Source organism: Rhinopithecus bieti, unplaced genomic scaffold (assembly GCF_001698545.2).
Source record: "Rhinopithecus bieti isolate Rb0 unplaced genomic scaffold, ASM169854v2 scaffold_51905, whole genome shotgun sequence".
Taxonomy (NCBI): domain Eukaryota; kingdom Metazoa; phylum Chordata; class Mammalia; order Primates; family Cercopithecidae; genus Rhinopithecus; species Rhinopithecus bieti.
The window spans coordinates 3,427,432-3,480,588 of record NW_016821253.1 but is presented as its reverse complement, the minus strand read 5'-3'; the positions used below and the strand labels follow the sequence as shown (position 1 = coordinate 3,480,588).

General features: G+C 46.9%; 1 protein-coding gene across 1 annotated transcript; it reads left to right on the top strand.

The window, feature by feature from the left end:
- Positions 1 to 23,758: 23,758 nt before the first annotated feature.
- ADI1 (acireductone dioxygenase 1) lies at positions 23,759 to 52,178 on the top strand. Its single transcript, XM_017860309.1, has 4 exons — positions 23,759 to 24,120; positions 30,350 to 30,469; positions 49,077 to 49,256; positions 51,018 to 52,178. Exons 1-4 carry the CDS (start codon positions 24,001 to 24,003, stop codon positions 51,135 to 51,137), a joined length of 540 nt encoding a protein of 179 aa, XP_017715798.1. The 5' UTR covers positions 23,759 to 24,000; the 3' UTR covers positions 51,138 to 52,178.
- The last annotated feature ends 979 nt before the right edge of the window (positions 52,179 to 53,157 follow it).

Below are 53,157 nucleotides of genomic sequence, written 5' to 3'. Positions count from 1 at the left end.
AGACCAGCCTGAGCAAGATGGTAAAACCCCATCTCTACTAAAAATACAAAAATTAGCCAGGCGCGGTGGCAGGTGCCTGTAATCCTGGCTACTCGGGAGGCCAAGGCAGAAGAACTGCTTGAACCCAGGCGGCAGAGGTTGCAGTGAGCCAGGATCGCGCCACTGCACTCCAGCCTGGGTGATAGAGTTAGATTCTGTCTAAAAAAAAAAAAAAAAAAAATACTATGTCAGTACAGCAGAAAGCGCATGAAGCCGGAGGGAAGGAAAGGTCCAACACTTTTAGTTAAAAGACGAATCATAAAGTTTTAGGGGGCAATTTTTTTATTAAAAGAAAATGAGAATCAAAATTAGCTGCATTTTTTGTATCTAGAAGTTTACAGTGATACATAATTGCATCTTAATCAGCTCCAACTCAAAATATTTGAGTGACTGTTATATCAGATTGTGCTACATATTGTGGAATATATAAGCTTTCAACTGGTGCTACTTTAATAGGATGTTCATGCTGTACAAATAGAGGCCATTGAAGAAGTGTTCTTTATGCAGAACTCCCCTCTCTCCTGGTGTCTGCCGGTACTGGTGCATCACGGTGTCACCCCGTTGCTGAAGCCTGAAGATAGCCACTCTGCCATCTTATAGGACAGGCACAAAAGTGCACGAAGCCGGAGGTCAAACAAAATGAGAAAGAAAAAGCCCTCCTGGCTGGTGGACAGCTTGGGTGACTGTAAATAGGAACCAGTGGAATCTGCACTCCTGATTCAGGTGATGCTGTTCATTTCAAGTTGAGCAAGTCTGGGCCTCAGATGATGTGTCTGAAAAGGAGGACCTTGGTGTAGATTTCCAGTCTCTTTCCTAATTCTAATATTCTAGTACTTCTGGAGCGAGAAGGAATAGGTCACTCAACTGAAGCCCCTTTTTTGTTAACGTGATGAGCTGACATTCAGGACTCAGGAAAAGGATGTCATCAGAACAAAACATGTAGCAACGATCGTGGTGGTCGTGGTTCCTCAGTTCGTAAACACTCAGGAGTAACACGGGGAGGGCCGGCTATAGCTGCCCGCATTGTGTCTCCTGGCACACAGAAGACACTGACTATGCTGGGTGAATACCTGGCCAGCTCGTTACAGCAGCTTTCGTTCTTAATTGCCCATTGAGAGACAGGAATTGGCACAAGGCGACTCTAATATTGTGTTGACATAAGTATTTGTCAAAGAACAACTTTCATCAAAATATGCCCCCAAATTAACATTCTTTGGTGATACGGGAAGCCGCCAGTATATGGTGGTAGGGTTTTGGACAAAGACAAATATGAATGAAGGGGGAAACGGAGAATGGGCTGCTTTCTCTACCCCCAGCTGACAGAGCTGTTCTCTCAACCTAAATATGCACAGATTCGTGTATATTAAAGGCAATACCTCAACAGTAAACAAGGGTCTTTAACCTGGGATTTAACATCCAGCAACCACGAAAGAAGACTACATATACATAAAAAGCTTAATATAAAAAAGGGTTTTGAAGAGCCATAAGCAAAAACAAACTAGGAAAAGAATTTGCAATTCATGTCACAGAGGACTAATTTCCCTAATATATAAGAACTAGAAATGGAAAAAACTAATAACTCAGAAGAATGGATTGGCCAAATTGCTTACAGAAAAAGAAGCACTCATAGTCCTTTAGGAATGAAAAGATGCTCAACTTCGCTCACAAGAGAATGCAGATTAAAACACCTAGACACCATTTCTCTGTATGATACTAGCAACAGTGCATATGTTGATGAGGCTGCCTGGAAACGTGTGCTCATCTGTGTTGGTGCTGAGTGCAGATCGGCACCACTGAACACCAGACAGAGGCATTGCCCACTGTCAGAATTCCAAATGCTTTGAACGTCAATCCACCAGCCCCTACTCTGCAGATTGTCTGCTGTAAATACAGCTTGCACACATAAAAGTAAAAGATGACCAGGTTTTCAATATCAGAGAACTGGAAACAATACTGGGACCTGAAGCGGCCATGGAATAAACAGCGTTAGAGTGACAGACCCCGTAAGTACCCATAGACCAGAAGGCTCTCTGGGCGCTGTTAAGTGGAAAAAGGAGAGTACGGATTCATGTTACAGCAGGCTGCCTTTTGCGTCAGAGAGGATAAATAAAAATTCACAAACACTGAGCTATTCCTCTATTACACTGGGAATGGGGAGAGGATGCTGTGGGTGGGAACAGGGCAGTGATGAGACTTCCTGGTCTGTGCATCTTTGTGTGCTATCTTTTTATTTTTTATTTTATATTTGTATATAATTTTTTTTTTGAGAGAGAGTTTTGCTCTTATTGCTCAGACTGGAGTACAGTGGTGCGATCTCGGCTCACTGCAACCTCCGCATCCTGGGTTCAAATGATTCTCCTGCCTCAGCCTCCTGAGTAACTGGGACTACAAGGGGTCCAACACCATGCCCGGATAATTTTTTTGTATTTTTAGTAGAGACAGGGTTTCACCATGTTGGCCAGGCTGGTCTCCAACTCCCGACCTCATGTGATCCACCCGCCTCAGCCTCCCAAAGTGCTGGGATTACAGGTGTGAGCCACTGTGCCCAGCCTGTGTGCTATCTTAAAAAAAAAAATTGTTTCAAGGCAGAGTTTAGCTCTTGTTGGCCAGGCTGGAGTGCAAATGGCACGATCTCAGCTCACCGCAACCTCCGCCTCCCGGGTTCAAGCGATTCTCCTGCCTCAGCCTCCCAAGTAGCTGGGATCACAGGCGTGCACCACCACACCTGGCTAATTTTGTATTTTTAGTAGAGACGGGATTTCTCCATGTTGATCAGGCTGGTCTCAAAACTCCTGACCTCAGGTGATCTGCCCAACTTGGCCTCTCAAAGTGCTGGGATTACAGGCATGAGCCACTGTGCCGGGCCAAAAAGATTTTCTTTAATCTTTTTTTTTCTTCTTTTGAGACAGGGTCTTGCTCTGTCACCTAGGCTGGAGTACAGTGGCGCTGTCATAGCTTACTGCAGCCTCCACCTCCTGAGCTCACTCCAGCCTCAGCCTCCTAAGTAGCTGAGACTACAAGTGTGTGCCACCATGCCCAGCTAATTTTTATTTTTCTTAGAGCTGGGGTCTCACTGTGTTGTCCAGGCTGGTCTTCAACTTCTGGGCTCAAGCAATTCTCCAGGCTTGGCCTCCCAACATGCTGGGATTAGAGCCATGAGCCATTGTGCCTGGCCTTTTATATGTTATCTTGATCTTTGAATCATGTTGTAATACCTGCTAATAAATATTTGATAAAAAATATTTGAAAAGTCTGCCTTCAAAGAGGGCAGGTAAAGGGCATGGGTACGTTACCTGCAGAACTCTCACCAGCAGAAAACCCAGTGGACACGTGCCTAGCTGAGACGTTCGGATCCCACCCCAGTCTTTGCAGCTCCCATCCGCTCTGTGAAACTGTGACACGGCACCATGTGTGTGTATCTGAGGTTCATATAATACGTAATGTGCTCCTTTTAGGTAGACAACATGCTTTAACCTAACATTTTGAAACCCAGAGGAAAACTTACGGGGATCACAGCTGTTACGAACTGAATGGATCCCCCAAAATTCATGTTAAACCCCTAACCCTGGTGTGGCTGTGTTTGGAGAGGGGCCTCTTAGGAGGTACTGGGGTTAAGGTTATAAGGGTGGGGCTGCCCGGGTGTGGTGGCTCACACCTGTAATTCCAGCACTTTGGGAGGCCGAGGTGGGTGGATCACGAGGTCAGGAGATTGAGACCATCCTGGCTAACATGGTGAAACCCCGTCTCTACTAAAAATACAAAAAAACTAGCCGGGCGAGGTGGCGGGCGCCTGTAATCCCAGCCACTGGGAGGCTGAGGCAGGAGAATGGCGTGAACCCGGGAGGCGGAGCTTGCGGTGAGCCCAGATCGCACCACTGCACTCCAGCCTGGGCAACAGGGCGAGACTCCATCTAAAACAAAAAGGGTGGGGCCCTGACCCAATGGGATTGGTGTCCCTGTGAGGGGAGACCCCAGAGTGCTCGTGTGCCCTCCTGCCCCCAGGGCCACTCGCCTGGGACAGGCCACATGCCAGCCTCTGCGAGCCAGGAAGGAGCCTCACCAGAAACGGAACCAGCAGGAACCTTGACCTCAGACTTGCAGCCTCCAGAACTGTGAGAAAATAGATTTCCGTTGTTTCAAGCCCTGGAGCCTGTGGTCTTCTGTCCCAGCAGCCTGAGCAGGCTGAAACGGTAGGTTAGGATGCTTGGTAAAGAAAAACATGAATTATCCTTGTTAGGGGTGTGAAGAAGTATTCAAGGGCCCACTCCAGTGAGGTTTGCAGTAAAGGAGAGAGATGGGGGTCAAATCCGAGTACAGGGATGGGTGGGAGCTGACAGCCCTGGAGCGGGGTGGGGACCTGTGGACAGAAATTCCTTCGTGGAAACGTCAGGAGTCAGGGGACTCTCAGGTGCCCAGCGTGGATTTCCCCAAGCAGGCTCAGCAGGATTTGCTCAAATGGAGCCAGCCCAGGACGTAGCCCAAGGTCAGAGCCTGGTCCACAAGAGGGACTCGGAGGGGTGGATGCAAGCTTGGTCCGGGAGGGGAGGGGACTTGGAGGGGTGGACGCAAGCTTGGTCTGGGAGGGTCTTTGTCAAGGCCCATTTGTTTTATTTTACAGGCAGGAAACTGCAGCTCTTACTGCTGCTCCTCAACGCGCTGGGAACACTCCTGCCTCAGGGGCTTTGCTGTTCCACTGCCTGGGCTTTACTCAGACGGAACTTTCTTTGTAAAAATTACTGATTTCTAAAATTATGGTACATAACAAAGTTAACATTTTTTTTTTTTTTGAGACAGGAGGGTCTCACTCTGTCACACAGGCCGGAGTGCAGTGGTGCAGTCACACGCTCACTGCAGGCCTCTGTCCTCCAGGGTTCAAGTAGTTCTCCTGCCTCAGCCTCCCAAGTGTCCGGGACTAGCACGGCACGCACCCACCAACGCCGCTTTTTTCTTTTTTTGTTCTTTGTTTGTATTTTTAGTAAGAACCGAGGGGTTTTGCATGTGGCCAGCGCTGGTCTGGTCTCAAACTCCTGACCTCAAGTGATCTGCCTGCCTCACCATCCCCAAGTGCCGGGATTACAGGTGTGAGCTACTGTGGCCAGCCCATCTTAGCCATTTTAAAGTGTGCAGTTCAGTGGCATTAAGTACACTCACACTGCTGTACAGCCTTCAGCACCCTCCATCTCCAGAACTTCTCATCTTCCCAGACGGAAGCTCAGCTTCTGTTGGACACAGACTCCCCAGCCCCGTTCCCCAGCCCCTGGCAGCACTGTTCTGCTTTCCATCTCTATGAGTGTGACTCCTCTAGGGACCCCGTGTAAATGGAATCATGCAGGATTTGTTCTTTTGGGCCTGGCTTATTTCACTGACCCTAATGTCCTCAAGGTTTCTCCATATGGTAGCAGGTGTGACAATTCCCTTCCTGTTAAGGCTGAAGAATACTCCATTGTGTGGATGTGGCACAGGATTTTCTCGGTGCCACTTCACCAGCCGGAGACCTCCGTGGTTGCTGGCGCCCCTGCCTGGCCTCACTGGGCCCAAGGCTCGCTGCTGGAGGTACTCCGCACACTTAGCCCAGTGGGCTGTGCTTGGCTTGCACCTCGGCCCAGATCCCACGCTTGCCACAGGTACGCTCAGCTGGTGATTGGGCCAGGCGTGCCACGACATGCTTCTGCCCTGGGCACCAGTGTCTGGGTGAGGGGAATGTGGCGGTGCCCAAAAACCCAGAGACACCAGGAACCGCAGAGCCCCAACAGTCTCACAGCTCAACCGTTCCCGCCACCCGTGGCTCGGCGATCAGGGCACGTTACAGCCCTGGTTCAGGGAGTCTGAGGTCTGGGCTCTTGGGAAACACTGCAGCTTTCCCACTGCCCGCAACTTCAGCAAACAGGGGTGTGTGGCACCCAGCGGCTTCTTCTCCCCCACTGCTCAGCAAGCAGGAGGGAGGGTTATGGTGTTACAGCCCTTCTTTGCACCCACTGTTCTGCAGGTCCCAAGTTCTTGTCCCACATCCAGAAGAATGAACTTATGCAGACAACTGGAGAGTGAGCAGGGCAGAAACAACTTGTATTGCATGAGGGGTCAGCTCCCAGTGTTGAGGGGACCTGAGAATGGGCATCCGCTACCTGAAGGTGAGTAGTCTCCACCCAAAGGTGGTAGTCCCCGCCATGTGGCTGCGTCCAGGGTTTTTATGGGCTCAGAATGGGGGAGTGTGTGCTGATTGGTCCATGGGTGGGCCTAGAAAAATCCCCATTTGATTGGCTAAAAGGTCATGGACTTCACCTGGAACTGGCAGCCCGGTTTTCCAGCTTCAGGCTGTCTTTGGCTTGAAGGTCGGTTTCACTGGGGACCTGCCCCAGTCTGCCTAGAATCTGTCATCTGCCACTCTCAGAGGAAGCACGCTTCGCTTATCCAGTCGCCATTCACAGGAGCCTGCGTTGTCTCTGCCTCTCGGGCTTCGTGCAGAATGCTGCTGTGGACAGGGGAGTGCCCCTGCCTGTTTGTGTCCCTGCTTTCCATTTCTTTGGGCGGTACGTGGAGGGGAGATTGCGGGGTCCTGTGGTCATTCTATGTTTGGCTCTCGGAGGAGCAGGCATCCTGTTTTCCACAGCAGCTCTGCCATCAAATGGCACTTTCTTAGGCCTCCCGGATCTCTCCCCGAAAATATTGCAACTCCTGGCTCACGTTCCTTCTTCCTGTAACTTGTCACTCTGGAACTATCAGATGTGCCCAAGCCCAGGAGAGCCAGCAGTGAGCCCCCTTCCCCTCTCTGTGGTCAGTGCCTTCATACGGGGAGTTTGGAGGTGGCTATAGTGGGAGGACTTACTCCGCAGAAGTCAGCCAGTGCTGCAGGTCAGGGGCCGCCATCCCCCAGAGCTGCTGTGAAACATTTAGCAGCACACCAGTGGCTTGCTTTCAACATATTTTATTTGTATGTATTTTGGTCTGTTTCTCCACCTAGAAAATGAACTCCCTGTGGCAGAAGTTTTCTCTCTCTGCTCCCTTCTTGGTTCCCAGCTCCTGGAACAGAACCAGACTTCTAGCCAGGTCTCAGTCAATGCTTGCAGGGTGTTTGTTGGCACCAGGATGTGCCAGGAGAGGTGAGTTCTGAGAGGGCAGTGTGAGGAAGGAGCAAGCCTCGTGGCTGGCTTTGGAGAAGAGGCCTGGGTGACATTTTATGCGTCCTTTCCCTTCCCCTGAGGCAGCGTGATCAGCTTCTCTGTGGGCACAGAGGCCTGGGAGGCCTGCTGCTCGCCTCGCTCTGCCTGAAGGGCCAGCAGCTCCTTCAGTCCTGTCTGCGCGGGAGAGCACCTCCATGCCTGTTAGTGCAATGGTTCCCGGCCTTTATAATGTCGGGGCATGGCTAGAAAATGTGATTTCTACAGCACATTGGGGCCAAGTGGAGGGGGTTGGGTAAACCTCTGAGGGCCTCAGTGAAAATTTTCATTAAATTCTTTAGATGCAGTCATGCACTGCATAGCAACATTTCTGTCAATGATGCATATTCAACAGTGGCCTCATCAGATAACACCATGTTTTTGCTGTGACTTTCCTATGCTTAGATACACAAATCCTTAGCATTGTGTGACAGTTGCCTGCAGGATTGAGAGCAGTGGCCCGCTGTACGGGTTTACAGCCCAGAAGCCATAGGCTGTACCAAAGGCCTGGGTGTGTAGTGGGCTGTACCATCTAGGGATGTGAAATCACCAAGGACACCTTTCTTAGAACCCATCCCCATCAAGGGATGTGAGGCTGAGTAACCGGGCCGCATGGGAGTTCAGGACTCAGCATGTTTCAGTGAGTGACTGAAATAATGAATGTTCTGATCAGGCCCTCTCTGGCTGGCACCTGTGAACCACTCGCTTTGTGCCCATTATTTCTTGTTGCCACAACATCATTATAAACTGCTGAGCTGCTGTTTCTTTGTCAAACGGGAGGAGATAACATCAGGGTCATGAGAAATGTTTGCAGACGGAGCGAGTGCCTTGAAAGTGCTGAGACCAGGTGCTGACACCCGGAGGCCCGGTCGCTTGAGGTGTTAGCCGACACGGAATAAGCAGGGACTTTCCCTCTATTCCCCGAAACTCCCTCTCCCTGGCTCGTCAGCTGCATAAAAACTCTCTCTTCATCTCTTTGTCAAGGCGGATGTGAGAAATCTTGCTCGCTTGTCTCCTTGCTTCGGCCAAATGGAATAAACCTTTCTCTGTCTCCAGGCAGCTGTGTCGCAGTGTTCGGCATCAGCTACACAGCAGGTACATGAACCTGGTATTTGGGCTTCTGCAACAACTGTACTTATAACACCAATAAAGTACAAAGTATTAGGGAAGACCAAAGACCGTAAGTAGCAAACTTGTATACAACTTCCAAAGAAACACTCTTCAAACATTTCATGAGCAACTTCTGGAAACATAACTTTTTCCTATCAGGTTTATAATTAAAATAGCTGTAGACTTCCCATCCATGGCTTTTTAATGATGATCTCTTGAAATTCTTTTTTGCCTCACTTTGTCGTCCAGGCTGGAGTGCAGTGGAGCAATCATAGCTCACTGCAGCCTTGAACTCCTGGGCTCAAGCAATCCTCCCACCTCAACCTCTTGAGGAGCTGGAACTACAGGTATGCACCACCACACCTCGCTAATTTTGAATTTTTTTGTAAAGGCAGGGTCTCTGTATGTTGCCCAGGCTGGTCCTAACACCTGGGCTCATGCAATCCTCCTGCCTTGGCCTCCCAAAGCACTGGCATTACAGGTGTGAGCAACCCTCCCAGCCTCTTCAAATTCTTTTCTTCTTTTTGAGATGGAGTTTCGCTCTTGTTGCCCAGGCTGGAGTGCAATGGCACTGTCTCGTCTCACTGCAACCTCCACTTCCCAGGTTCAAGCGATTCTTCTGCCTCAGCCTCCTGAGTTGCTGGGATCACAGGCATGTGCCAACATGCCTAGCTAATTTTGTATTTTTATTTTGTATTTGTATTTTTGTATTTTTAGTAGAGACGGGGTTTCTCCATATTGGTCAGGCTGGTCTCGAACTCCTGACCCCAGGTGATCCCCTTTGGCTTCCCAAAATGCTGGGATTACAGGCATGAGCCACCGTGCCCGGCCCAAATTCTTGATAGTCACCATTGATAAGAAACTCTGTATGCAAAAACAGATGAAAATGTTAAACAGCCCTTCCTTTCTTTTTATGGAGAAATGTAAAGTTGCAATTAGATTTTATATCCACTTAAACATTTCCAGATCAAGAATTTTTTCATAGCATCAAAGCTCTCCATTGCAAAACACACATACATTATTAGTCAGTCACCCTGCAACTCCTTTACGAGTCTCTACAAGGGCATGTTAGCCTCGAACAGTCTCTAAAACACAGCTTTTGGGCTCTGCCTGGAGCTGAGCCCCAGAGACCCACCAAACCATCTCCCAGAGCCCCCATCTGAGCTGTTCTCCTCCTTCTTCTGCCTTGACCTCCAGCTCCCAGCAGCCCCAGGCCCTCGTCCTGAAGGTGCTTCATGGTTTGGGGCCAGCTGCTGAAATTGGGTGTGACCAGCACCCTTGGCCACACGAGGACGCACGCGCGTCAGCATGCCGTTGGCTGGCTGTTTCCCAGTGTGCGTCTTCAGTGGCTGGCTGTCCTGCTTAGCTCCCTCCTGGGAGCCTTGAGCAGAGTTACTCCTGGTTCGGCGGCTCAGGCCACCTCGCGCCCCGTGCAGCTGCCCGGAGGACCAAGGGATCAGCATTCCAAGGCGTATCTGCAAAAGACTGGACACTGTCTAATGTGCATTTGGGTGGCACTGGTGATGGCCGGGTGCTTCCACCCTGAGAAAACCACACACGTGTTTACAAAGGGATTCAATGACCTTTCTCCACATTGGTTTATTCTAGAATTGTAAATAACTTTATTCAATTTATAATTTTCTGAAACACTATCGGGGCTTTCTTCTATTTCTTCATGTGCTCATTCATCTCTAATTCATCGTTACTGTCAAATACATTTTTCTTTGCAAAACAAGCTCACTCGTTTCTAGAGAGTCACAGAAGATTATATGACTTCCTAAAAGGACAGAAAATTGCAATATGAATTTCAGTTCTAATTTCTCACTTACCAGCCTCACACCCCCCTTCAGCAGACCCTGCCACCCTCCCATGTGCCTGAGGGCCTGCCTGCAGGGGTGAGTTTGTCACTTTCCATTGTGAGAAGTTTGCCTTTTGTTCTTTTTAGAGTCTACTGGGCATGTATTGTATTGAGATTATTGGTAACAAGAGAATGAATCAAAACAGGAAAGAATGTGAAAGGTGACCTGGTTCCCTCCACAACATATCCTACAACGCAGCGCCCTAAGCTTTTTCTAAAGGCTCTGGGAAAGATTCTTGGACCATTCAACCATAGCTGGTCGGCTGCCACATTGTCATGATTCAATGCGACACGTGTGAAAACATGGCAGTGTTGCTGACCCGCTCAGAAGGGCCTCTGCGAGGGGCTCATTAGTAGCAGTGACCTTGGTGGGACTCACCCGGCACCTCTCTGTGATGCCATGCAGTAGCTTGCAGTGGGAGTCCCTGCGTCCTCTTCCTGCCACCTCCCCTGTGCACTTGTCCTCCAAACCTAGCTGAAGACCTGCAGGAGGAAGGCCTGCGATGCTCTCTTCTTGGGGTGGGGGTGAGAAAACATTTCTTCTACAAGGAGATGGTAAAACACAACCAGTGATCATGGAACCTGCCCTGAGATTTGACCAAGATGGAGGGAAGGATCCGTATCTAGATGTCCTTGAGACCCCAGCAGAGGGATAGAGAGGAATTGCTGGGTTGTATCCACCCATTACGGTTACTGCACCATTGTGGAGCCGCTTTCGCCCTTCCTAAGGGCGCCAGAGTGATTGTGTACGCTGGGGCCGATGGAATCCTAGATCTGCTGAAATACGCTACTCGATGCAAAAACAATGTCTTAGGCATGGGGAGCTAGAAAATCCTGCCCTCGGAAGAGTGTCCCGGAGTTTTGCAGGGACTCAAAGTAAAATGAACAGAGCTGCTGTATCCAAATTTCTGCAAATGCTGGAAGCACAGGGTGGCAGCACAGTTTTGGGGCACATTAAGTTTGTTCCAAGTTAATTTGCTTTTTAATGCAATTAAGGCTATTAGAAACTGTTCTTGTTTATACGGAAAAGTCACTGTCTTTTGTAACAATACCTGCTCACTCTCCTACTATGTCTTAACACTTCTACTGTTAATTTCCTTGGGTTTGCCAGGTATGCAATCCCATTATCTGCTAATAATAATACTCTCATTCCTTCTTCCCCATCCTACTAATAATACTCTCATTCCTTCTTCCCTGTCCTACTAATAATAATACTCTCATTCCTTCTTCCCTTCCCTGCATTACTAACAATACTCTCATTCCTTCTTCCCCATACTACTACTACTAATACACTCATTCCTTCTTCCCCGTACTACTAATACTAATACTCTCATTCCAGCCGGGCGTGGTGGTTCACGCCTGTAATCCCAGCACTTTGGGAGGCTGAGGTGGGCGAATCACGAGGTCAGGAGATCGAGACCATCCTGGCTAACACCAACACGATGAAACGCTGTCTCTACTAAAAATACAAAAAATTAGCCGGGCGTGGTGGCGGGCGCCTGTAGTCCCAGCTACTTGGGAGGCTGAGGCAGGAGAATGGCATGAACCTGGGAGGTGGAGCTTGCAGTGAGCTGAGATCGCGTCCCTGCACTCCAGCCTGGGCGACAGAGCCAGACTTCGTCTCACAAAAAAGAAAAAGAAAAAATAATAATAAATAATAATAATACTCTCTTTCCTTCTTCCCTGTACTGTGTCGCTTACACAGTCTCACGTCTCACGGCCTCGTCTAGCACTCCCTCAACATTTTCCGTTCAGGTGATCAATGGGTGGTGAGTGCCTCCAAGCTAAGCACCATCAGTTAGCTCTCTTTCTGGCCTTTAGGAAGAGGGATTCCTTGCATTTCAGCAGAAAATGGTGCCTGCCTAAGCCCCGCAGTGGTCTGGGGGCATTTGCAGTGTCAACCACCCAGCCCAGTGGTGGCACTAGGGCCGGGCCAGGGCATAGCGGTGGACTGACAGGGCTGGAGGGGGAGAGCATGTGTCCGCTCTGAGATCTCTGGGGTTATGTCCCAGGGCACCATACACAGAGGAGCGCAGGCAGGTGAGACAGGAGACAGAAGGCGGGGGCAGCGAAGGGCGATGCTTTGCCCTGGGTGATCCTGAGGCTGGCAGGGCGGCCCGTGCTGCCAGGCCCAGAGCTTTGCACCGTGTGAGGCACACGGAATGGGGGTGTTTTGAGCACATCACGAGAGACTGCTTCGGAGTTTCAAATGTCTTGAAATGTCCGTCAGATAGGGACATGCGGGTCCCGCTGGAGATTTTAGTACATGTTTCTTTCTTCCACAGTTTGCACAGTAACAGTCATGGCAAACAACTAATTACATGTGGTGGGGTTTTGTTGGCCCAGGCTGGAGTGCAGTGGTACGATCACGGCGCACTGCAGCCTTGACCTCCTGGGCGGGAGCGATCCTGCCACCTCTGCCTCCTGAGTGGCTGCGACCCGGGTTCAAGCTACATGCAGCTTCTGCATTTTAAATTCAGAAAATTAGTTCCTTCAGGCTAAATTGAAGAAGATAACCCAAGTTTCGTGTGCATATGTGTTTTGTGGGATATTCACTTGTTCCAGCACCGTTCGTTGTTGAAGCTAACGTGATCTTAAAACTATGTAGTTTTGAATAAGTATCGATTCACAGGCAGGTGCAGAAAAAGTACAATGAGGTCCTGTGTCTCCTTCACACACTTTCCCCCAGGGCAATGTCTTGCACAACTATAGATAACGTATGTTTTACATTTTATCTTAAGCAAATAATAACAGTGGATAAAACATGAACAAGAATGTAATGTAAAGTCACAAACAGCAACAATCTAAAAAGCAACAATAGAAGTATTTACATAAACGACGGCTCCGTGTTGCAGTGGAGTCCTGCGGGTCATTAAGAAGTGATGTCCGTGTGTGGCCATGCGGCTCTTGGCTCTCAACGTGTTAGAAATCAACATGCGGTGGGCGAGTTTCCCAGACAGGGCCGTTTAGAGCTGCACCCGGGAAGGTGGGCACGAGGGAGGTGGCACGGGGAGAGGGGCTCACAAGCCCCCCAGGGGCGTGCACTGCAGTCTCGAGGAGGGCGACGCGCAGAGTTCCCCAGTGTCGTGAATGCCCCTGCACGTGCGGGTAGAGTGCAAGGCATGCACACGCGGGAAGGGACACGCTAGCACACGCGTGATGGTCAGGGAGCAGGACGCAGGCCTCAGCGGGGATCTTAGTGTGATGCGAGGCCAGGGTCTAGGCGTCACTCTGCGGGCGGGCGCGTTTCTCAGTGTGACACACCCTGGAGGTAGCCCGTGAGGTAGAGCAGCCAGGCCGGGCTTCTACTTCGGCTTCGGGCTGCAGTGCCCAGCGCAGACAGCGTGTCTGGAGACGCGCTCATTCCGGGTCCTCCCCAGAGGCTCAGGATGAGGGCGGGATCCCCGCGGGCTGAGGAGCGCTCAGCCAGGAGCTCAGCCGAGGGTTCCAGACTCCACGGCAGCCCACCAGCCTCCCGCGGCCTCGGCCCGCCAGCTCCCCGGACGCACACGGCTCCTCCAGCACCTGTGCAGACGCAAGCGCTCGCGCACACACCCACACAACACACCATATACAACACACTACACACACAACACACCAGACAACACACACCATACACAACACACAACACACCACACACAACACATACCACACAGCACACCACACAACACACCACACACCAGATAACATACACCATACACAACACACAACACACCACACAGCACATACCACACAGCACACCACACACCACACACCAGACACACACCACACCACACACCAGACACACACCACACCACACACCAGATAACATACACCATACGCAACACACAACACACCACACACAGCAGATACCACACAGCACACACACTACACACAACACACCATACACCACACACAACACACCACACCACACACCAGACAACACACAACACACCATACACAACACACCACACACAACACACCATATACAACACACAACACACTACACACACAACACACCAGACAACACACACCATACACAACACACAACATACCACACAGCACACCACATACCACACCACACACCAGATAACATACACCATACACAACACACAACACACCACACAGCACATACCACACAGCACACCACACACCACACACCACACGACACACACCACACCACACACCAGATAACATACACCATACACAACACACCACACACAGCAGATACCACACAGCACACACACTACACACAACACACAACACACCATACACCACACACAACACACACACCACACCACACACCAGACAACACACAACACACCATACACAACACACCACACACAACACACCATATACAACACACAACACACTACACACACAACACACCAGACAACACACACCATACACAACACACAACATACCACACAGCACACCACATACCACACCACACACCAGATAACATACACCATACACAACACACAACACACCACACAGCACATACCACACAGCACACCACACACCACACACCACACGACACACACCACACCACACACCAGATAACATACACCATACACAACACACCACACACAGCAGATACCACACAGCACACACACTACACACAACACACAACACACCATACACCACACACAACACACACACCACACCACACACCAGACAACACACAACACACCATACACAACACAACACACCACACACAACACATACCACACAGCACACACAACACACAACACACCATACACAACACATACCACACAGCACACCACACACCACACACACCACACCAGATAACATACAACACCATACACAACACACAACACACCACACATAGCACATACCACACAGCACACCAGATAACATACAACACCATACACAACACACAACACACCACACACAGCACATACCACACAGCACACCACACAACACACACAACACACCACACACCAGATAACATACACCATACACAACACAACACACCACACACAACACATACCACACAGCACACACACTACACGCAACACACACCACACCACACCAGACAGCACACACAACACACGCACCACACCACACACCAGACAACACACAACACACCATACACAACACACCACACACAACAGATATCACACAGCACACACAACACAACACACAATACACACACCACACACAACATACCACACACCATAGATAACACACGCAAACACCATACGATGTGCAACACACAACACACCAAATAACACACCACACACCATAGACAACACACACAAACACAACACCATACACAACACACCATACACAACACACACCACACACAACACACCACACAGAGCACACAAAGCACAGCACACACACCATAGACAACACACACAACACATACCACACACACCACACACACACCACATACAACACACACTACACACCATACACACACATCACACACCACACATACAACACACCATACCATAAACACACCACACAACATACCACACATACACCACACATCACACCATGCACTACAGATACCACATACGCACAGCACACCACACATATACAACACACTATACCACACACACCAAACACACAACACACTATACACACACCACACAGTACACCACACCCACATCACACACACCACACATGCCATACACCACACATACCACACAACACATACAACGCACCATACCATACACACCCCACCATACACACACCACACACATTCAACACACAACATACTATACACATACCACGTACACCAGGCATTACACACACCACACACACCACAGTATACACACACACAACAGACACACACACCACACAACATACACACACCACACCATATGCACACACCACTCCCCTCATACACCACACCATACACACACCACACACCAATGACCCCCCTTCCGCACACACAGCACTGTGCTCCCACCCGATGCCTCGCTCTCTGCCCCACCCTGTGTGATTTTTCTCTTTTGGGGGGTGGTGGGGTGGTGCCCTGCAGACTGGGGAAGAGTGCAGGCTGGCTGGGGGAGGGGTGCCTCTGAGCCCTGCGCCCTCCCTGTGTCCCAGGACGCCAAGCTCCCAAGTCAGGGTGTGTGGAGCCCACGCTGCTGGCCTGCTGGTGATGACTAGGCCAAGGAGCGTGGGGCCACCTCTCTGATTCCTAAAACGACTCGAGTTATTCTGCCTTCGTGTGGAGCCACCTCTCTAATTCCTGAAGCGACTGCAGTTGTTCGCCCTTCTTGGGTTTCTGCTTCCCTGCCTTGGCCTCCCCAGCCCCCAACACTGGTGTTCACTGAAGAATGTTCTGTGGAGCATTTTCGGAGTCAGTACATGCCTCTCCCCAAAGAGCCAACAGTTGTGTTACCTGAAACAGTGTCTTCATCGCAAGCCTTCCTGCTGCCCAGGACAGAGCTAGGACGGGGTGTTTTCACATTTTTTTTTTAAACTTCAAAACCCTTTTTACTAATCATCTCACAACTTAGGTGACATGAGACACATTTTTGGAAACGTTTTGGGGACACTATGACCTTGAAGATGATGACAAATGCAGAATGAGATAGCCTGGAATGGACGTGTGGTTAGATTTCATCCCGGGGGCACCGAGGTCTGGCGTAGTTCACTGAAATGCTGTAAACCAGCCTGCATTTCCTCCCAGGAAAAAACCTCCATTTTACTTCCAAGATGTATGAAGACCAAGAGAAATGTTTTCCTTTTAATTCGTTTCAACTGCATTTTGCTGACTGTGGCCTCCAGGCGGCTGTGTCTGAATATGCTGCTGCTTCGTGAAGAAATCTACACCCACACTCCCTTTTTCAATTAAGAAAATTCACGTGCACAGATGGGCTGCTTCTTGATTTACAGAGAACATAGCTTTTTAATTTTTTTATTATTATTTTTTGAGATGGAGTCTTGGTCTGTCACCCAGGCTGGAGTGCAATGAAATGATCTCGGCTCACTGCAACCTCTGCCTCCCGGGTTCAAGCAATTCTCTTGCCTCAGCCTCCCGAGTAGCTGGGATTATAGGCGTGTACCACCACGCCCAGCTAATTTTTGTATTTTTTGTAGAGACAGGGTTTCACCTTGTTGGCCAGGCTGGTCTCAAACTCCTGACCTCAGGTGATCCATCTGCCTCAGCCTCCTAACGTGTTGGGATTACAGGCGTGAGCCACGGCGCCCGGCCTATAGATAACATAACTTGTTTAAAAATTGAGAATTTTCAAAAAATTTCAACTACACAAGAGAATGGTTTGATGACCATCCAAATACCTCTGTCACCTACCTTCAATAATGATCAACACTTGCTAACCTAATTTGGAATGGTATTCTGGAAGTGTTTGTTTTTTCATGTGCAGTACTAGGCATGACTCTGATACAGGAATCTATTACAGTCTCCTGTCATTTTAGGTATCTTCTGTGAACCTGCCAGGCTTCCTTGACTTGTAGGGTCTGGGACAGTCTCACTGGTTGTCATTACACAGGTCTTATTGTTAACCCCAGGCTTATTTATAGAGAGACCCTTGCTTTCACTGCAAACATAGTCTGTTTTTAGCTGTTAGCTTTCAACTGCTCCTGAAACAATCTTTTGACCCAGATGCTCCTCCGCAGCTTCCAGCCAACCACCGTCTTCCGTTATTTATGATGCCCCTGGTCCCTTACTGTTTTCTCTATTTCCCAGCAAGCCCTTCAGGCTGTTCCATGTAGAAGACATTAAGTCAGTTTTGGCCCTCCCAGCAAGCGTGGTGTAGACCCAGCCTCCTCCACAGAATCGTGTCTGCCCTGGCGGCACTCAGACTGGGTTCAGCAGGGAACGGCCGGGAGGGTATGAGACCGGAAAGCATGGTGTTGAGAGCAGCTTTGCTCATCTCTTTCTCTCGCAAGCTGTTGGAAACACTCACCAGTAGGGCACCTCGGCAGCTGAGGATTTGTCATGGACATCTGGCCTGTTGGTCTGCCTCTCCAACACCCCTCTCCCTAACCGATCATGGGCTGAGGGGCTGCCAGGCAGAGCACCTCCCAGGCTGGGCACCCGGCCAGGCTCAGGGTAGTGGAGTCTGCACCTCAGGCTCCCACAGAGATCTAAAGGGCTGGGCAATCTGGAATCTCCCATGAGACTGGATATCCAATCATTACATAACAGAGCTCTTTTGCCTTGAATTGCAAGCAAGTGTAGTCTTAGGGCTGCTGGCAGCTGTTTCCTGACCTATGCAGAGAGCTCCTTTCTAGTAGCTGAGTATTCAGACAATGCACAGAGAAAAGAGGGTTGAGATATGGAGGAGAGAGAGAAAGAGAAAGGAGAGACAGAGGGAGGAAGAGAGAGAGAGACAGTAGGAGGGAGAAAAGGGAGGAGAGAGAGAAAGAGAGAAGGAGAGACAGAGGGAGGAAGAGAGAGAGATAGAAGGAGGGAGAAAGGGGGGAGAAAGAGAATGAGAGAGAGAGAGAGGGAGAGAAGAAAAGCTAAGTGAAGAGAGAGACACACACATACAGAGAAGATAGGCCAAGAGGCAGAGACAGAGCTGTGAACATGCTTTCAGCCCTGACTCCAGCCTTGCCCGAGGTGCGTTCTGCTCTAACCCTTCTCATTTATGTGATCCAACATATCTGTTTCCATTTGTTTGCTTAGGTAACTTGTTGGACTTCTTTCTTTTCTTTTCTTTTCTTTTTCATTTTTTGAGGTGGAGTCTCACTCTGCCGCCCAGGCTGGAGTGCAGTTGCGCAATCTCGGCTCACTGCAACCTTCACCTCCTGGGTTCAAGTGATTCTCCTGCCTCACCCTCCTTAATACCTGGAATTACAAGCGTGCGCCACCATACCCAGGGTTTCACCATGTTGGTCAGGCTGGTCTTGAACTCCTGACCTTGTGATCCGCCCACCTCGCTCTCCCAAAGTGCTGGGATTACAGGCATGAGCCACTGCGCCCTGCCAACTTGTTGGATTTCTGTCACCTGCAACCTAAAGTACCCTCAACAAAAAAGATGAGAGCTGTGGTTCTTACAGTATGGGGATGTTTGAAGTCAAAACTATTTTTCTCACAATGCCAGGATGACATGTGCCTTCTTCTCTGTGTTGAGCATTGCTCTCATGGGTGCAAAGTCAGTGACGAGTTCAGCAATCCGTGCCCAAGAAAGCCACACCATGGTACACACTGTACCAGCATTCCTTGTGTTTTTCACACACCCACACTGAAGCAACAGAAACAAAAATAAACCCCCGCTTCTCTTAAGAATGTCTTTAATGAAGCTGTAAAAATGACTGGTTTTATTAAATTTCAACCTTTGAGTAGACTTTTTTTTAACATTCTCTGTGACAAATTGGGAAGTACACAGGAAGCATTTCTGCTGAATAGCTGAGTATGACCAGTTATCTGGAGGAAAATATTTTGGTTCTCCCAAGATCAAAGTTCCTCCCCTACAATGCAACCCACTGAGAATGCAGGTATCATCCCTCTTTAAGTCCCCTGGTAGGGACTGGTGTTCAGGAGCCTGTGCAAAAATGCAGACACTGTGGCCCCTGTTACCGCTGTTGCTCCTGAGTAATAGGCTGTGTTTTGTCTCTGAGTCGGTAATCTCATGTCTTCTGTTAACACCCATGAATCTGGGACAGGCTAATTTCTTAGCTTGCAAGGAGGGTACACATCTCAGACTCTTGGCAGTTCCTTCCAAAGGCCAGGAGTAAAGTACACTTGATCATCAGATAAAAATTAGCTATTATTAATAGTGCACAGCAGGCATTGGCAAACTCCAGGCTATGAGCCAGATTCAGTCTGCTGCCTATTTTTCTATGTTCCATGAACTAAGAATGGTTTTGACGCTGTAATATGGTTGTTGTACAAGTACCTATATAACATCTTCAATGTTGACTCTTGGTCTACAAAACCTAAAGGATTTACTATCTGGCCTTTTCCAGAGAAAACTTGCTGCCCCTGTCTATAGAGCCTTATCTGTGTTCCACATTCCCGCAGTTTGAATTTTCCTGGTCTTCTGTGGCTCTGCTGTATCCCTGTATGGTTTGTTAACATGCCCCTGGGTTGGGAGCACATCACAAAGCCCAGACGGATAACAGTCTGTGCAGGTCTGCGGCGATGGCGACCATCTGTCTTTCAAAACATCTAAACAGATTCTTCCCAAGTGTCTTACATTGGGGTGATAAATTCTGGTCATGAAACATATTTTGGGGCTACTGCTGGCTATTCTTCTGGAAGAGATAGTTCAAGTTCCAAAGACTCCCCTTCAAAGGAGGAATCCCCTGGGCCAGCAATGTCTGTATGTAGTAATGAGTGCTGTTTTCATCTGATTCTGCCACTTGAACTCCTGCCAGCAGCAAGTGCTGGGCTGCCTTGGAGATTCCTCAGAGCCTGTCGATCATCTTGCTTTTCTAAAGTATGTTTTTTATGGCGTAAAACTGTTTCCCCATACCTAATAGGAAAAGGAACATCAACTGAAGACAGAGGCTGACAAACGGTAGATACACAATGGTGTGGGGCTGCTGCAGCCTGGGGGTGGCAGGGGAACTGGAAGGACTCTTCCAATTTCAAGATGAAGTTTATTCTAGAATGGGATGAAACCTGTATCATTACTTCTTGTGCTCGATTTTAGCAGTTATGTGTACAGACTGTTGGACTGGGCTCTCTGAGCTCAAATACCAGCTTTTGCTACTTCTGGTTGTGTGACCATAAGTTACTTAACCTGTTTGTGTCCTAGTTGTCTCATTTGTTTTTAAATGATATGGGGTCTTGCTACATTGCCCAGACTGGTCTCGGACTCCTGGGCTCAAGCAGTCCTCCTGCCTCAGCCCATGTCTCATTTTAAAATGTGAATAGTAAGTCATACCAACTTCATAGTGTAATCATGAGGAGTAAAAAGAATAATATGCATAAAATCTTTACAATGTTACCCAGCACACACTGCTATTATTATTGTCACAATTACTATTTTCTTTTTGTTTTAATACAAATTTTTTTTAGAGATGGGTCTTGCTGTGTTGCCCAGGCTGGTCTGGAACTCCTGGCCTCAAGTGATCCTCCCACCTTGGCTTCCCAAAGTGTTGAGATTACAGGCATGAGCCACTGCACCCAGCTTACTATTACTATTTTCTAGGGAATGAGAAGCATGAGATAGGAGTGCAATTACAGTAAGGTAGTAAAGACCATTTGGAGTGTTCCTCATCCTATCCCTTCATTTTCATTCAGTAAACTTTTTAAAAAATTGTCTCCTATGTACCAAGCACTGAGGGACTAATAAGACACATTCTCTGACCTCAAGGTATATATGGCACTCAGCAATGCAGACAAATCCATTCACTCAGCAAGTACCAAACAGCACATGGGGTGGTCAGTCCTATGGCGAAAACACATTAAGTCAACATGTCCTGACAAACTCTAACCTAGGCCTATGAAAGTGTTTAAAAGGGAGAGCTCATCAGGTTGTCTAGGGAGTGGTGAGAGAAGGCTTCTCTAAGAAAGGGATATTTAAGCTGAAATTAGAATTTTGTACAGGAGAAAAGTACTTGGAGGAAGGAAGAGCGTTTTCGGTGGAAAAAGTGCATGGGTGAAGGGCCCAAAGGAAGGAGGAGCATACGACTCAAATACTCTGAAAGGCCAAAGTAGCTGGAGGGCAGAGAACAAGACAGGAGGGCCATGGGCTGGGAGGTGACCGGTCAGGCCAAGGCTACAGAAAGGAGGGTTGAAGCAGAAAGGGGCTTGACTGGATTCCATGTTTTTGTTTGTTTGTTTGTTTTTGTTTTTTTTTGAGACAGAGTCTTGCTCTGTCACCCAGGCTGGAGTGCAGTGGTACAATCTCAACTCACTGCAACTTCAGACTCCCAGGCTCAAGCAATCCTCCTGTCTCAGCCTGCAGAGTAGCTGGAACTAGAGGTGCAAACCATCACGGCCAGCTAATTTTTGCATTTTTAGTAGAGACGGGGTTTCACCATGTTGCCTCGGTTGGTCAAGTGATCTACCCTCTTTGGGCTCCCAAAGTGCTGGAATTACAGGCGTGAGCCACTGTGCCTGGCATCTGGCTCCTATTTTTAAAAGGTCACTCTCGGTGCTGTGCATAGAATGGATTGCACTGGGGCGAAAATGGAAGCGGTGGAGGCGGGGGCGGGGGGCAATTTCAGTAGTCAATTCCATCAGGCAAGAAAAGATGGCGGAAAGAGTTGGGCTGGAGAGAAGTGAACAGATTTGCAGTGTATTTCGAATCTCAAAGCAACATCACTTGCTGATAGATTGGATTGGATCTTGAGGGTGAGGGAAAGCGAAACTGAGAGTACACCTAGTTTTTTTATTAAGCCACCGGGCAGTCAGTGCTGCCGTTCACTGAGACGGGAAAGGCTAGGGAGAAGCATGTTTGGGGGTGTGTGTGGGGAATCAGTTGTTCTGGCCATGTTAGGTTTGACATACTTATCAGCCATGTATGTGACACTACCAACTGGATACTCAAGCCTGAGGTTCTGGAATGAGGTCCAGGATGGAGATGTGGCTGTAGGAGCCGGCAGCACAACATGGAAAGTCGCCTGGAGCGAGTGGATAGGAACAGGACGTGGAGAGTCGGGAATGCTCCACCAACCAGTGGTTAGAGGAGCAGGAGCTACGAGGGGCCTGAGAGGGAGCAGCCAGGATGCCCTCATGAAGAAAAATGAGAACATGTTTCAAGAAGGGCATGGGCAACTGTGATGAAAGTTGCTGGTAGGAACAGAAGTGCCATGATTGGATCTGGCAATATGCCAGTCATTAGCAGTTCTCCAGTGGTGAGAAAAGAAGCCTTATTGCGGTGGGTTAAGGAGAAAATGCGAGGTGCGAGATTGCCATTCGACTCTTGCATGAAGCTTTGTCATGAGTGCCGCAGAAAAATGGGCAATGACGTCCAAGATGCGGTCTTGAAGGATGAGTAGAAGCTGGTCACATGAAGAGGTGGAGAGGTAGGCTCTCTAATGAGGATGTATTTGCAAAGTCATTAGAGCAAGGGAATAGAAATGAAAGAAGTGTGTATTTTCCGTGCAATATTTCTGGAAGTTCAAGAGTCAATTGCATGCTTTGGGGTTGTGCTCTTAAGCAGTCTCATTTAAATCCTGTATGCTTTATTGTTATTTGTTAAAGACACTGAGGGAATGGCTGAGATAATCTGATCTTTTTGAGTTGGTTGGCTTGAAAAGACATCTAGGATGGTCAAGCGGCTGGACTTTATTAGCTACACTGAAAAATTCAGAATGGGATGGGGAAGCTTGTTTTTATTCAAAGACTAGCACATTACAGTGTATGGGTAAGGGAGAAACGATGAAAAGAGGAAACAAGATGAGGTTTAAAAAGTACAGGATAGCATTGCAGAATGCCGATACTGCAAAAGTCTGGAGAACGGGGAGGTGGAGGACAATGTCTCACCCCATACCTGGGATCCCAGCTGTCAAGTCTCAACTGTACCCATATGGGTTGCATGAGCTTAACAAAATCCTTATTATTATTTGCGTTTGCTTTCCTTGCTCTAAACACGTTTAACATCGTTTGCCTCACAAGATTGTTCTGAAGGTGCAGGAAGACGGCATCGGCATACACAAGGCACGTGCGACGCCTACGGTGAGCTTCACGCAGCCCCCAGCGCGTCTGGAGAACTGCTGACCCCGGGCCGCGGGCCTCAGGCAGGTCCGAGGGTGCCCAGGGCAGGGCCGGGCCTTGAATGCCTTTGCCTCCGAAAAGCGGAGCCGTGGGGCCTGCCCCGCGCCAGTCCTGCCTCCGCCCCGCCGCCCAATCCCGGCTTCTCGGCGCGTCTACGTCTCCCTATAAAAGAAAGCGCGGCCGCCGGGCTCTGAGCGCGGCCCTACGGCTCGAACACAGCCCTCGCTCTGTCCGTCATGGTGCTGGCCTGGTACATGGACGACGCCCCGGGCGACCCGCAGCAACCCCACCGCCCCGACCCCGACCGCCCGGTGGGCCTGGAACAGCTCCGGCGGCTGGGGGTGCTCTACTGGAAGGTACGCGGCCCGAAAGCTCGCAGAGCGTGCGGGCGACGCCGACCCCCGAGCGATGCGCACAGCCCAACCTCCTCCGGGTGCCAGGTAGCGGCCCGGGAGCCGCGGTATGCTGCGCATGCTCAGCAGCGGGGAAGGGGGTCCGTGGCCGCTCCCGGTGCCTGGGGCGGGCTGCTCTAGCTCAGCAGTGCGGCTGGGTGGTCAGGGCCTCCTGAGCATGTGCTGCGCATGCTCAGCAGCGGCATTGCGAGATCGGCGGTCAGCTCCCAGCGCCTAGGGTGTGCTGCGCATGCTCAACAGCGGAGTTTAAGAGGTCGACGGTCGGCTTCCGGCGCCTGGGGTGTGCTGCGCATGCTCAGCAGTGGGGCTAGGTGGGGGTCGGCGGTCACTTTCTGTGGCCTGGGGTGTGCTGCGCATGCTCAGCAGCAAAGTTGGCGAGTGAGGGCCCTCGCACCCGGGACTCGCTGCGCACGCGTAGCCCCGGGATTGGCAGCGGCCTAGAGGGTCGGCCGACTGGGCTGCGAGATTTGCCGGTGGCAGGCTGCGAGCTCGTGGGATGCTTGTCCGACGCCCAGCGCTCGCCTGGCTGCCCCCGGTCAAAGGCCCAGGGGTTTCTCTTATATCGGAGGAAGGGGGAATCCGCATGGAAGTGTCCTGGGGGAGGGACCAGGCACCTCCGGATCCAGGCGGGGTCCTGCTGCGGTCTGTCGCGGGTCCTGGGGGGTCGCTCTCGGTGGTGGGGTGGGGGCGTCTTCAGCAGGCGGTGGCGCTGGCTTGGGTACCGGCCGGACCCGGTGTCAGCCCTGCCTCTGTAACGCTAGCTTTGCAAGGCGCTGCAAGGCTTTGCACAGATGTCCCATTGCTTGCACAGCACCAGTCCTGATACGCTCACCTTGTTTATTTGCAAGTGGTTTTGCGGTAACAAAGGTTTACTGCAGAGGCGAGGGCCAGGGGAGGCCTCAGGGATAGCCTGAGGGGTCACTGGAGCTAATGTACATTCTTGTGATTTAAATAAAATACACAGGATTACCCGGGACCATTGATTGATTTTACAATCAGTTTGTACAGTTAACACAAGTATCACACTTTTTCCCTTGGGGAAGGATTATAGAATAGAATATTCCAGCGTAATATATTTGGAGATCATCTTGTTGTATCCCAAATAACAGAAGAGGGAAGTGACAATTGGCATACCAGTGCCAAACAGGGCATGCGTGTTAATGTTTACATAGTATTTGCCCTTTCCTAGGAAAAGATGTACAATCTACCTTGCTGGAGGGTACTATCTTCAAAGCAATCTAGTGGTTTATAGTTTTCCATTAATAAGAGGAGAATACATTTTGGCGTATAATGTCTAATTTTTCCACAATCCAAACAACCAGAGGGTTCACATTAATATACCTGGGGAGTTTCATTGTGCATTTGAGGGTTTTAAGAACAAGAATGAGATCACAGGTTAACTTCTAAATGTATTCAAAGAATAAAAAAAGATTTCATGGTCATCTTTTAGATTATTACATGGGCTCAAACAGTTTTTCCTACTGTCTAGTTCTGCTGAGTCAAAGGGCTATCACAATTAAATCATGTTTACTCTGTGGTTTTAATGTCCTGTGTATTTTTGTATTCTTTCTTTTTTTTTTTTCTTTTGAGACAGAGTTTCGCTCTTTTTGCCCACGCTGGAGTACAATGGCATGATCTTGGCTCACTGCAACCTCCTCTTCCTGGTTTCAAGCCATTCTCAGGTCTCAGCCTCCGGAGTGGCTGGGATTACAAGGCGCACGCCACCATGCCTGGCTAATTTTGTATCTTTAGTAGAGACAGGGTTTCTCCGTGTTGGTCAGGCTGGTCTTGAACTCCTGGCCTCAGGTGATCTGACGTCCTTGGCCTTCCGAAGTGCTGGGATTACAGACGTGAGCCACCGCGCCTGGCCTGTGTGCTTTCTTAATACCCATTCTGGATCAGTGATGTCCGAAGACAAAATTACAACAAATTTAGTTAAAGATCTAATTGATTTTTTTCTTGATTCATGAATAGGGCAGCCCCCATTCTACAAAATAGAATAAGAGTTCCACAGGGTAATAGCACAACAGTGGGTTTTGTATGGTGGCAACAAAGAAACAGAACAATAGGGAAAACAGCTGATTGGTTAACATCAAGTTACATTAGGTTACTTTTTTCTAAGCGTTAAAGCAGAAGCTACTTCCTTATTCTGACTCAGGAAGATGGGAATCTTCTGATCTCAGGAAAAGCTGGTCTGAGATCCACCTGCTTCTTTAAAGTTTTAGTTTGATCATGTGGCATATGGCATGAGTGGTTCCATTTTGGTTTGGTCTCCTCATGGGGCCTAGTGCAGTGGCTTAGTCCAAAACAATGACCTCTGCTGGGTCAGGCATGGTGGCTTCTGTCATCCCAGTACTTTGGGAGGCTGAGGCGGGCAGATTGCTTGAAGCCAGAAGTTTGAGACCTCATCTCTAAAAAAACCCAAAAAACAAAAAACCACACACACACCCCATATAAACATTATATCTATATAACATCTGCCATAATTTTTGTTTAACAGAGGTAACACATATGGACATGTTTGTGTATCTGTTGTTAATCTGTTATTCGTGACACAGAGTTCTAAAAAGCCTTTTCGCATACATACAAACAATTGGAAGATTATTTTAGCTTGAATAAACTAAATCCCTTTAGAATAAACTAAATACCTGCTGCTATAACAAAATGACAAAAGTAGCTTAAACTGGACAATTTATAAACAACAGCAATTTATGTCTTATAGTTCTAGAGGCTGAGAAGTCCATGATTAAGGTGCCAGCAGATTCAGTGTCTGATGATGATCCTGTCCTCATAGAGAGTCATTTCCTTGCTCTGTCCTCATGTGGTGGAGGGGACAAACTGATCCCTTACCTTTCTCCCTCCCTCTCTTTTTTTTTTCTTTTTCTATTCTTTTCTTTTTTTTTTTGAGATCGAGCCTCACTTTGTCACCCAGGCTGGTGGCACAATCTTGGCTCACTGTAACCTCCTCCTCCTGGGTTCAAGTGATTCTCCTGCCTCAGCCTCTCGAGTAGCTGGGATCACAGGCGTGGACCACCATGCCTGGCTAATTTTTGTATTTTTAGTAGAGATGGGGTTTCACCATGTTAGGGTGGTCTTGAACCCCTGACCTCAGGTGATCTGCCCGCCTTGGCTTCCCAAAGTGCTGGGATTATAGGTGTGAGCCACAGAGCCCAGCTCCATCTCTCTTATAAGGCCACTAATCCTATAAATGAGGGCTTGACTTAATTGCATCCTAAAGGTCCCACCCCTTAATACTATCACATTTGTGTTAAGTTTCCACATAAGAATTTGGGGTGGACACATTCAGACTATAGCAAATAGTACTGTGCATATCATGCAGTGGATGTGCTAAGTTTTAGAGTCATCTTTGTAGAAAATAACATATTGATGACTAGTACTTTAATACATTCTAGAGTATTGGAGGAACCCACCTGCAAAATTTCAACGTAGGTTCAATTTTCCATAAGTGTCAGCCAGTTGAGAAATAAAGAGAGGAATTTTACAGCTGGGCCGCTGAGGATGACATCACATATCGGTAGGACCGTGATGCCCACCTGAGTCTCAGACCAGCAAGTTTTTATTATAGGTTTCAAAAGTGGAGGGGGTGTAAGAACAGGGAGTAGGTACAAATATCACGTGCTTCAAAGGGCAAAAAGCAGAACTGCTAATAAGAGTTTAATGAAGATCACATGCTTCTGAGGGAACGGGACAAAGGGCAAAAGCAGAACTACTGATAAGGGTCCAACAAAGATCACAAGGCAAAAGGCAAAAGCCGAAATACTTTTTTTTTTTTTTTTTTTGGAGATGGAGTTTTACTCTTTGTTGCCCAGGCTGGAGTACAGTGGTGCGATCTCGGCTCACTGCAACTTCCGNGCTGCCGTAATATCAGGGAAACTCGCCACCAATATTTTAATATAGGTTCTTTCTATTTTCCCTAAGTGACAGCTGGTCTGAGAAATAAAGAGTACAAAGAGAGGAATTTTACAGCTGGGCCACCGGGGATGACATCACATATCGGTAGGACCGTGATGCCCACCTGAGGCTCAAACCAGCAAGTTTTATTATAGGTTTCAAAAGTGGAGGGGTGTAAGAACAGGGAGTAGGTACAAATATCACATGCTTCAAAGGGCCAAAACAGAACTAGTAATAAGAGTCTAACAAAGATCACATGCTTCTGAAGGAACAGGACAAAGGGCAAAAGCAGAACTACTGATAAGGGTCCAACAAAGATCACAAGGCAAAGGGCAAAAGCAGAAATACTTTTTTTTTTTTTTTTTTTTTTTTTTTTTTGAGGTGGGGTTTTTTTTTTTGTTGCCCAGGCTGGAGTACAGTGGTGCGATCTCGGCTCACTGCAACTTCCGCCTCCTGGGTTCAAGTGATTCTCCTGTCTCAGCCTCCCGAGTAGCTGGGATTACAGGCACCTGCTACCACGCCTGGCTAATTTTGCATTTTAGTAGAGATGGGGTTTCACCATGTTGGCCAGGCTGGTCTTGAACTCCTGACCTCAGGTGATCCACCCGCCTCGGCCTCCCAAAATGCTGAGATTACAAGCGTGAGCCACCACGCCCGACCTAAAGGCAGAACTACTGATAAGGGTCCAACAAAGATCACAAGGCAAAGGGCAAAAACAGATCCACTGATAAGAGTCTGTGTTCAGCGGTGCACGTATTGTCTTGATACACATCTTAAATAACAGAAAACGGTTCGAGAGCAGAGAACCAGTCTGACCATAGATTTACCAGGGCAGAGTTTTTCCCCACCCTAGTAAGCCTGAGGGGACTGCAGGAGACCAGGGCATAGCTCAGTCCTTACCTCAACTGCCTCAGACAGACATTCCCAGAGCGGCCATTTATAGACCTCCCCCCAGGAATGCATTCCTTCCCCAGGGTGTTAATATTAATATTTCTTGCTAGGAAAAGAATTTAGTGATGTCTTCCTTACTTGCACATCCGTTTATAGGCTATCTGCAAGGAGAAAAATACGACTCTTTTTGCCCGACCCCACAGACAGTCACACCTTATGATTGTCTTCTCTTGTTCCCTAAAATTGCTGTTATTCTGTTCTTTTCAGGATGCACTGATTTCATATTGTTCAAACACACATGTATTACAATCAGTTTGTACAGTTAACACAATTATCATAGTGGTCCTGAGGTGACGTACATCCTCAGCTTATGAAGATCCAGAATTAGATTAAGAGATTAAAGACAGGCATAAGAAATTATAAAAGTATTATTTGAGAACTGATAAATGTCCATGAAATCTTCACAATTTATGTTTCTCTGCCGCGGCTCCAGCTGGTCCCTCCATTTGGGACTTCCTGCAACACTGGAGTTTGTTGTTCAGTTAAGCAGTGATGATATAATGTGCAGTTTATTGCAAAACATAAAGTGTGCTAAATTCACTGCCAGTAGTTTTAAGAGTTCAGATTAATTCTGTCTGGAGCTTCATCAGGGAAGTGCTTCGTAAGGAAGGAATAGTGAAATTGAACCTTAATAGAGATAGAATTGTAATAAATGAAAATGTTGAATGGAATTTTGGGCATAGAAAACTGTCATGAGCAAGATTGTGGGGATGTTAAATATCAAATATTTTTAAGATAGCCAATCATCCTATTTGGTTTAGAATGTAGAGTTCTTTAAAAAGTAGGAGACAAGGAACAGATAGAAGTAGAAAAGTCAGCTGGGGCCAGGTGATAGAAGGTTAATTAACTCAGCCTAATTAACTTGAGTTTTATTTGCAAGCTGTGAGGGCATACAATGGTTTGGCTCATGGAAACAAACTGACCGAAGAGATGGAATTGAGGATCAATGAGACTCATGAGTGGGATGGTGGCAGAGAAACAGGACACAGTGAGGGACCTGTGGATAGGTCAGACAGGCTTGAGTTGGTGAGACCATCATCTCAAAATGGGAAAAAGAATTCCCCGGGATGGGCTCTTGCAGAGAAGGGAGGCAGAAATCAAACAGGAATCCGTTGTATGTATAGCTGGTGTATTGGAGAATGGAAAATCCATTAAATGGATAGAAGAGATGAAGAGAGTTAGTTGATGGTTGAAAGAATAACAAATGATAAATTTGGAGTATAAAATCATATTGGAGATCCAGAAAGAGAATGTTTCTACATCTCCTTGTTAATCTGAGCTCTTGTTTGTGGTGGGTTAACTCTTTTAGCTGGATGCTGACAAATATGAGAATGATCCAGAATTAGAAAAGATCCGAAGAGAGAGGAACTACTCCTGGATGGACATCATAACCATATGCAAAGATAAACTACCAAATTATGAAGAAAAGGTAAGGGAGCCCTGGATTACCTGGAAAAGCAGTATCATTATATTCACTACTAATAAATGCAATATTTTCTTTATTTTTTCTTTTAATGTCTGTATGAGGCTATTCTTGCATTGCTATAAAGAAATACCTGAAACTGTGTAATTTATAAGAAAAGAGGTTTAATTGGCCCACAGTTCTGCAGGCTCTACAGGAAGCGTCTGTTTTCTGACACCACCATCTGCTTCTGGGGAGGCCGCAGGAAGCTTACAGTCATGGCAGAAGGCAAAGTAGGAGCAGGCATCTCACATAACAGGAGTGGGAATGAAAGAGAGCGCAAGGTGTCACACCATTTTAAATGACCAGATCTCACAGGAAATTACTCACTATAGCGAGGATAGCACCAAGAAGATAGTGCTAAGCCATTCATGAGAAATCCACCCTCATGATCCAGTCACCTCCCACCAGGTCCCACTTTCAATACTGGGAATTACATTTCAATATGAAATTTGGGTGGAGACACAAATCTAAACTGTATTATTCTGCCCCTAGCCCCTCCCAAATCTCATGCCCTTCTTGAATTTCAAAATACAATCATCTCTTCCCAATAGTCCCCCAAAGTCTTAACTTGTTCTAGCAGTAACTCAAAAGTCCTAAGTTCAAGTCCAAAGTCTCATCTGATACTCATCTCCTTTTACCTGTGAGCTTGTAAAATCCAAACAAGTTAGTTACTCCCAAGATACAAAGGGGATAAAGGCATTAGGTAAATATTCTCATTCTAAAAGGGTGAAATTGGTCAAAAGAAAGGAGCTACAGGACCCATGAAAGTTCAAAATTCAGCAGGGCAGCCATTAAATCTTAAAGCTCCAAAATAATACCCTTTGACTCCATGTCCCACATCTAGGGCACACTGGTGCAAAGAGTGGGCTCCCAAGGCCTTAGGCAGCCCCCTGTGGCTTTGCAGGGGCTTCTGAGGCTGCTCTCATGGGCTGGCTTTGAGTGTCTATAGCTTTTGCAGGTGCAGGGTGCAAGCTGCCAGTGAATCTATCATTCTTGGGTCTGCAGGATGGTGGTTCTTTTCCCACAGCGCCTACTCAGTGCCCCAGTGGGGACTTTGTGTGGGGACTTCAACCCCACATTTCCCCTCTGCACTGTCCTAGTAGAGGTTCTGCATGAGGGCTTCTACCCTGCAACAGACTTCTGTCTAGACACCCAGGCTTTTCCATACATTCTCTGAAATCTAGCTGGAGAATCCCAAGCCTCAACCCTTGCACTCTGTGCACTCACAGGCTTAATAACACATGGAAGCCACAAAGGCTCATGGCTTGTGCCCTCTGGACCTGTGGCCCGAGCTGTACCTGGGCCCTTTTGCTCTGAGGCTAGAACCCTAGCAGAACCCAAGCAGTTGGGATGCAGGGAGCAGTGTCCTGAGACTCTGCAGGGCAGAGGGGCTCTGGGCCCGGTCCATGAAACCATTCTCTCCTTTTAGACCTCTTGCCCTGTGATGGGAGGGGCTGCCTGAAGGTCACTGAAATGCATTTGAGGTTTTTTTCTCCATTGCCTTGGCTATCTTTGAAGTTCTGCAAATTTCTCTAGGAAGAGGTCTCTGAAATGCCTTTGAGGTTTTTTCCCCATTGTCTTGGCTATCAGCCCTTGGGTTCTTTGTAGTTATGTAAATTTCTCAAGGAAGTGGTTGCTCTACAAACCTGCTTGAAATCCTCTCTCAAAACTTTTATTTCTTTGCCATGTGGCCAAGTTGCAAATTTTCCAAACTTTTATGCTCTGCTTTCCTTTTAAATACAAGTTCCAGCTCCAGGTCATTCCTTTGCTCTTGCATCTGCGCATAGGCTGTTAGAAACAGGCAGGAAACATCTTGAACACTTTGGTGCTTAGAAATTTCTTCTACCATATACCCTAAGTCATCACTCTCAAATTCAAACTTCCACAGATCCCTAGGGCATGAACAGAATGCAGACAAGTTCTTTGCTGAGGCAAACATGTATGATGTTTGCTGTAATTCCCGATAAATTCCTCATTTCCATCTGAGACCTCATTAGCCTGGACTTTATTGTCCGTATGACTATCAGCATTTTGGTCACAATCAACCAGTCTCTAAAAAGTTTCAAACTTTCCCTCATCTTTTCTCTCTCCTTCTGAACCTTCTACACACTTCTAATCTCTGCCTGTTACTCAATTCCAAAGCTGCTTCCATATTTTCAGGTATCTTTATAGCAATGCCCCACTCCTTCTGCTTCTAGAGAGGCCTCAGGAAGCTTACAGTCATGGCAGAAGGCAAAGTGGAAGCAGGTATCTCACATAACAGGAGTGGGAACAAGAGAGAGAATGAGGTGCCACCCAGTTTTAAATAGCCAGATCTTGCAAGAAGTCACTCACTGTGGTGAAGCTAGCACCAAGGGAGTGGTGTCAACCATTCATGAGAAATCCATCCCCGTAATCCAGTCACCTCCCACCAGGTCCCACCTCCAACATTGAGGTTTACTATTTAACACGAGATTTGGGTGGGGACACATTGCCAAACTATATCAATGTCTTAGTTTGAATTTTGTGTCAGAGTAATGCAGATCTCATACAATGAGCTGGGAAGTAGCCCCTCCTGTTCAGTTTTTTGGAAGATTCTGTGTAGATAGTATTATTCTTTCCTTATGTTTGGAGATTCACCAGTGAAGCTATCTTGGCTTATAGTTTTCTTTGCGGGAGGGTTTTTAGCTGTGAGTTTCAATCTCTTTACTAGACAGGCTATTCAGGTAACCCATTTTTTCTGGAATGAGCATGATTTGTTTGTTTCTCTCAAAGCATTTGTCCATTTCAGTTCAGTTGTCAAATTCATTGCCATAAAGTTATTTGGAATATTTTCTATTATCCTTTTAATATCTGTAGAGTATGTAGTGCTGTCTTCTCTCATTCCTGATACTGATAATTTGTATCTTCTCTCTCTTTCGTGAGTCTGGATAGAGGCTTATCAAGTATATTGATCCTCTCAAAGAACTTTAGGTTTCATTGATTTTTCTCTTTTTCTATTTTTTATTTCATTGGATTCTGCTCTGACCTTTATAATTTGTCTTCTTTTACATGTTTTAATTTGCTCCTTTTTCTAAGTTCCCTAGGTGGAAGCTGAAGTCACTGATTTGAGTTCTTTCTTCGTCATTATTTTTATTATTATTTTAGAAACAGACATTATTAACATTATTATTTTGCTCTGCCACCCAGGCTAAAGTGCAGTGGTGCAATCATAGCTCACTGCAGTCTCAAACGCCTGGCTCCAGCAGTCCTCCCACTTCAGCCTCCTGAGTAGCTAGGACTACAGGTATGTGCCACCATGCCTGGCTAATTTTTTTTTTTTCTTGAGAAGGAGTTCCGTTCTTGTTGCCCACGCTGGAGTGCAATGGCGCGATCTCAGCTCTCTGCAACCTCCGCCTCCTGGGTTCAAGTGATTCTCCTGCCTCAGCCTCCCGAGTAGCTGGGATTACAGGCATGCGCCACCACGTCCAGCTAATTTTGTATTTTTAGTAGATACAGGGTTTCTCCATGTTGGTCAGGCTGATCTTAAACTCCTGACCTCAGGTGATCTCCCCATCTTGGCCTCCCAAAGTGCTGGGATTACAGGCATGAGCCACTGCGCCTGGCCTGGCTAATTTTTTTTAAAAAAGTTTTTGTAGAGATGGAATCTCACCAGGTTGTTCAGGTTGGTCTTGAACTCCAGGTCTCAAGTGATCCTCCCATGCTGGCCTTGCAGAGTGTGGTTTTTCTTTCCTTAGTGCGGGGGTTTAGTGTTGTAAATTTCCCCCAGAGTACTGTTTTAGTGGCATCACACACATTTTGATAATTTTGATATATTTTTCATTTTCATTTAATTTTAAATACGTTCTAATTAATTCACTTTTTAATTTTATCTTTGACTTGTGGGGATGTTTTGTTTTGTTTTAGATATTTGTTAGTTTCCAATTAATTGGGGATTTTCTAGATTTTATATTTGTTTCTAATTTATTTCCGATGTAGTCAGAGAATAAACTTTGTATAATTTGAGTCTTTATAAATATATTGAGACTTGTTTTATGGTCCAGAATGTTATCTGTCTTGGTGAATGTTTCTTGTGAGCTTGAGAAGAATGGATATATTCTGTTGTTGTTGAATGAAGTAATCTATGAATGCCAATAAGAAAAGTTAATTGACGGCATTATTCAGATCAACTATATCTTTACTGATTTTCTGCTTGTTGGATGTCAATTACTGTTAGCATTGAAATTTCCAACTATAATAGTGGATTTGTCTATCTTTCTTTGCAATTCTGTCAGTGTTCGCCTCACATGTTTTGATGCTCAGCTGTTAGATGCATATGTGATAAAGATTGTTATGTTCCCTTGGAAGATTGACCTTTTATTATTACATAATGTCCCCCTTTATCTCTGATGATTTTGCTGTTTTTAAAATTCAGATAGCTCCCTCAGCTTCTTCCCCTCCCTCCCTCTCCTTCCTTCCTTCCTTCCTTCCTTCCTTCCTTCCTTCCTTCCTTCCTTCCTTCCTTCTTTCCCTCCCTTCCCTTTCCCCTCCCTTCCCTTCCCTTCCTCTCCCTTTCCTTTCCTCTCCTTTCCTTCTTCCCTTCTCTTTCCCTTCCTTCTTCCCTTCCCTTCTTCCTTTGTTGACAAAGTATTTCTCTGTCACCTAGGCTGAAATGCAGTGGTGCCATCATGGCTCACGCAGCCTCAACCTCTCAAGCTCAAGTGATCCTCCCATCTCAGCTTCCTAAGCAGCTGGGGCTACAGGTGCACACCACCACAGCTGGCTAATTCATTTTTATTTTTCATAGAGGTGGGGTCTCCCTGTGTTGCCCAGGCTGCTTTGAACTCCTGGGCTCAAGTGATCTTCTTGTCTTGGCCTCCCAAAGTGCTGGCGTTACCGGCATGAAGCACTGTCTCTGGACAGCATTCTTTTGATTAGTGTTAATATGGTATATCTTTCTTCATTCCTTTACTTTTAACCTATTTGTGTCTTATATTTAGAGAGGGCTTCTTGTAGATGACATGTATTATAGTTAGTTTTTAAAATCCATTTTGATAGTTTCTTTCTGTTATTGGTATATTTAGATCATTCTTGTTTAAATTGGTTATTAATACAGTTGAATTAATGTCTACCATATTTGGGACTGTTCTATTTGTCGTGCTTGTTCTTTATTATTTTATTTTTATTTATTTATTTATGTTTTGAGATAGAGTCTTGCTCTGTTGCCCAGGTTGGAGAGCAGTGGGGCAATCTTGGCTCACTGCAAGCTCTGCCTCCTGAGTTCATGCCATTCTCCTGCGTCAGCCTCCCAAGTAGCTGGGACTACAGGCACCCACCACCATGCCCAACTAATTTGTTTGTATTTTTAGTACAGATGGGGTTTCACTATGTTAGCCAGGATGGTCTCGATCTCCTGACCTCGTGATCCACCTGCCTCGGCCTCCCAAAGTGCTGGGATTACAGGCGTGAGCCACCGTGCCTGGCCTATTGTTGTTTTTAAATATTCCCCTCTTTTTCTGCCTTGTCTGGTTTTAATTGAACATTTTATATGATTCTGCTTTCTCTCCTCTTAGCTTATCATTAAAAAAAAAATTTAGTGGTTGCCTCAGAGTTTATAGTATACATTTACCCAATAACTGAATATTCCCAATTCCTCCCTCCCATCTCTTACAACATTGCTGTTATTTATTTTATTCTCCATATCTCATAATCACCTAATACATTATTACTGACATTACTTTGAATAAACAGTTATCTATTAGATCAATGAAGAACAAATAAAAGATTGTGTTTTAGTTTTCTTCTTATTTCTACTCTCTCTTTCCACTTTACTTAGATCTGAGATTCAGACTTATATAATTTTCTTTTTCATTTGAAGAACTTCTGTGAACATTTATTTGGAAGATAGGTCAGTCTACTGGCGACAAATTCTTTTCTTTTTTGTTTGTCTGAGAAAGTCTTTATTTCTTCTTCACTTTTAAGGGATAATTCTCCTGGATACAGATTGCTAGGTTGGTAGTTTTTTTTTTCTTGCTTGCTTGTATAGTTTCTGAGGAACGGTCTGATGTAATTCTTTATCTTTTTTCTTCTATAGGTTAGGTGCATTTTTTTCCTTTGGCCTTTTTCAAGGTTTTCTGTCTTTAGCTTTCTGCAAGTTTAATATGATATGCCTAGGTACAGATATTTTCGCATTTATCCTGCTTGGTGTTCTCTCAGTTTTCTGGATCTCTGTGGTGTCTGTCATTAATTTTGGAAAATTTGTGGACATTATTTCAAACATTTATTCACTTTTTTCTCTTTCTTCTACTTCTGTTATACCGTTTATACATATGTTACATCTTTTATAATTGTTCCTCAGTTCAGGGCTATTTTATTCTCCCCCAATCCCCGCTCCCCATTCTTTTTTGTCTTTGCACTTCAGTTTGGGAAGTTTCAATGGACATGTCTTCAAGCTTGCTGATTCTTCCTTCAACTTAGTCCATTCTACTAATGAACCCATCAAAGGTATTCTTTGTGTTAGAGTGATTTTGATCTCCAGCATTTTTTTTTTGATTCTCTCTGAGCTTCCCTCTCTCTGCTTATATTACCCATCTGCTCTTGCATGTTGTCTACTTTTTCCATAGAACCCTTTGTATTAGTCCGTTCTCATGCTGCTATAAACAACTGCCCAAGACTGGGTAATTTATAAAGGAAAGAAGTTTAATTGACTCACAGTTCTGCAGGGCTGGGGAGGAAACTTACAATCATGGCAGAAGGGGAAGGAAACATATCCTTTTTCACCGTGATGTCAGGAAGGAGAAGAATGTGAGCTGAATGAAGGGGGAAGCCCCTTCTAAAACCATCAGATCTCATGAGAACTTACGAGAATAGCATGGGGAAAGCCGCCCCCCATGATTCAGTTACCTCCCACTGGTTCCTTCCAACCACACGTGGGGATTATGGGAACTACAATTCAAGATGAGATTCTGGTGGGGACACAGCCACACCATATCCCCCTTACTATATAGCCACAATTTTTAAAATTCTCTATCTGATAATTCCAAAATATGTGACCCGTCCCAGTGAGTCTCTGCTGCTTGCTTTGTCTCTTCACACTATATTTTTTCTCGCCTTATATCATGCCTTGTTATTTTTGTTGACAGCCTGATAAGCTGTTTTGTTAAAAGGAGCTGAGGTGAAGAGGCCACTCATGTGGGGTGTTATGTTATCTGGGTAGAAGTTTTGCTGTGTTGAATGTTTGCCGTAGCTGTAGATGCCAGAGGCTTTGGTTTCCTTGTTTTGTTTTGTCTCCCCTGGATGTCTTTGCTTTCTTAAAAACTCCTTTGTTAAGAGATTTATTCCTTGCAGGTTTGATTCACTTACTGTTCTGGAGCCCTGTTGATGTGAGGATGAGGCACTGGGGAGGAGAACTGTTCTATAATCTTAGGCTTATGATTAGGGGTCTTAGTCTTTTACTGGTCCTGAGTTTTTGGGCCGACCTTCAGAAGTGTTTCTTAGCCTCGGCCGGGCGCGGTGGCTCAAGCCTGTAATCCCAGCACTTTGGGAGGCCGAGACGGGCAGATCACGAGGTCAGGAGATCGAGACCATCCTGGCTAACACGGTGAAACCCCATCTCTACTAAAAAATACAAAATCTAGCCAGGCGAGGTGGCGGACGCCTGTAGTCCCAGCTACTCGGGAGGCTGAGGCAGGAGAATGGCGTAAACCCGGGAGGCGGAGCTTGCAGTGAGCTGAGATCCGGCCACTGCACTCCAGCCTGGGCGACAGAGCGAGACTCTGTCTCAAAAAAAAAAAAAAAAAAAAAAAAAAAAAAAAAAGTGTTTCTTAGCCTCTTTTTTGTTCCTTTGGGCTAGAGGGGCTGGAGTTGGCCAGCTGCCCTTCCCCACAACAGAGAAGGCTCCGGCAAAGTTGTTTCCCTTGGTTTTGTTATGGACAGAGTTCTGGGGTTTTAAAATGGTTCCTTTTCCCTTTTATTGCCTGATACGTAAAGGGATTTTTCTCGGATCTTTGTTGTGAGCACAAGGTGGGGGTTTCTGGATGTGCAAACCCATAAAAGTACAGTGTCCCTGTCATACCAGGCGCCCAAGATCTCTCTCAAGCTAGTCCACACTCAGCCTGCAGCATTTTGTCCAAATTGCCTTGGAAGTATTCCTACCAGTTCATGGCTCCGGGAAAACTGATCTCAGCTGTGGTTCCGTGTATCCGCTTCTCTCTCCAGATTCAAGGTAGTAATTTATCCAGGGACTTCAGTTCTTTGTTGGATCTAAGTAGGGGAGTAAGACTTTCAAGTGCTTTACACGTCCAACCAGAAACCAGAAGTTTCATCCTTGACCGACCTGCCAGCCTTCAAGTATTAGTGCACCTCTGCATGTCGGCACAGCTTGAGCTCCTGTTTCTCCACCTCATCTTGGTGCCATTGTTTCAGACGATTGACTTTTTTTTTTTTTTTGAGACAGAATCTCACTGTGTTGCCAGGCTGGTCTTGAACTCCTGAGCTCAAGCGATCTGCATGCCTCAGCCTCCCATAGTGCTGGGATTACAGGCATGAGCCACTGTGCCCGGCCCAGTTTACTTTTATAAACCCCACAGTACACTGTTTTTATTTTTGTCTAAATAGTAAGTTACCTTGTAAAGATATTTGAATAATAAGAAGAAAATCTCTGATTACGCGTGTAGCTCTCATTCCAAGTGCTCCTCATTCTGTGGTGTGGGGTCCATGTTTCTGTCTGACATTCTTTCCCTACTCCCTGAAGGACTTCGTGTAACATTTCTTGTAGTGCACATCTGTTGTTAAGGATTCCTTCAGCTTCTGTGCGTCTGAATGCTTTCAGTTTAAAACAATTTTTTCGGCCAGGCGTGGTGGCTCACACCTGTAATCCCAGCACTTTGGGAGGCCGAGGCGGGTGGATCACAAGGTCAGGAGATCGAGATCATCCTGGTGAACACGGTGAAACCCCATTTCTACTAAAAATACAAAAAAAAATTAGCCGGGCGTGGTGGCGGGCGCCTGTAGTCCCAGCTACTCGGGAGGCTGAGGCAGGAGAATGGCGTGAACCTGGGAGGCAGAGCTTGTAGTGAGCTGAGATTGCGCCACTGCACTCCAGCCTGGGCGACAGAGCCAGATTTTGTCTCAAAAAAAAAAAAAAATAAAATAAATAGTAAGTCCGGGTGCGGTGGTTCACGCCTGTAATCCCAGCACTTTGGGAGGCTGAAGCAGGTGGATCATGAGATCAAGAGATGGAGACCATCCTGGCCAACATGGTGAAACCCCGTCTCTACTAAAAATACAAAAATTAGCTGGGTGTGGTGGTATGGGCCTGTAGTCCCAGCTACTTGGGAGGCTGAGGCAGGAGAATCGTTTGAACCCTGGAGGTGGAGGTTGCAGTGAGCCGAGATTGCGCCACTGCACTCCAGCCTGGTGACAGAGAGAGACTCTGTCTCAAAAAAATAAAAATAAAAATAAAAGTAAGTTTTATTGGACTTTGTTTTTTAGGGCAGTGTTAACTTCACAGCAAAATTGAGAAGCAGATATAGAAACTTCCTATACACACCCATCCCCCTGACCTGCACAGTCTCCCCCTTATCAACCTCTCTCCTCAGAGCAGTACATTGTTTCAACTGATGAACCTGCACTAGCACATCAGGACCACCCCAAGTCTACAGTTCACATTAGGGTCCACTCTTGCTGTTGTACATTCTGTGGATTTGAACAAATGTATAATGACACATGTCCACCATTCTCAAGTCATACGGAGTCGTTTCTCTGCCCTAAAAACCCTCTGTGGTCCACTTCTCCATTCCTCCCTGCCCAGCCCCAGGGAACCACTGATCTCCATTCCTCCCCGCCCAGCCCCAGGGAACCACTGATCTCCATTCCTCCCCGCCCAGCCCCAGGGAACCACTGATCTTTTCACTGCCTCCATAGCTTTACCTTTTCCAGAATATCCCATAGTTGGAATCATACAGTTGGTAACCTTTTCACACTAGCTCCTTTCACATAATAAAATGCATCGAAGGTTCTCCCTTGTCTTTTTGTGGCTTGGTAGCTTATTTCTTTTTATTGCTGAGTAATATTCCACTGTCTGGATGTACCACAGTTTATTTATCCATTTACCTACTGAAGGACATCTTGCCTGCTGCCAAGTTTTGGCAATTAATGGATACAGCTGCTGTAAACATCCTCTCGCAGGTTTTTGTGTGGACATAAGTTTTCAGCTCCTTTTGGTAAATACTAAGGAACACAATTGCTGGATAGTGTGTTAGTCAGGGTTCTCTAGAGGGACAGAACTAACAGGACAGATATATATATAGATATATATATATATATATCTATATATATATGGAAGTTTATTAAGTATTAACTCACACAATAACAGGGTCCCACAATAGGCCGTCTGTAAGCCGAGGAGCAGAGAGAGCCCGTCCGAGTTCCCAAACTGAAGAACTTGGAGCCTGATGTTCGAGGGCAGGAAGGGTCCAGCACAGGAGAAAGATGCAGGCTGGGAGGCTAGGCCAGTCTAGCCTTTTCACATTTTTCCGCCTGCTTTATGTTCTAGCTGTGTCGGCAGCTGATGAGATGGTGCCCACCCAGATTAAGGGTGGGTCTGCCTTTCCCAACCCACTGACTCAAATGTTCATCTCCTTTGGCAACACCCTCACAGACACACCCAGGATCAATACTTTGCATCCTTCAATGCAATCAAGTTGACATTCAGTATTAACCATCACAGATAGTATGGTAAGAGTATGTTTAGTTTTATGTGAAATTGCCAAACCGTCTTCCAAGTTGACTGTGCCAGTTGTTCCTATCAGCAGGGAGTGAGGATTCCTGCTACTCCATACCCTCCCAGCCTCTGGTGTGGTCAGTGTTCTGGATTCTGGGCATGCTTCTAGATGTACAGTGGTATCTCCTTGTTGTAATCTGCGTTCCCCGATGACATATGACATGGAACATATTTTCATGTGCTTATTTGCCATCCGTACATCTTCTATGGTGAAGTGTCTGTTAAGGTCTTTGGCCCATTTTTTAATCAGGTTGTTTGTTTTCTTATGGTTAAACTTTAAGAGTTCTTTGTATATTTTGGATAACAGTCCTTTACCAGATACGTCTTTTGCAAATATATTCTCCTAGTCTGTGGCTTCTCTTCATTCTCCTGATAGCAGAACAGAAAATCTAGTTTCAATGAAGTCCAACTTATCAGTTCTTTCTTTTTGTTTTTTTTTTTGAGACAGAGTCTCACTTTGTCGCCCAGGCTGGAGTGCAGTGGGGCGATCTTGGCTCACTGCAAGCTCCGCCTCCCGGGTTCACGCCATTCTCCCTCAGTCTCCCAAGTAGCTGGGACTACAGGCACCTGCCACCATGCCCGGCTAATTTTTTTTGTATTTTAGTAGAGACGGGGTTTCACCATGTTAGCCAGGATGGTCTTGATCTCCTCACCTTGTGATCCGCCCGTCTCGGCCTCCCAAAGTGCTGGGATTACAGGCGTGAGCCACCGCGCCCCGCTCAGTTCTTTCTTTTATGGGTTGTGCCTTTGGTGCCATATCTAAAAAGTCATTGCCAAATCTAAGGTTGTCTAGATTTTCTCCTATCTTATAAGTTGTCTTAGAAGTTTTATAGTCTTGTATGTTATTTCTTTATTTTTGAGGCAGTGGTTCACTCTGTTGCCCAGGCTGAAGTGCAGTGGTGCAATCTCTGCTCACTGCAGCCTCTGCCTCTCGGGTTCAAGCGATTCTCCTGCCTCAGCCTCCTGAGTAGCTGGGACTACAGGTGCTTGCCACCATGCCTGGCTAATTTTTGTATTTTTAGTAGAGACAGTATTTCACCATGTTGGTTAGGCTGGTCTTGAATTCCTGACTTCAAGTGATCGGCCTGCCTCGGCCTCCCAGAGAGCTGGGATTACAGGCGTGAGCCACCATGCCTGGCTGAGTCTTGCATTTTATATTTAGGTCTGTAATCATTAAAAAGCTTTTTTAAGAGACTTTTTATAATGAGTCAATGATCATTGTTCATTGCTGCTTTAAACTCCTGAGCTTAAGTGATCTTCACAACTCAGTTTCCTATGTAGCTGGGACTACAGGCATGCACCACCGTGCCTGGCTTTTCTCTCTCTCTTTCTCTCTCTCTTTTTAATTTGCAAAGATGAAATCTCTCTGTGTTGCCCAGGCTGGTCTCAAACTCCTGACCTCAAGCGATCCTCTCTCCTCAGTGGCCCAAAGCACTGGGATTATAAGTGTGAGCCACTACACCTGGCCCGTGATCCATATTATCTTAATTTTTGTTAAGGGTGTAAGGTCTATGTCTAGAGTAATTTTTTTGCATGTGGATTTACCATGGTTTCAGTACCATTTGTTGAAAAGATTATTATTTTTTTCATTGTATTGCCTTCGGTCCTTTGTCAAAGATCAGTTGATCTATTTTTCTATTATTTCACCAGTGTCACAGTCTTGATTTCTATAGCATGATAGTAAGTCTTGAAGTCAGGTAGTGTCGGTTCTTCAACTGTGTTCCTCTTCAATATTCTGCTGGGTATTCTGAGTCTTGTGCCTCTGCAGATAAACTTCACAATCAGTTTGCTGATATGTGCAAAATAACCAGCTGGAACTTTGAATTGGATTGTACTGAACCTACAGATTACGTTGGGAAAAATGGACGTCTTAGCACTACTGAGTCTTTCTATTCATGAACATGGAATCTCTCTCCATTTACTTAGTTTTTGATTTGTTTCATCAGAGTTTTGTAGTTTTCTTGTAGATCTTAGGCATGTTTTGTTAGATTCATACCTAAGCATTTCTTTTTTGGGGGTGCAAATGTATATGGTTTTGTGTTTTTAATTTCAGGTATCACCTGCTGTGTTTCTGGTGTATAGGAAAGTGATTAACTTTTGTGTATTAACCCTGCACCCTGTACATTTGCCTTAATTGTGTATTAACCCTGTATCCTGTACATTTGCCTTAATTGTGTATTAACCCTGTATCCTGTACATTTGCCTTAATTGTGTATTAACCCTGTGCCCTGTACATTTGCCTTAATTGCTCGTTAGTTCCAGGGGCTTTTTGTTGTTGGTTCTTTCGGATTTCCTACCTAGACAGTGATATCATCTGAGAGCAAGGGGGTTTTATTTCTTCCTTTCGAATCAGTACGCCTTGTATTTCTCCATACTGCGTTAGCTGGGACAGTCTCAGTCTTGTAGTCAGCCTGTGCCTCTGGGCTATGAACTTCACCAGCGTTTCTCAGACTCCCTCCTTTAAGTGGGGCGTGATGGCTGATAGCGGCTGGACTTGGGGTTTCCCTTCCTCTCCTGTCTTAGTCGGCTTAGGCTTCCGTAACCAGATACCATAAACTGGGTGGCTTAAAACAAACATGATTTCTCACAGTCTGCAGGCAGGGACGCCCAAGGTCAGGACACCGGCAGCTTTGGTGTCTTGTGAGAGCTGCTCCCTGGTTTATGGATGACTGTGTTTTTGCTGTGTTCTCACATGGTGGGTAGAAGAAGCAAGCTCTTTGGGAGTTTTGTAAGGACACTAATCCCATTCATGAGGGCTCCCCCCCATCACCTTATCTAATCCTGTTTACCTCCCACAGACACCACCTGCCAATACCACCACATTAGAGGGTAGGGTTTCAGCCCATGGACCCCAGGGAGGGGGTCATTGTATTCAGTCCATAACACGGAACTCTGGAGGGACTGGAGTTGCGTGTTTCCCTTCACCCGGGTCAGGCTCTCATGAAAGCGCAGCAGGCTGGGATCTCGCTGGCTGAGCTCTCCTGACTTCAGGCTTTCATAAGAACAGATTTCAGATGTATCCTGACAGACTTCAGAACGGCCCCCTTTCCCTCCTTCTGCCAGAAGCACAGGGAACTTTTCTGTGATACTCACTGTTGGGACCTGGTAGAGCTTTTGCAAGTAAAATTTACAGAAGTGTGAGGCCCCTGATGACTGGGTCTGGAGTTTTTTAAAGCTGTCCGACTTGTCTACACTGAGCCCCCAGCTGGTCAAGTACAGTTTGGGTTTCTCGACCCCAGCCCTGGTTCCCATAGGGGTTTCTGCTGTGGTTAGCTGTGGATCTTTCTGTCTGCCTGTCTCTCCAGTGTGAGGGGTGGTGGTTTGCTCTGTGACTTCACTTCTCTTACAGATTTAAAAAGAGTTGGTTTTTCAGTTTGTTCTGCTTTCACTTGGTAGGATGGAGTGGTAACTTCTAAGCTCCTTAGGAAACATACGCAGGTGAACTGACAATACCAGATAGAGCTAAGAGCAGAAGAGCTTAAGAATGTGGAAATTGTTCAAAAATACATCTGTCGTGTGATTCGAGTCTCTTTGCTCTATGTCAGATGATTCTTGCTGGTCAGAGTCCAGATATGGTCTTTTTTTTTTTTTTTTTTTTTGATGGGGTCTCGCTTTGTCACCCAAGCTGGAGTGCAGTGGCGCGATGTCGGCTCACTGCAAGCTCCGCCTCCCGGGTTCACGCCATTCTCCTGCCTCAGCCTCCGAGTAGCTGGGACTACAGGCGCCCGCCACCTCGCCCGGCTAGTTTTTTGTATTTTTTAGTAGAGACAGGGTTTCACCGCGTTAGCCAGGATGGTCTCGAACTCCTGACCTCGTGATCCGCCCGCCTCGGCCTCCCAAAGTGCTGATTATAGGCTTGAGCCACCGCGCCCGGCCAGATATGGTCTTTATTGCTCACTGAGTGCTCTGCGATTCACTAGATTCTGGTGGGTGTAAATGGTGTGACTCTGACGCGGAAGTTGAGATGAGCTGGCCTCTTCTCAGCCACGTTTGATCTCACATAGCAGAGGCTGGCCTGCTGCTGATGTTGTAAGTTACATTAGCTTCACCATCGCTGTCTTCTGGAATTACTTCTCTCCTGGTGTAAAACCCTCTTGCTGATGCAGGCTTATCCTTTGTTTTTCTAAAATAACCTTATTTTCTGACGATCTTGTGATTGCCACTGGTTTCCTCAGTATTAGGTTGTGTGTTTGTATGTAGCGGGAATCCTACACAGTGGGCAGTGGTGTTGTGAGTAAGCGTGTCTGAGGGCCCCTCACTGCTGATGTCAGCGTGACCTGGGTGAAGCCGGTGTCCATCAGGTTTCTCCATGGGGAAGTTGCTTTTCTTTTCCTCCGTAACCAGTAAGACATGTGTGGAGAGTTACTTTTAGACCATGAATATCCCATTTCCCCTCAAACTTTCACCCAACGTTTTTAGTAAGTCGATGATTCCTGCCTTTGTGGGCTGTGAGTGTCATGGCCGTGCGATGGCACTTACCCAGGGGTGGGTTTTCGCTGTCAGGAAGCGTGTCCCCTTCCTCCGTGTTCACTCGGCACCCGCTGGGGCTCCAGGCCTTCCTGTTTCACTTGCTGGTGTAGGGGCTGTTCCTGCTGGAATTTATTTTGATCTTCACGTTGTTCCAGACCTCAGGCTTGGCAAGCAGGAGCCTCGTTAGCTGGCTTCTGTCCCCTGACGCATCCCCAGCTCATTACTTTCTGGACCCACAGCATGTCCAGGCCCACCTCCTGCTTTTCCCGACCTCGTGCGGGGTCAGCAGCTCTTCCTGGCACCTAGCCCTGGTGTTTAGAAACTTGGATGGGGTCACTGCTCAGGTGCTTTCAGTGGGCGGGATTAGTGTGTGTGTGTGAATGCATGCATGTGAGAGTGTGTGTATGTGTGCATATGTGTGTGTGAATGCATGCGAGTGTGTATGAGCGTGTAAACATTGCAACATGTGTTGCAAGTGTGTGGAATGCCACACCGTTGTGTGTGGGAATTTGCACGCCATGTGAGACATGGCCATGTTGTTGGGTACGTGGTGAGGGGGCAGGTTGTTAGTGAATTGCACCCACACGTGTGTTGTGGAAAATGCACGCCATTGTGAGACTGCCATTGGTGTGCATGTTGGAGTTTGGAATGCCAATGGCTTGATCCTGGTGACAACATGGGTGGGCAGTGATTGTGAAATGCACAACGATGTGTGTAAACTGCAAACCACATGGGTAAAGAGTTGGGCAGGTGTTGTGCCATGTGTACGAATTGCATGTTTTGTGATACGTGATGGCCCATGTGAGTTGTTGTGGAGTGGCACCCACCAGTTGTTCGGTGTGTGCGAGTGGTAAGCCGTTGCGGCCGGGTGGCCACTGCAGTGAATGCATGTGTGTACGTGTGTGCATGTGAATGCACGTGTGTACATGTGTGTGCGTGTGAATGCACGGGTGTGTACATGTATGTGCATATGAATGTGAATGCACACATGTGTACGTGTGTGCGTGTGTGTAGGTGTGTGTGAATACTAGCATGTGAGTGTGTGTGTGCATGTGTGACAGTGCGCATGTGTGAGTGTGCATGTGTCCGTGTGTGTGTGTATATCAAGTAGTTCAAACGGACAACTGTAATTCCAGTTAAATCCACAGGGCTTTCCTTCGCCTTCCTCATCAGTATTTGTAGCTTTCCTCTCACTGTGAGAAGCCCGGCTCCCAGTCATACCAGTATTTTTTCCCATCCTCTCAATCCCACAACACACACACCAGCGTCAGCATGGCTGCACCCAGACTGTGACAACAGCAGGCCTACTGAGTGCAACCTAAGCTTGGGTTGCGGTTTTTCTGTCTTAGCCTGAGGATGTAGTCAAAATAATATGTTCAAGAGTTATTTCCGTTTGTCGCTGTGTGTGGTGGCTCACGCCTGTAATCCTAGCACTTCGGGAGGCTGAGGCGGGCAGATCACCCAAGGTCGGGAGTTCGAGGCGAGCCTGACCAACATGGAGAAACCCCATCTCTACTAAAAATATAAAATTAGGCGGGTGTGGTGACACATGCCTGTGATCCCAGCTACTCGGGGGGCTGAGGCAGAGAATTGCTTGAATCTGGGAGGCGGAGGTTGCAGTGAGCCAAGATTGCGCCATTGCACTCCAGCCCGGGCAACAAGAGTGAAATTCCATTTCAAAAAAAAAAAGTTATTTCCGTTTGTCTTTTCTTTCTGTGTGGCTATGAATAGATTGATTTCAAATTTAAGGTTTTCCTCCTAATCTTGTTTTCATTTTATTTATGATTTTGTAAAGCATAACAAGGTAGGCTGGGTGCAGTGGCTCATGCCTATAATCCCAGTGCTTTGGGAGGCCAAGGCAGGAGGATCACTTGAGGCCAGGAGTTTTTGAGACTAGCCTGGGCAACACAGTAAGACCCTGTCTCTAGAAATCTTTTTTTTTTTTTTTTTAATTAGCCAGGTGTGGTAGTGCACACCTGTAGTCCTGGCTACTTGGAAGGCTGAGGCAGGAGGATCTCTTGAGCCCCAGAGTTTGAGGCTGTAGTCAGTTATGGTTGTGCCCCTGCACTCCAGCCTGAGCGACAGAGTGAGACCCTGTCTTTTATATGTGTGTGTGTGTGTATATATATATAAAATGTATATGTGTGTATATATTTTATATATAATATACATAGAAGCTTTAAAACATATATATATATAGAGAGAGAGAGCTTTAAAACCCCCCGAGTGGGAGATGTGGAGATATGAACAATGCAAGCAGAGTCAGATTATAAGAGCACAGTCTTGGTGAAGGGGGTATGGATATTTACTGTCAGATACTCTCCATGTTTTTGCATACTTGAATATTTTTATTATAAAATGTTAGAAAACACCTTCAGAAAGACACAAAAGTCAGACCAGGTGTGGTGGCTTCTGCCTGGAATCCCAGCACTGTGGGAGGCCGAGGTGGGTGAGTGACCTGAAGTCAGGAGTTCGAGGCCAGCCTGGCCAACATGGTGAAACCCCATCTCTACTAAAAATACAAAAATTAGCTGGGCATGGTGGCAGGTGCCTGTAATCGCAGCTACTTGGGAGGCAGGAGAATCACTTGAACTGAGGAGGTGGAGGTTGCAGTGAGCTGAGATTGCACCACTACACTCCAGCCTGGGTGACAGAGCAAGACTCCATCTAAAAAAAAAAAAAGAGACAAAAGTCAGTGTGAAGAAATAGAAAGTGCTTGTGGAGTCTGTGCCTGCTTCCCTGCAATGTCCACTGGCTTCTCACTCACCCTGTGTGTTGTGATTTCATGACTGCTGTGTGCAGCACACTGGGTGGGTGTGAGCCTGGGGCCGGGGTGTCTTTGGGGCAGTCTCACTGTGTGAGGTTGGGCCAGTGACTTAGCCTCTCTGTGCTACCATTCCCGCATCTGCAAAATGGGGCTGACAGAGCAGCCACCTCGTGGGGCCGTGCGTGTCGGGCGAGTTGGCCCGTGTGAAGCCTCGTGGGGCCGTGCGTGTCGGGCGAGTTGGCCCGTGTGAAGCCTCGTGGGGCCGTGCGTGTTTGGTGAGTTGGCCCGTGTGAAGCCTCGTGGGGCCATGCGTGTTGGGCGAGTTGGCCCGTGTGAAGTGTTCAGAACCTTTGCTGCAGGTCCGTTCACTTTCAGTTACTGCCCATTTGTTGACAGGTTTCATAAAATATTCTAGCTCTGGCCCTTATACTGTTAGGAAAATAATTCGTAGCAAGTGTAGTTTTCATTTTTATGGAGAGAAATCCCATTCACCTGAGTTCCGACCCACCAAAAGCTCAGGCTGCTGAGCGGGCAGGTGCGAGCTTGCGTGACAGGTCTCCGGTAGACTCACAGGAATGTTCCTCCTGCACTAGATTAGGATGTTTTACGAGGAGCATTTGCACTTGGACGATGAGATCCGCTACATCCTGGACGGCAGCGGGTACTTCGACGTGAGGGACAAGGAGGACAAGTGGATCCGGATCTTCATGGAGAAGGGAGACATGATAACGCTCCCCGCAGGGATCTATCACCGCTTCACCGTGGACGAAAAGGTGGGAGCGCTGTGCTTTCTCCCCAAGCCTGGCCTGTGTGGTGGCCCTGGCTGTGGCATCCCTGCCGCTGAACTGCACGGCCTCCGCAGACTCTGAGTGTGGTCTCCGGGCTCAGGACTCCTCGACCTGTGCTTCAAGGAGAGTCTCTGTGGAGCCGCAGGCGGTGTCCAAGGTGGCCGCTGTCCTGTGGCAGCCTCTGGGGCCCCCGCCTGCGATCCTGGTGGACAGGTGTGCGTTTCATGCCCAGGTGGGGGCAGGTACAGGCGGGGCACACCCATGAGCCTGGCCCTGCCCCAGCCCGCCTGTGCTTGGTGCTGAGGCATCTGCAGGGTTGTCATGTTGCCACACTGTCACTTTAAAAACCATTTCAGTTTTGGAATTGAACAGCAACGCAGTCCAGTCAGGATTGGCAATAAACGTAAATAAGGTAGTTTTGGGGTTCACTGGAGGTGACTGGGGCTAACGCTGAGATTTAAGTATAATTTTTGAATAAATAGTAAATGCACATGGTTTAAAATTTAGAAATAAGAGAGGGGACCCGATGAAAGGTGTCCCTCTGACCCCTGTTCCCAGCCCCCTACTTTCTCTCCCTGTAAGTTACCAGTATTCCATTTAAAAAATTATTTTTAGAGTGACTTTATGTATATCCAAGTGCATGTCTGTCAGGATTCTTTTTGTTTTTTTTTTTTTTGAGACAAAGTCTCACTTTGTCGCCCAGGCTGGAGTGCAGTGGCTCGACCTCAGCTCGCTGCAGCCTCCGCCTCCCAAGCTCAAGTGATTCTCCCGCCTCAGCCTCCTGAGTAGCTGGGATTACAGGGGCCCACCACCACACCCAGCTAATTTTTGTGTTTTTAGTAGAGATGGGGTTTCACCATGTTGGTCAGGCTGGTCTTGAACTCCTGACCTCAAGTGATCCACCCGCCTTGGCCTCCCAAAGGCTGGGATTACAGGCGTGAGCCACTGCGCCCGGCCTGGTCAGGATTCTTACTATCCCCCTTTTCAAAGAGGAGGCAGCAGACTCTGCCTGTGGTTCTACATTTTACTTTTTTCTACATGATGTTCACTGGGGGCTGTTTCATATCAGGATCTCCCAGCCTCTAGCCCTGATCACAGCTGCACAGTACTCTGGCGCTGGACATGCTCTACTGCATTTAACCATTAAGTTATTTCAGCGAGTCCTTGACCCCCAATAATGAGTATATACATTGTTCCCAAATTTTTGCTCCTGTGAACCGTGCTGTAATAAATATCCTGACATGCTTGTTGTTTTGCACGTATGTGTTTTTCTGTAGGTAAATTCCTAGAAGTGAAAACTGAAAAGGCACGCACGTTTTTAGTTTGGACAGATGTCTCCGAATTGTCCTTTCCTGCCCACCAGCAACACGTGGGCCCTGATGCTAGTTCTTAAGAAAACTGTAGCCAGACGAGGTGGAGAGGAGGTGAAGGGTACATGGGACTGGAGCGGTGCTTTTCCTAACTGTGTGTCTCTAAGAGAGTGCGGAGGTGCGGAGTTCAACACCGAGCCTCGGCTCCAGATGCTCTTACCTGGCGCGTGAGGACAGGCGGTGCCCGCTGCACCACCTGATACAGATTTTCCTTCCAAGAATAAAATGTGGCCTAAATTGTTAAAGACACAGAATAAAAATAGCAAGGGAAGTGTTTATAGCAGTGAATGTTAATAAGTTGATATGTTAATAAATAAGAGTAAGTAGAAGGCCGGCTGGTTTAATGAGATGCTGGGCGTGTTTGTCTGTTTTCCAGAACTACGCGAAGGCCATGCGGCTGTTTGTGGGAGAACCGGTGTGGACAGCGTACAACCGGCCCGCTGACCATTTCGAAGCCCGCGGGCAGTATATGAAATTTCTGGCACAGACAGCCTAGCAGTGCTGCCTGGGAACTAACACGTGCCTCGTGAAGGTCCCCAGTATGATGACTGAGCAGAAAATCCACCATTTTCTCTTTGCTTTTAGAGGATAGACTTGAGGCCAGGTTATCTTTCCTTTGTAAGATTATTTGATCAGAATCTTTTGTAATGAAAGGATCTAGAAAGCAACTTGGAAGTGTAAAGAGTCACCTTCATTTTCTGTAACTCAATCAAGACTAGTGGGTCCGTGGCCCTGTGTTAGTTCATGCATTCAGTTCAGACCCAAATGAAAGTTTCATCTCCTGAAATGCAGCTCCGTAGATGCTCGTCTGGACGTGATACGGTGCCTGCCGTGTAAGAAGGTGCAATCATAGATAACACAGCTAGCCAGATAGAAGACACTTTTTTCTCCCAAAATGATGCCTTGGGGTGGGGAGTGGTATGGGGGCAGAGCTCGCACCTTAAGGGACACACACTGAGTTGCTTATGCCACTTCCTTGTTCAAAATAAAGTGAATGCCTTAGTCTTATACTCATGGCTTGGAGTTACCTTATATTCAGGTATGTATGATATTTTGCCTAGTTTGTTAAAATCGCCCCATTTAGATTCTTTATATAATTGTTCTTCTATATCAATAATTTATATATGAGCTGTGTTAGTATTTTTTCAGTGTGAGAGCTCTGGATTCTTTCACAATCAAGCTGTTGAATTTTAACAAGAGTATTAGTACATAAATCTACTCAACAATTCTGAGACAGGATTATGCCTAGTTTGTTACATCATAGAAAAAGCCCAAGTTAACTTCATGTTTTGGAAGGGCAGGTCATTTTTAAAGTATTTCTTTTTTTAACTGGATGAAAAATCTTCATGTCAGGATTAATTTTTTAATCACCTCCACATTGTACAGAGGAAACTCAAGCCTTAAATGTTTAAGTAAACTCTGTCTCAATTTTAGGATTAAAATATCCACAGGTGGTGTGATGACAACATCAATACCCCACGGCTTGCTTCTGCCAAGCATGACTCTATTTCAGTAATTAAAATAAGTGCTGATCCACTGATTTTTTTTTTATGGATTCATTTCTAAATGGGCATTATAAATAGAGCTTGCTCATTTTTAAGAATGAAACATTCATATGATAAAATATCACTTTAAATTGCCTTTCTTGCTTCATGTAACTTTTCCCTGTCAGGATCCTCAGCGTTTGAAACTCCTTGTGCGGCGCTGGCTTCCTGCAGACTCCAGTTTCGCCTCCTTGATGTGGCGCCTCGGATTTCTTCACTTCAGAGCTGTATTTTTACAGGCAAGAGTAAGTTACTGGGTGCAGTGGCTCATGCCTGTAATCTCAGCTACTCATGAGGCTAAGGTGGGAGGATTCTTAGAGCCTGGGAGGTCGAGGCTGCAACGAGCTGTGATCGTGCTCGCTGCACTCCAACCTGGGCCACAGAGCGGAGGCTCTGTCTCAAAAAAAAAAAAAAAAAAAGCTGAGCTGAGGGGTATAATAGAATTATAATAGAATTCTGCTAAAGCACTTAAGGGAAATCTTTCGTTTTTATTGAGGTATAATTTACATACAATAAAATGCACTCATTTTAAGTGTTTTTGAATTTTGACAAATGCAACGTGACCACAGGCAGAACAACACAGGACATTTTCATCACCCAAAAAAGGTTCTCATGCCCCTTCTTAGTCCTGCCCACCCCATCCTAAGCAACCCGTGTGGGTGGGTTTTGGCTTTTCTAGAATTTGATGCGTATAGAATCCTTCAGCATGTTCACGTTTGTGTCTGGCATCTTGCGTTCCTGCTTCTGTTCCCTGATCCCTACACTTACACTGTCTCCTGGGTCAGGGCAGCCGCTTGTTAGTATCTTAAACACTGGAATGGTTTGAGGAGAGCTCGAGGGTTGAAAAACACTAAGCAAACGTAAATGGACTGTAGTAAGAAACAGCACTCTAGGCGGGGAGAAAACCTAGGGAGGTAAAAGGCTGTTCTTCCTGAAGGCATCGCTTTAAAGTAGTGGGGGGGGGGGGGGGGG

Bases quoted from the DNA above. Each gene is read 5' to 3' on its own strand.
- ADI1 (XM_017860309.1), top strand. From the start codon at position 24,001: ATGGTGCTGGCCTGGTACATGGACGACGCCCCGGGCGACCCGCAGCAA. The intron at 30,470-49,076 runs GTAAGGGAGCCC...CTCCTGCACTAG, and splicing joins TACCAAATTATGAAGAAAAG to ATTAGGATGTTTTACGAGGA. The intron at 49,257-51,017 runs GTGGGAGCGCTG...TCTGTTTTCCAG, and splicing joins GCTTCACCGTGGACGAAAAG to AACTACGCGAAGGCCATGCG.